The following is a 72,089-nucleotide window of genomic DNA, read 5'->3' as shown; positions in this document are numbered from 1 at the left end:
TGTTCAGCAGCTGCAGGGCCACAAACCAAAGTGCGGTCAGAGATTCGCCTTTCTCCGGCGCCATCCAGTTAGCACCGGTTTGAATAATTGCAAAAATGGTTAAATTAAGAGTTTTCGAGGCATTAAAGGTATGTACTGTTCTCTCGTGGAAAACTAGTGCCTGATACACTAATTACCATATGATTACTTTCCATTCCAAATGTATAAGAAACAATTTTTCATATTTATTCCAGAAAAATAAGCTTTTTCTCCTCCTGTTCAGGCAAAGCATTCAGAGAGTGTCATCATTTCCCATCTTCCAGTATAACAAGATTTAAAAGTTTAAAAAATTCTTGGGACCTTGGTTAGATAGGTTTTTGTTCAGGCCACTGCGCAATCCTAAATTGTGGTGAGAAAGACCCTGAGATTTGCTACAGTTCTGCAACGAGATTACCCACTGTTAAAACAGTTTAGCATTTAGAGTGGCACTGTTCTAGTCTCCGCATCTTCCAAGGCTGAGCAGAGCGATCAATGGCTGAGAAATTAATGATAACTTATCTATATTCTGAACTTCATTTATCTTCACAGTCGTACATGGCTATGCAAAGAAGGAACAGAGGACACAGCGAAGCTCTGTCAGCCTTGGTGTGAATGCAGCAGTCTGGTGTAACAGCATTTTTACACTCGCTGCATACATGCAGTTGCTCCATAGGACGTAATGCAGTAGAGCGCCATCAGGGCTTCCACTGTTTATCTGCAAAATGAGGTTAATGCCGCTTCCCTCCCTCACTGTGGTGTTAGGGATAAGTCCATTAGGTACGTAGATATTTAAGCTATGACTGTTACAGAAACAGCCTGTGAGTAAAGTACTGTGGAGTATTTAACTCCTGGAGAGGAGAGGGGGTGGGCAGCGGAAGCATTAGGACCAGATTCTGCAACTGGATTTGTTGCGATGCACAAGTCAGCTTATCAGGATCCCATTCTTAGTTTGCACTCTTCTAAGGAGTCTAATTTAAAGACTAATCCTAATTAGATATTCTCAGTGTAGTTTGCTCAACTTACTGCAATGTCATCGTCTTTTCTGTTCTAAATTCTCTGCTTTAGGGTTGGTTGGGCTGTAGGGATATAGAATGACATTCTTGGTTTCCATGGGAGGTTGATTTTCATGTCATGAGCCAAAAATACCCATCTCTGGCTGCGTGCTAAGGGCTATATCTCTTTACCACAGATTTGAAGTAAGGCACTTCAGCCAAGGGAAATCTTTGAGGTTCCCCCACCCTGTCAGAGTGCAAGCGTGGGGAGCTGGAGGCAAACTATGGCAGTGCACTAGAGCTGAATGAGTTTCCAGAACAAACAGAATAGGAGACACATTCATCACTGTAGCAGAGCATGCCAGTTCTAGCAGGCGAACAGTAATCATCGCCACCAGAAATAGCCAGTACCTTTTCTATCCTAGTAACTACCAGAGGCATTACTTGAGTTCTGCTTATTTTAAAGGGATACTAAACAGTTATTCTGGTCAAGGTTACAGGAATAATTATTCTGTTCTATTCCTGTCACTTTTTAGTGTTTGTAGATTTCTATTTAATTTACCAAAAACCAGGGAAAACAGTGTTACTCGGAATGTGATTGTGCATCTTGAACCAGTTCAGTCCAAATTTTTCCATTGTGCCGGTTTTCCAGAAGTTGCAGTCGTGTATATAGGTACAAGTTATTCCAGGCAACACCAGTAGGAAATAACAAGAAGGCAGGCACATGGCTTCTAAAGGAGTGAACATTACTACTGATGCAATGGCTCATCTGCTAAGAGACAAAGCAAAAGAAAATAGTTGCAAAATGCTACAGGACAAAACTGTTTGTTTTGATTTTAAGGTCACTCTACCTAGTAAGTACCTATAGCATAAGGGGTTTAATAGCAGCACGAGTGAAGTATGTTTGTGTGTGCATACACAAAATTTTTAAAGAACACCAAGATTGTAACAAAAACAATAAAATGATTGTGGAGTTTTTTTCCAGCTTTGTTTATTTTTTTGTATTCGGTTGTAACTCTTGGAGCATGGTGAGAACAAACCATTCATATGCAAGGCAAGACCTTTATACACGTCTGTTTCACCATAGAACACACCACATCTCACACTAACATTCATCCAAGGTGGCTTTTGGCTGGTGAGGTGGGGCACTGTCCTGCTTTAAATTCTGCCTGGCCTCCCCCATGTGGTTTCGTAAGGCAAATACGGGTCTGTATGAAACACCATGGAAGATAGCAGGCCATCTGTAAGCAGGCAGGTTTGGGCCTTGCCTTTTTCTTTTAACTGCACAACTAGCATTGCTCAAACTGCACTGCTAGTATTTACTTTCCATATGCTATTGAATCTCTTCCTTGCCTAGCTTTTTTTCCAGGATAGTATCTTTCTGAAATCACAAAAGATGAATTGGTAGAACTAGGCCTTTTCTTTCAAACTCCCCCTGGTTCTTGCACTTTTCAATATTATTAGAACTTTACACACACACAAAATGCTGAACCTTTTCCCAGCACACTTGAAAAAAGAGAATTTTTGCTTAACAAAAGTATTTTGATCAGTTCTGATAAGCATCAATCTCAACAGTATCAACACTTTTTGGGGGAAAAAGAATCAAGTCCTTCAATGTGAATTAAAAAAAAAAAAAAAAGAATTTGAGACTTCATTAAAAACTACCTGAGGATTGTTTGCTTGGGTATACTTACTGTCAGATAAATAGGACTCATCTTTTTCAAGCAACTATGCTTCCCTATCCACTTGCGGAAGTTACCTGTTACGAGTTATAATACAGCACTGATGGAACCGTACATTGTTAAAAAAAAAAAAAAAAAAAAAACAAACCATAGAAAAAAATCAATATTTTGCAGCTGGAGCCCACGTCTAATTCTTCATTTCCTAAGTCTAATTACTCATCATTTACAGTGACGCTGACAGTCATTGATTCTTGCAAAGATCCGGAAAGGCTTTTTTGCTAATGAGCAAAAGGCATCACTGTTACTGTCTGTACAGACAAAGGATGAGGGAAGGAAAAAACCTGCCTTCCTCATTAACAGTGAATAATGGACAGGTTTTTCTAAAAGCATTGCAAAGTGTAGGAACCAGCTATAACAAGCAGAAAGATAGCAATATCCATACAGTTTTGAAAACTCTTCGATTAAAATGTAAAAGAGCCTAAGAAACATTATCAAGAACCCAAGCAGCAAGTTCGTGAAAAGTGCTGCAGCTCAAAATTCCTTTGCAAAGGTGTATGGCTGTCCCAAGCCAGAAAAATCAACCTTTCCTAAAGAGTTCTAGGGAATGTAGTTTTTCATTCTGTCCCCATTCTTACTGTTTTCTAATAATTTTTATTAAATTCATAGAATCATAGAATGGTTTGGATTGGAAGGGACCTTAAAGATCATCTAGTTCCACCCCCCCTGCCATAGGTAGTTTCTGTTGGCAACTTCAGTGTAATTTTAAGTTTCCAAATATCTTGTAAAGGACACATAAAGGAGCCCTGAATTGTTCTGTTTTAAAATGACTGGAAGGATACAAATGGAAGGGGGTATCTCATCACTGTAACTACATGTGCTGATCCCCAAGTCCTTCAACATCATTTCAGAAGCAAAATATGGCTTTGAGCACTCTGGGTCTGGGATCCTGTTGTTTAGTGTGTATTAGTGACTTATTTTCTTCAGTCAGCCTCACAGAAGGCTGAAGAGAGCCTGAAATTGCATCCACAGTGCTGAAAAGGGGTTTTAAGCTTCCTGTATAACTCAGAGTGCTAGTTTGTGATTTCGCAGTCTACCTAAAGTGATCAAAGACCTTACACGTCCACCAAAAGGAACAGTCCTATCGCCTCCACTGAGTTAAAAATGAGAGATTATGCAACTGTACCGTCAGACAGATTAGGAAACTGATTTGACTAAAAACATCCCATGAAAGAAGATTTTGGCTGGATCACTTCACAGCCGCAGGAGCACAAAAGCCAAAACAAAACAGAATGGAAGAACACACTTTGGGTTGGAGCAAGGGTCCAAGACCTATCGTACATGGAATTACAGGGTTAGGCACTTAAAATGAAATTTGCATGTCATTAGACTAGCATAAGAAAGCTAGTAAGAGATGCCAAACAGAAAAGTACATCCTTATTCCAGCCTGCTGTGTGGGACTTACGCATCCTCTTCTGCCCTGAAAGAAAGTGACTATATCAAGTTAGGGTTCACCATTAAAAAACACCCAGACTTGGATGCCAAAGGCAGATTTCACAAGGTTTCTGAGTTGATCTAACATTTTGCTTTCATCAAGGGTCACAGTGCTGCTTTTCACCCCATCCCTGCCACCACTACCATCTTCCTACCACATACGCATGGTTATGTGGTCTTGACCCTTCCTTTTGCCCACTCTGCTGCTTACTTGGCCCCCTCAGTGAGCCAGTTCGATTTGTTAATCTGTCAGAATGCTTTCGATTTAGTTTCTTGTATGTTAAGCAACTGAATCTGATCCCTTGGTGAGAAAGTACACTTCCAAGTCCATGCATGGCATGGACAGGGCATGGGAAAGCTCTTCTAAAGGCAATGAGGCAGCAGAATAACATTTCCACAGTTTTTGATACCTGAGGCACACTACTTCCTGGATTAAACATGGCCACACATAGCAGATGTCCTTGAGACATTTGGATTCCTCAAAACACATCTACGCAGCCAGGCCTATAACCTGGTGCTGGGCCTGTAACAGAATGTATTCCAACCCTTGACTCCCCACAGCACCGATTCCTGTGCACACTCTTGGTATTGGTTTAAATTGGTTTAATCTCTGTATTTACTGACTAGAGTCAGTTTACTGACCTCCATCATGTTTATGATCTTCTTTTGGACTCACTTCAGTTGAGTGAAGTGTTACCAGTGTCTTGCAAAAATGGAGTGAGAGACACACCTTCTTTTAAAAATAGAATACAGAGAGACAAAATCTGGGTACTGCCTTCCCCACCAGTGAACGTTTATGCAATTTTTTATTAAATAGTCATTACATAAAATATTGGACTAGGTCTTGGCACAGGATTGGAGCTGGACTCTTTCTCATTCCCAGGTAAGCTCCCTGCCACAGAGTCATGCTGCTGCTCTTAGCTACTGGAAACCTAGAGGCACACTTTTTCCTTAATTTCTTCTCAATTTTAAGTAACAGATTATAACATTAATAGATTATAGCAGAAACATTTGTAATAAATCGGATGCTAAGTAGCAGACTAGCTAGAATCTGTTCCAACACACCTACAGCTCTCCTCATTGTAGTCATAAGCATAACTTAAGCCAGACAATCAGGCATTCCTTCTACTAAGAATACTAATTATAGATCAGTGATTTATAGTTGGTGAGGAAGTAAGAGCCAAATTTTAAATGAGAAAGAGCCTTTTTCTGTATAATTCTGAAGAGTGTCTCTTAATTAAAAACACTTCATTTTCAGATTGAGTTTCCCATTACTGTTCTGCCTCAATTAGTTTTCCAGCATTAGTTCACACATGAGCTGTTTTGAGCTGAATGTTGCTGCTAGTGAAGTCAGCGGAAGCTTGGTTTTGTTTTCAGGAGAGGGTGTATGCTGTCTGGCTGAGTTTGCTTCGGGAAGAGAAGCCCGAAGTACCTGGCCACACTACTGTAAAACAAAGTCGGGATTTTAATAAGCCTTTCAGGCACTGCAGAAGTCCCTTGTAGACTAAGTCAATTCAAGACACTTCATTAAATCAAGTTTCACAGATTGTGACCATAAATAAATTAGAATTTCAAATAAGCAATCAGAAATTATTTATTTTCAATAAATCAAAAGAAAAAGAGAAAGGACAGCTCACTTTGCACCCTGCCATTGATCCACAGCACCAAGGAGTGAAGGACTGATACAAACTCTGTTAGGATAACTCCCTTTGATTTAAATAACTTTGGGAACTCACTCCAAGGAAGACAGTAACTGAAACAAAAAGGGCAGAAATCTTTCCCATCTTTGTTGATTATCTGGTGTTTACTTGGTATGATCTTAACCACAGCTCTTTCCTCAGTGCAATTCTAGAGAGACTTTCCTCATCTACTTGGTTTCCCAGGTATATAATTCCTTGGAAATTATGTTGCTGAAATATCCTTGGGACTTCTTATCTGTCACATTTGTAGATACCGGCCAGTAAATTTAAAATTATCAAGTGAATGGAGAGAGGCAAGCAGGCAGACAGAATCAACATGATCACATGAGCCTTATTTACATAGAAAAACACTAAGATATAGTACTCATTGTCCTAACGAGAGGCATTCTATCCACTCGTAACGTGATACTCTATTAGCAGTAGGAGAAGTTTGGAATTCAGTGCTTCTGTTGTGTAACTACACAATAAAAGTAATTAAACAAGTAGTTTAATTCAGTCAAAAGGAAAAAAATAAAAATATCACCTTACATTCTTTAAAGGAGAAAGATTAAAGGGCATAAAAGGGAAGCAGGAATTAGTAATCCTAAGTAATATTAGCTAATTGTTGCTCATTAGAGAAAAGGCTGCTGTCATCTTAAAGCATTGTGCTACAAGAAAGCTAAGGGAACATATTTGAGAAAAAAGGGGTAGTTAGAGCAAAACAAAAGATTGAAAGAAATCTTACCTTGCCAAAAAAGCAGAGCCATAAGATATACGTCCTGTAGGCAATTATAAAAATGCTGTAGAGCTCGTGGTTTCCTTGGTGTCTGGGTAGAAAACTGGGTAAACATCAGGATTTCTTTTTTTTTTTCTAGCAGGTCTGAAAAACATAACCAGCTGCCTTTCAGCCCTTTTATCAATCTGGGTAATTTACAATGATTATTTTGTGTCCCCAGCCCTGCTCTTTCACAGTGCATTACTAACCAGCTATTGTTAATAACACCAGTAGCTTTTGCTGGCTTCATTTAACACTGAAGAAAGCAGTGCTTAGTTAGGGAGGCTGATTCCTCTCATGCAGTAATAGCATTCTTGTTCTTTTTTAAATGAATACAGTGCAGAGAAAACAGTGACTTGGGGCAGCCTTAGAGTACACCTGCATTGTAGGACAGCCTCTGAAGGCATATTCAAGCCAGCTTTAAAACAGTGGAAACTCCCTGGTTAGGTGCAGAGCTCCATGTGGATGCAAAGCCCACCCAAGGAGCCTCAGTCAGTGCTGAGGCACTTAGCCCATTCTGCTAGAGCATTGCTCCAGCTGGTTAGCGCAGAGCAGGTTTGGGCAGCCTGGTCTCTACTGCAGTCCTTGCAGCTGGTATCCTCCTGAGTGGCGGTGTCTAACAAGTTTGCTGAAGTATTCCTTTATGTGTTCTCCTGCTCATGTGACTACTAGAAAGAGGATAATTTCCCTCTGCAGAAAACCTTTATACCTTTACTTTGTTAGTTTACATATGGTCCTAACTGGGGTTCACTAGCAAGGGTTGCCTAGGTCATGTTAAGAAGAGTGATAAAGCAACATGTGTTTTGACTAAACTTGATGGCTTGTATTTAAACACTAGGCTCACCTACTTCAGCTGTTAATCAAAATTAGTTGTTAAGTTTTATCATCTCTGCTCCTCTAACCTGAATTAGTCCAAGGCATGTGCACATCTCTTCTTGCAGCATGGAAGGCAAATTGGACTTTCAGCAGAATTTCCACCACCACCCCCATATAATATATAGTAGGTTGCCTACTGTGGCATTTAAGCAACTTTACCAAAACTAAAAACTGAATAACCTTAAAACTAAGCTGTCAATTTGTCCTTACTTGCAAGTCAAAGCATTTACAAATCAGTCTGGCCAATTAAAGCCCTTTCTTGCATTTACCTCCAGAAGGAAGATAGGTTTGAACACTATCAGAAATTGAGGTGTTTTGGCCTAGTCAGAGAGGATGCCTGTGTTACTCTTCTAGGCACTTTAGAAAGCAAACTAAAAAAGGGAGAGTTTTTAAAATGACATATTTTATACTTCACTGGAACCTAATAACCAATGAATCGTATTTTCTTGTCATACACTGACTACTGAGACAACATCTCCTCTTCTCAAGCTCTAAAATGCTATCAAAACGCATTGTGTCACTATCTAAAAGCCATTACCTCGCAGCAAACTTGATCATTAGAGCTTGGACTCAGGCCCCTCAACAATACAGATCAGTGCTCAAGAGCAGAGACACGGCACTCCACAACATGTCATGAGGCTGTTAAAACCATGCCTCAAATCTTGAGATGGAGCATCTTGTAATTCACACTGAGTTAATGTGAATGTCAGTTACAGAAGCCAAATCTATTTAAACAAATTCTTTCCCCAGCTGCATGGTAGATTACAGTACAATGAATTGTGTAGGGAGACCATTAACGAAAATATGCTTGAAAATTCACTGTGCCCATCTAGACACAGCCATTACTGGTAAAGTGAATGCACTCCATTGTTTCCAACTTAGGATGACACTGCAAGTTAATTATGTAGGATCAGTCTACTACAATCAAATTGAAACAATAGGAGAAGACCTAGTATGAGGACTAGTGTATTGCACATGAAGAACATTATGCTGCTATTTGCACGCTGTTATAGTTTAATCTGAGATGAAGCCTCAGTTCCACTTATATAATCGAGATTTGTTGTTGTTGTTGGCATCAGTGGAGTTGAGATTTTATAACATCAAAAATATTTCCCAAATAAAGTTCAAATTTGCAAAATTTACCCTGACATGCTATAATTTCTATTATCTACTTTCTCAAGAAGAGCTTTACCAAAGTGATTATTGATATACCACAGGGTGCAGAAGCAAAGGCATAGCAGGAATTAATTTCCTAGGCCCTTGTTAAGAAAACTGAGTGTAGAAGTTGAGCACTCTTAGGTGCAAAGTCACAAAACCAAGTCTTGATGGCTTGATCAAACTAGATACAAATCTCCTTATTTGCAGAACCCTGTTCTAATCTCAGCACAATTATTATTATCATCATCAGGGATGGTGACCTCTCCTCAGCACACCAACATTTTGTATTTTTAAAGCGTTTTGGTTTTAAATCCAGGACATAGAACTGTTTGTGTGTTAATATTGGTATTAGTATTGTTAGTAGTCACCTGTCAGTATCGGCTGCTAGAGGTGATTACATTGTGAGAGCTTGGATATCATCAGAGAAGATGTAATTGTGGAGGGACAGTTGTTTCAAATATGCTCCTGCAGCAGAGTAAGCGGCGTGTGAGAACGCTGTGCAGGGCTGACTGAAGGACTTTTTGTTCTCCCTTCAGTTCTAGTTTACTGACTTTGGTGAAACCAGTTATTAAAAGGGAAGGTAGGGAATGTTCTTAAATGAGTCATGTTTGTTCTATGACTGTCAGACTACATCCGTAACTGGTTCAGTAGCTCTATTCAAATGGTGAGGTCATTCCTATGGAGCACATGACATGGGGAGCCTTTGTACAGACAGCTGCAGGCAACATGCTTCATATTGGCTCCTGACTTAAAAGATGTTTCATGAAGGAAGCAACAGGTACTACCACATTGATGCAGTGTTTTCTCATGCTTGCAAGAGTACAAGAAAGACCTAAAACACGTGAGAAACATAGAGGCTTTCCTTCTAAGACAAAGGTGCATTTATATTATATACTTGTTCTTTAAACAAGAGTTGAAAGAGTTTATTTAGGATAAATGAGACAACAACCCTGAGCAATGCTAAACCAGAGAATGCCAGTATGTAGGAGGCAGCCCTGGAAGCACCAGGAGAATATGAAGCCCTTGATGGCTTAGTCAAAGTGTGCAACCATTGTGGCTAGACACAAATCTTCTGATTTCTTTTTTTTTCATAGAGAAAGTGGGGAACATAAGAGTTAAATGCAATGACTTGAGAAGTAATAGCTCTTGTAGACATGAGGGAGAACAATATTTCATTCAGCACCATGAAACAGAGAACAGGTGGGATGAAGCAGAAAGGGAGAATGAGACAATGCCAAAACCACAAAGAAAAATGCCATTAAGGTTGAGAATGCTTGATAAATTTGAAGCCTGGGCTGAAGTAACTGATGTACAGGAGACAAAAAAGAGATCTGAAGAACAGTCAGAATGAATGTCAGTTACAGCAGAATGGCTAACTCAACGGGTGGAAAATGCAGTTTAATTCCGTACAGATAAATTGTGACCAAATTTGTTTTGCATTTGAGATCGGGTCTGATTGTTAGTCTATGTTGGCATCATTTGTGAAATAAAATCACTGGAACCATACGCGGTGACTGGCAGTGCCCGTGACGTCACAGGGCGATGTCGCCTGCCTCTGTGTGACACTGCCTCGGCTGCGCAGCAGGGGGTGGTGACAGCCCGGCCCGGACTCGCGTCGGGGCGCTGCAGCAGGCAGGCGGCTGCACGGCGGGCAAGCTACGGATTGACAACTTCTCCCCCCGCCCCCTTAAGGCGGTTTTAAAAGCAAGACAAGATTTCTTGTTAAATATTTATGTATTTATTTAAAGGAAAACAAAAGTTTAAAAGTCAACCTGCTGTCTGGTATTGCAGATACTTAGTGATGTGCCCGCTGTCAGCACATTTTAAGGAGCGGGAGAGGGGTTCCACAAATCTCTACCGGTAATTCCCACAGATTCTGCTACAGTCTGCAACGATAAAACAATTAGGAACAGAAGCTGCTAGTTTCAGTGGGTTGAGGTTTGATTCCTCCCTCATGTCTGGGAGCAGACACGTTATATGATGGAGGGCTCACTTTTAATGATTTTGTGGCTTTTTGCTTCCTTGGACACATCATTTAAGTACAATGTGTTATACAGCTATACAAGGCTGAAGAAGAGTTCACACTGCACTTAATCTTGTATTAATGATCTAACTGCCCAAAGACAATTTTTTAAATAAAATCTAGACACAGGGATACTTGTAAGATGGCATTGTCTTAATGGCATCAGACACTTCAATATCCTACATGTGGGCCAATAAATTTACATACAGCCAAGAAAAGCTCATAATGGGCACAGCACCACCAAAATGCAGCAATTCTGCTTATACAGCCAGCTTCGCTTTCTTACTCCATAGGGCTTCGAGTTCTAGGCTCAGCTGCAGAAGAATATGTGGGTGGCTCTTCATCTAGAATAAAGACAGGCCTTGAGGATACTGCTTTTGTCTACAGCTCTCCAGAGGGGCCTTTTCTCATCAACAAACACTGCTGCTGTATTTTTTCCATCTAGCTGCTAACCCTAGGCATCTCAAAAATAATAGCATTTTCAACTGGCATTTGTGTTCAAAGATAACAGAGACACATGAGTAGTCAAGAAATGCTTACGCTGCTGAGTGCAGTGAGCAAGACTTTTACTTTTGGTATATAAACACCTCTGGGGGAAAAAAAAAAAGGTCACTCAAACTTTGAGACTTTTGAGTGAAACAAAACGCTCTGAAATGCAACTATTAGCTGATTGCCTGCCATAGGCAGTGTCTCAGGCCATGTAGCTATTTTCTGGGTAGGCATTGAAGGTATCAGATTTGTTTTGGTGGTAGAGGCAGGAGAATTTGGATTAAATTCATCCTTGAGGCTATTGCTTACTACTGCTTCACCAATGATAATTTTGTTGGTCCTAAACTGTAGAGGTAAGAGAAAGAGATTTAAAAAAACCAACAGGTGTAACACAGGATGATTAGGATGACTGCCATGGGGTTACAGTTATGAGAAATACTAATAATTCAGGTAGAATGTTTCAGGTTTTTCTAATACAGACCAAGAAAATGTCAGTGCCACCACCTACAGCATTTGGCAAGCCTTTATTTGGACCAGAGCAGTGACTGCTGCTCTGGCTATGAGTGATAGAACTGGCAACTGTGCAGAGATGGACTGTCAGGATGACTATGGAAGACATGGGCTAGTCAAACTGAAGAAAAATAGCAAACAAAAGTGTGAAAACTATACATTGATTCCAGATAGTAACCAGGACATTAGAAAGAGGTTTCTAGCCAGCTCAGGAATGAAGTTCAGATCGAGCTTTCTAGAGGACTGAAGGGGGCCAAGAGTGCATACGATTATCAAATGGTGCCTGATAAGCAGATGGAAGGGTGGCAAAACTAATCCAGACAGTTCCTGGTGATAAAAAAGATTGAACTTTGTCACTGGAACTTGTAGGTGTCTCCAAAGTGGTTTGAAAGGGGATGGAGTTGTTCTTTGCCAGTGCAATATGTACACTGTAATAATCCTATATTTCAAGGCTTCCCTTGTCTAGAAAGCTATATAAAACCAACTTACTTTCCCAGCTTCTCAAGCACTACTGTCGCGGCCACCACAACTACTAACCTCAGTATTCCTTGTGGCATTACAGTTTCAAATGCTTTCTTTCTCCTTCCTATTCACAGTTAAACTATCTCACCAGATTCTCAGCTGAGAAAAGGAACTCCTCCCCAGCCTGGTCATTTGACATGGACTAGGGATAATTTTTGTTTTTCTCTCCTCTGTAGCTTTCTTGGACCATTAGGAAGTTTTTAACAAAGCCTGGGTTGGTGCAGGGCTGTATGATGCTGGTGACACCCTTGATCCATCCAGCTCTTTCAATGCACTGTCATTATGGCTTACTACAGATTATATCAGAGGCATGCACTGTATGGTATTGGGAAGTCTTTCCAGACTCCTGGTGAAGCTGGGCTATGGAACAGGTGTTTTCTAGGCTAACTCAGAGAATATATAAATAGCATGATGCTGTGTTGTACATCTTCTAGTAAAAAGAACAACCTGCCAGTTATTAGATAAGCACTAGAAACTTAATTATCAAATCCACTGACTACGTTGAACAGAGTAAAGCTGCATTATGGCCAACAGAAGGTAGAAAAGCCAGGCTTACTTGCCATTGTAAAGCAGTTCATCTAACAGCTGTTAAGTTATAATTAGACTGTTCAGATGCTAAGGGAGAAGGCAAGGGTTTTATTTCTGTAGAATCATTCTAAAAGCTGCCTTAAAAGCATAGTAACTCAGTGCATTTGGTGCCAGGAAATTCCCATAGTAAAATGTATTTAATATGTCTATTACATCGTGGTAAGAGCTTTTGATGATAGCTGCCCAAATCACAGGTGGTGTTACAAGGTTATGTTCCCCTAGATTTGAAATACCTGGGAAAAGAAAAGAAAGATGGTTTGGTCTTATAATAGTCATCATCACTGCCTAGCTGTCTCTCATATAGGCTCTAGTAGTCTCAAGATTACCTGCTTTTCTTCTCAGATTGCAGTTCTGACCATCTTTAGTCACATGAGACATTTTTTTGAAATTTCAGATCTGTCAGGAGCACTTAAAAGCATCGTATTCATTCACTTACCTCTGTGTACATCGGGTCACAAAGCAAAGTATATAGACAGTCACTTCAAGGTTTGTTTTGTCTTTGAACTATCTTCTATTGACTTTCCAAAGCATATGCAAATCCCAGAGCTCTTCACCCCACATAACTTAGTTAGCCCTAAGAAGCACTCCTTTCTTTCGCTCCCTGAACTTCCATTAAGTATGCAAATCTGCTATCTAAACAGCATGCAAAAATACCTTAGATTTTTCATATAATCTTACTGATTCTGCCATATCTACCTTAACCTCTCCATTACATTACACATAATTTCATCTTCACTTGGGTTTATCATTTTCTAGAATTCTTTGTCAGCTCAAAAGTCAGAAATGGGGACATTTTGTTTCAACAAAGCTGAGCTCACTATGCAGCCTGACTATAAGAGTGTTAATGGAGTATTAGCCCATTGTGCTCTCTTAATTATTAGCATAAGCCTCATTTTGGCTTTGATCAGTTTCCAGTGTTATTCAATACCACATTCATATGCACCAGTCAACCTAATTCACCTTCTCACTTAGTCCTTATTTGCTACATTGTGTAGACCAGAATATAAACTGTATGAAATCAATGAGTGCTTTTTTCCCAGCTCCCCCTTACAGACTCAAGGTGTCCTCAAGTTAGTGCCAGATATGCTAAGAGTTACCATGGAAAAATCTATAGTTTTTCCAAATAAAGCACTGTCATACAAGAAGGCATCTTGACATTACCTGGTTTTGGTGTGTTTGGTGGGGAGAGACAATACTGTGCCCTTTATATGTGCTGAGTTGATTTGCAACAAAATTAGCAGAGCTGTTGAATGAGAATAATGCCTCATATGCATGAAGGTGCAGAGCTACCCAGGAGTTACTGTGATGCTTATATATTTTAAAATGCAGGTGTAGTCACTAGGAGGGGGAGAAAAGCAGCTTCCAACTCTCATCCCTTCAAAGAGTTTAGTTACTTATTAGGAATAATGATGACAACAGTTACCATGCCCCGTTAAGCCTTTACACTAGTGGCCAGAACCAGCTGCTTCGAGTTAAGGTGACCCTGCAAGAGAGTCTGTCTCCATCTCACAGAGAATCCTTCTTTCTTCATTTAAAAAATGTGTCCAAAGTACACTGAATTTGTGAACTAACAGTATCTCATGGCAATGAGTTCCCAGAGTTAACTGTGCCCTATTGAAAGAAAAACATGTTACCAATAAAAAAAGGTAAGAATAAGGTCAAATGCACTAAACGCATTCTTCCATCTGCTCCTCTTCACAATTCTTTAATGGTCGTACAGCTGCTCACCTCCCCTCCCCCTTTTGTACAGAGTTCATTATTTTTTATACAATAGAAATATTTTGAGGGTGTTTTTTTTTATTATCTGTTAAACTGAATATATAAAAACTTAGTATGAATCAGAAAATCTAAATTTCCAGAAGCCTTTAGCACTTAACACTGAGAGGGAATGGAAGCTGAAGCTGCTTAACTCTCATTAAACTGTGTGTATTGGGAACAGAAATGATACAAAAAGCAACTTCTTAAAACAAGATTTATTGGCACAAACATACACATTACAAATGTCTACAATATTCTTGGAAAATATGTTCACCACAAAAAAAAAAAAATCACTGTCCACAGAAAAGTACAGTAATATCAAACTTTGTAAGTCATCACAATTTTAGCATCAAAATGCATGCATTCATCATTTATAAATGGAATTCCACTGACCTCCAGGTAAAGCACTTGAAGAAATTTCCTGGTCTCCACAACATTATTTTTCCTCCCCAGGTAGCTCTAATAAAATGCAAATGGAATGTTTTCTGTAGAGGCACAAATCACAATTTCTTGCTCAGTACACCTGAGGCTACGAAGTGGGAGATGCTGTTCTCAGCACAGATTTTCAGATCCTTTCTGAGTGCGTTACTACATAGCTTAACACTACTGTCTGGCCTTTAAAAGGATGCAATTAAAGATTTGGTCTAGAGTTTAATTTTTAAAAGGGCAACTGAAAACTTATTTCTGGTTATTTCTATTGGAGGAAGTAAAGCTTGAAGTATTATAAGGGAAGAGGTAGAAGAAAGGTTTTTGTTTTGCATTGCCATTCCAGCAGCATTTGAAAGAGGGGTGGCATTGCTAAGATAACTTGTGAGGAGAAATAGTAATCTTAGTAAATCCTCTTCTTTCTTTGGTGCCAGTGTATTAACTTAGTAGCCAATCAAGGTTTTGTCACTGACCTCAGACAGTACAGAACTAGACTTTACCAGGTGTCCTGAATCCAATCCTGTGCCTATCCTCAGCTTCAGTGTCAGAGGAGCAAGTTTCACATACAGAGAGGGGAGAGAGTGCACTGATATCCTCAGCTTTATCAAGATCTGCCTTCATTCAGTGTAAACAAGGAAGGAAGAAAATTTATGTCAGTGGAAGCTCTTTGAAAGATGGAGGTTGCACTTACTCCCACTAGGTCTGGATTTGACTCTAATCAGATCATCACACACACACAAAAAAAAGGCAAAACCATAAGCCACATACACTTACAAAGATGCATGCTGCACTTTATCAACCTTGGTAGGGCAGAAAGTATATCCAATGGTGGAATTCACTGTGAAATCACCGCCCTTGGAGACTTTCAAAACTCATCAAGACAAACACTGTGCAATCTGATCCAACCTCAAAGGTGGCCCTGCTTCCAGCAGAAGATTGGACTAGATAAAGCCCAGGGGTCCTTTCCAACCTAATTTTTCTATGAATCAAAGGAAAGGCTTTTCCTCTCCTGAATTAGAACATGGCACAGATTCCATATTAGGCCTTGATTTAGTAAGGACAAATGAGGTTTTTTGGTGTCGTAAACAGAGCATGGAAATTCTCTATATGTGTAAGCACATGTTGAAGTCACTTCCAGAACAGGGCATGCTTTGCTTCACTCCAGGCCAGAGAGTGTGAAATACTCAGCCATTTGTCCATTTTAAGTCTACAGTGCTGAATTGATTAGATAGCACCTCCAGAGGCTGCTTTTTGGTGTTAAGACTCAAGCATAAGTCATTAAGGAAAATACTAATTAGCTGGCTACGAACTCATTTCCTGCAATGACTAAAAGAAGTTTAGAATAAGAATTCGTATATTGCCACTAAGAGAACTTTTTATGCTGCAAAACAAACTAAAGGTTGCTCACAGTAGATACTGGCTATGTTTCCTCTCTTTCGTACTTGGAAAGAAAACATATCACCCAAATGGCAAATGCCTGTCTACGTATATAAGCACTTCTTTTGGAAAGGGGGAGGCAAAAGGAATAGGAGTTGTCAAATAAAAATGTAACCTCTACAACAGTTGGTGTTTCCCCCTCAAAATGTATTTTTGCAACAGACAAAGGATGTTTTTAAGCCCCGCTCTTGAGTAGGAGGTACTAATTTCTAATCTTTCAGTAGTGCTGATATACATAATATGACTAATATTTTACCATGCATGTGGTCGGGGGAGGGAGACAGTTTTTCATTCACGAGACAAAGTAATGATGTTTTTCATGACAAGTAGCGGGCTATCAGTAACATTTTATCGTGCAGATCTGTGAGTGTCTTAGCTGCATTAGCATTTTATTTCCAATCTGGGGAAAAAGCAAATGGAACATAGATTGAATTTAGCACTTCTAATGAGAAAAAATATCCTTTTGTTAATAAATAGGCTTTGGAAGCTAAATATTCAACTATTTTTATAGCTGCTTAAATAATAGATAAATAATACTTAAATAAGTAATGGTTAAACTGTATACCCATGGCCTTTACTATACATTTCTACTTTTATTCAGAATCTTTTTTTACCTTTAAGTTTCATGAAAGGCTGAACTTGCATTATTTAGTACACTGTAGTTTGCTAGCGGCACGGTAGCCACACTGACCACTGAATTTTCAGGTCTAGCCAACACTCCTGCGACTAATGGAGAAATTGTTGCAACCTTTCAGGTCAATACTATAAATATTAATAGCTGAACTTCTGAAAACAATTATGCATTGTGCATTTATGAATTTGTGGCTCCATTATATGCACTATCTCAAACATTGATCTTAAAAGGAAAACAGCAGCAGCTGCCATTTACTCTTACTTTAAACAAACCTGTGGCTTATCAGGGGAGAAAGTAATTTAAAAGGATAGATTAAAATTTTGAGACCTCTTAATTCTTTTAAACTGTTTTCATTATCTAAGCTCAGACCACCACCATATGTTCACATATACATGACAGGAATGTAACGGATTCAAAGTGATTTTCCATCCTCTCCTTAGACCATTTATTGGTCTAATATCTATCTAAATATAGATATTAGAATAGAACAAGTGTAAGCTAAATAATTATGCTGTGTCAAAAAGATTTAATTACTACCAAATCAAAGTACTATACAACAAAGCGGGTATTCAGTACGTATCTTTACTGCACCAAGCATTCTGGAGCCCTTATTTGACTTAAATCATCGACCACTTCTGCAGCTGACAACAGTAGCATGTCTTTGGATGGTATACTCCAAATGGCACTCTCTGCAAAAAATACTACATCATCCTTCCTGCATATATCTCCTGCATTTTCAAGAAAAAAGTTAAAGGAATTAAATTCAACTGCCATTTGTCATAGTTCATATTAAGTAGTACTCCATATGCACTTCAGGAGACTAGCACTGCTTAGTTTTAACATACGAAAGGTGCTCTTAGGCACAGCCACTTATAAAAAGGAGTTTGCTGAATGTTGGTTGTATTTCACTTGAACTGTTTGCCAATTACTGTCTTGTCATTATCCTGCTATCCTTATTTGCTGTTTCCTCTCTTTTCCGTCAAAACTTATAAAATTACTGTTACAAAAAATGTTAAATACATTTAATTAAAATTGCAGTGTTACAACTAAAGTAGTTTAGCAAAAATGCCATTTTCTAGCAGTCAGGAGCCTTCTTCTGTATCACATAATTTTGAACTAAATTAAGATCCAGGAGCCATATTCTGTCTCCAGTGTTCTCATGCCATCAGTGAAGGCTGGTTTGAGGACAGCAGGGCATTATGGGGAGGAGGTCTTGCTCCACTCAGGCCCATCTCAGCTCTGATTGAGGTCAACAACAACAGTATGGCAGAAGGCAGGGAGTCAACTCAGAGGGCTGCAGAACAACCCTAGCCCAAATACGTTCCAAATGCACCACACTCCAAAACCACAAAGGCTTTCTAAGAGAACGAAGAGAGACTTGAAGAATAATGGAGAAGCCAGCCACCGTGAGAAGAGTGAAAGAATGGAGAAGCTTTTTTCATAATTATTTTTGTTGTTCTCTATGATATTTTCTCTTTGAGAACAAGTATTTTGCCCTTTTAAACTTCTAGCACATGGCTTCTTTGATTGAATAGAGTGTTACGTATGAACCACGAGGCTGTATTCACGTTTTAAACCAGTACAGGTTATGATTTTTGCTTTGGAGAGTTAGCAGATGTGATACAGTCATGACAGAATGAGGTTACTGCAGAAATGACTCATTGTTGAATAATCAAGTATTTACTCCACCAAAACTGCATGTATCTGGACTGCCACAGTTTTTCTGCTTTATTGTAAGATGTAGCTTTTAAATGTCAGTGCATCAGGAAGAAAGGTAAACTCCTTGGGTGGCTCAGATCTCTTTTTATGCATGTGTTTAAAGGAAGACAGTCTTCTAGTTCTCAATGGAGAAAACAAGCTACTGAGTACATCAATGGAAACATAAGTTAATGAAATAAGGAAGGGAAATTAGCTGAAGAGGAAAACAAAAATTCTTGAAGTGGAATAGAGAAGTGTTTCTGAAAGAGCCCAGATGAAGAAAGAACAACTGAAATAAGGTTCTGGTTTGACTGCTTCATACATCCCAATCGAGTATCCCTCCTGAAAATAGTGTCACCATCTGGAAATCTTCAGCCAATCATTTCTCTAGATACAATTCATTTTTTTCAAACTACATCCTTTGGCACTTTTGGGTTTGCTCTTAAAGAAGTAATTTGAGGGTGCTTATCCTTTCTCTTGCATGAAGAAACATGTGCTCAAATGTATCTTGCCTAGCAAGAGGGACCTAAAGTCATGTGAGAGGCTGGAAGAGCATCTCACTCTTCTGACTGCAGAGAGGGCTCAAAGGTTATATCTGTTAAGGGTCTAAAGTTCAGATGAAGACATGAATCCAGACCAAAGAGACTTTGGTCTCTTCGAGGCCTTTCTCCAATACTCAATGTGTACATTGGGAGCAAGCCCAGTGCCTTATATGGCTACTGTTTTAGCCCTCTTCCTCGTTTAAAGGGCAGGAAAAGCAGGGTTGAGATTTAAATCCTGGATCACACCCAAATGCTCTCTAGTTTCTTTGCGAAGGTCTAGCACCAACATGTGCAATCGAGGTGCTGTCATAAGAAAATAACAGATTATACATACTCCCACCGGCTGGATAACCTGCCATGGAATAGAGAAAAGCTCACTCTGTAAAAGCATGACAGAGAGTTTGAGTAACATCTGAGCTTCTAAAAGTTCCTGAAGTTTGAGTCTCCCATGGTAGGTGCACTTCTGAGTAGCAGACATCACCATTTTACAGTTGTGTTCTCTAACACAGATGTCAAGGCATGAACTTGCTCTTAAGAACTAAAATTCATTGTATTCGGACAAGAAGTAGCTTAACTGTTCATCAAGTTAGTTGTGTGAAGACCTGTCAGAGGAGCAGTGATAGAAATGAGACACAGAAGAATTTCAAAAGGTCTCGCTATGCATACAAAAACATAGAAGATTGTGGCTGTTCTAATTAATTCCTTGCACAGTTAATACTGTCCTGTTCTTCTGTCATTGTGGGTGTTTAAGTCACTTATTGCAGATCACTATTTAAAAAGAAAAAAGGCTGAACTGTTCCTGGGGCTACCCTCATGCAGGTCCAACAGAAATCAAGTGCCAGCTTTAAAAATCAAACTGACTACATTTCTAAATCACTTCTTGTCCTACAGATCCTAGGTTACATCAGAACCTTTATCAGATTCTCCCCTCCTCCTTCTAATAATATTGGATTATGTTAGACTATGTTGGATTGACTGGGCTGTTACATAATGTCAAGTGAAAACAGGTCAAGTGCCCTGTTTGGGCTTTCATGCTACTTGCTCCTGCAAATTCTGTGTACCAATTTTTTAGATTTAAAGCCACATTTGTGTTCATAGAACCATAGAATGGTTGGAGTTGGAAGAGACCTTAAAGATCATCTCGTCCCAACCCCCCTGCCATGGGCAGGGACACTTCCCACTAGACCAGGTTGCTCAAAGCCCCATCCAGCCTGGCCTTGAACACTTCCAGGGGTGGGGCATCCACAGCTTCTCTGGGAAACCTGGGCCAGTGTCTCACCACCCTCACAGTAAAGAATTTCTTTCTAGTATCTAACCTAAATCTCCCCTCTTTCAGTTTAGAACTGTTACCCCTCATCCTATTGCTGCACTTCCTGATAAAGAATCCCTCCCTCACCAATTGCAAGGTGAGATCAGTTAGAAGGAAGAAGGTGTAATGCCCAAGCAGGACCTTATTAGCCTGTGGATAGTGGATGCAAATAACACTTCTTCAGCCTCAGAAGCTGATGTGCACTCACTGGGAACACAAACAGCAGCTGCAGTACAAGCACAGACCAGCTCCTAACCATTCCGTTTCAGCTCTGCTGTTACTGAATGGCATATCATGCTAGCATCCTAGCTGTACAGCTGTAGCCCAGAAATCAGAGGAAGAGTAAGCACTTCTTATAAGGACAGAATATGCAAGTTTCATGTAATGTCTAACTCTGGATAAAACTATGAAAATCCTTGCTTTCAGCCAGAGAAGTCTTCATTTCAGTTCCCCAGTTCCCAAGATGGCAGTCAGAAAGCATTCAGCCTTGCAGTCCCCTGAGAGTTCGCAGGGAAGTGGGTAAAAGAAAGCCCTTTTGTGCCTTTTTGCCATCCTAAGCCTAGGCAGCAGTTAGAGATGAAGAGTAGTAGTTAAAATTCTACTCAGTAATTGAAATTCTAATCAGTGCTGACTAAACAAGAATGAGTTAACCTTTTCATGGGAAATTTACAAGGCGGCAGTTGTAACTATGCCCGGACATTTGAATTGTAGAGGCAGTGAGTGGAAAGCAATCAATCCTGGCTTCAACACAAATAAGATCTCCAACTGTGTTTATATAGATTGTCCTCTGTACCGGTCTACATATACATGATGGTGTTGCACAATCTATGACCCCGAACAGTCCTATAATACAGTATTCTCCTTGCAGAAGAATTAACCCTCTGCAGAAACAGTTTGATGCTGGGTCTGTACACCAGGGAAGGACATACTTGTTCATGCTTCCTGGGCTGAATTAGAAATGTTACTTGGCTTATCTTCACGATTGCAACGAACCAGCACAGCACAACTAGCAAACGTTGAGCATTCAAGAGCGCACTATATGGAAACAGCTTAAAAGAGTTTAACACATTAATTTAGCATATTTCATTAGCACACAGGAGGAAATTTTCTCTTCACAAACATTTTACAATGCACTAGAGGCTAGGTTTCTTGACTGAAGTCTTCCTTGCAAATTTGCACCAACACTTAGCAGTCAACCCCATTAGTTACTGTTTTGAGGGAGAATGAGTACACATTCTACAACCAGCAGTTTCTCTTCTCCATTCTCCCCTAAAGCTCCCACTTTGGATATTAACTTGCTTGAGATACATTAGCTAGGAGGATGTAAACTTTGCATCCTTATAGGAGTTTCATTACAGTTTCATTTGGAAACTTTGCATCTTTGTAGCTACAGGATTCAAACTCTGATGTGTATTTGCAGCCTTATCAACTGTCAGTTCAGACCCTCATAGGAGAAGGCACCAACTACATTAAGGAAAGGATCTGTATCAGCATATAACCTTACTGATGGTGCCATCTCTAGTGAAAGCCATCTTCATCTCATGAGTCCTTTCAACATTCCCATAAAGAAGCCCTGTGAGGATCAAGCCATTCTCAATATGGGTATGGGTGGGAGGGTCCCAGTCTTCGGAGGTAACTTTCATATCAGCTAACCAAGTATCTTAGTAGTTTAAAAAGAGCCCTGAAGTTGGACATCTTATTCCTTTTCCAGCAGAGGCTCAATTATACACAGCATTCAGTTGTGGCACCTCATGGAGCCAGACCCTTAATGACAGCAGAGTTTTCTGTCTGGCCCATGAGGATTTTAGAATTATGTACTCACTCCACCGAAGGGCTGAAGTGAACAGGGCGTACAAGGACATCCAGTAGCACATTAGTAACTTTCAAAGTTAAGTTTCATTAAAACTGTGGCCACCTACTACTTAATGATACATGAAACAGTACATATGAAGTAATAAATATATAGGGAAAAAAATGCAAATGGAACCTTTCAACTGATCATTGCTTATTCTCTCTGCAGAATTTTAATTAACCCCAATTTGTATACAGATCCACTGCAACAAACTGGTCTGGGTCTCTGTTTTTTAATCTTACACTATGTCAAAAGAGATGCTCCACAATGGGAATATTTACACTATTATTATCACCATTTCTATGCCCTAATTGTGGGGGGAAAAAAAATCTACAAATTTGTCTTAGAATTTCTGAAGGAGTTATTCTAAAAAAAAACCCTTTCAGAATTTCCTGGCTTAATGTTTGATAATTCATTTTTAGTTTGGTTAACTATGATTAAACTATTCGGTGTTTAAAAAGATAAAACCAAGGAATTCAACATTTGGGAGAAACCCTACAACAACAGCATACAAGAACTTTCTCCCAAACCACAATATATCATTCCTCTTAATTACATCAAATGTTAAACTAGTTGAGTATGAAAAATATCTCAGCTGAGCACTTTACAAGAAAGACACTATAGTTTCTGAACTACACATACACATACACAAATTAAATTTTTAAAAAGCCTATTAACACCACCACTTTGGAACAGTGTTTCTCTGCCTTCCTCTTCTCCAGGAAAGCTTTGCTAGGCACCCTTCCCTTTCTCGGCCTCTCTCCACTGTTCCCTCTATTTACCCATACCTTTTTCTTCCTGATTTTTGAATGGTCCTCACAGTGGGGACCATTTCTGCAAAAATGATGCAGAGGTGGCTTCCTACAATTGTGCTGGGAAGCCACAGATACCACCAAAGTTGTTCATGTGGTTTAAGTTAGGGCCATAAGTATCGGAGACTGGCATTCAAGAGAGTCCTATGAAGTCTGACAAACAGTGCCTTGAGTTTTTAGCAAGAGTCTGTATCTTGGTCATTTATGATGCTCGTATTACCATTGTTGCATTTCACTGGGCTTTTTCAAGACTGTGCTAGCTAACGCTTTTTCGGCTGTCATACAGTTTTCTTTCTGGCTTTCATATTGAGGCCATTCTGCTTGTATAGAACACCCCATAAGGAAGAATTTAAATCCATAAAAGATGATAATCCAGTCCTATTTATTTTCTGCAGGCAATGTTTTTAGACTTGGATACTACAACTAATCTCAAAAAACTTCTGTGTTTGATTGGCTAAGTTGAAATAAGATGTCTTACATGAATACTTGTAGGTACCACTCTCTTCAATGAGAGTAGCAGATACTCACTACCCCAGAAAGTTACATCCGATAGTGGATTTTGCCATCCAGCTTTAGGTGCTCAGATTGAGAATTTTGGCCCTAATGTTTGCTGCAACTTTAGGTTTGTGTCCAATCCACCTGACAGTGTCCCTTTAAGCAGGAGCTTCCCCATAGGTGCATTCTCTAATTCTGAGATGTTTAGGATGCTTTTCATATACTACAGTTTCTGAAGGTCAGTGCGTACACATTTTAAGACACAGTGATAAGACAGTGTATGGAACTACTTGGCAGTATTTAGCTGGTACAGTTTCTTGTGGAAACAACAGAATTCCAAAACACACCACACTGAATGCTTATGGGTTATTACAAGCAAAAATCCCAAGACACCGGGAATTAAAAAGCGGAGTTCAACAAAGGAACACTGATATCGTTGGTTGATATGAACAAAGTTGTGCCAAGTCTTCCATCTTCGCTTTTTCAAGTGGAGAAATAAACTGAGAAAGAAAGCAGAAGGGAAAAAAAAAAAAAGACATAAACCAACAGTTATTACAGAGTTACTGTTGTGCTTTATCTCACAGAAGCGTGTGCTGTCAGAGGATGGCAAACACCTTTAGCACACCTTTGCTGAAAGACCATGACCTGTCTTGCACACAGTATGCCTTCCTGGCTGGAACGAGGCTGCTCCTCATGTGTCAAAAGGAGTTTGGAGGGTCTGGAACTGGAGTGGAAAGCAGGGGAGGCTCTGGCTCGAAAGACAGAAAGGGCAAGGACTGACGGTGATGTCAGCCACCACCCCCAGCAATACCTCTACTCCTAAATGTTGTAACTCTTCCTTCAGCAGGGAGCCAGCCTGCTTTTGCAGGGCCGCACTACCAGGTTGGTAAGAAGCTTGGCTTAGGCCATTTCACCAGCCATGGTAGCTTGTTGCTGTGAGGAACTACCCAATTTAGCTGCAGCTATAGCCATCACTGCCCGGAGGGTATGATTTTGTTCCCGTTCAGATCAGTGACTGGAGAACCCATGAGGCCTTGTCTGTGACAGCATTTGGATGCTTGATGTCAACAGGATTCAAACATATACTTGAGAGCTACTGTAAATAAATACATCACTGAGTTCAATACATGCGGTCCTTCCTGAAGCTGCAACCTTTAGGCATTAGTATAGAAAGATCAAATAGACTGAAAAAATAATTTAGGATTGAGAGCTTAAATACACTTAAATCTCACCAAACTTGCACTAGATCTCACTATGGTGAGCCATGACCTGGGTTTGATGATGTGACACTCAAATTTGTGACTAAATACGCTAAACCCAACCTAAGCCATGTCAAACCTGCTATTGCTGTTTCTAAACTTACCAGGACAGGCATCCAACATTTAAAACCAGGAGGGAAACAATATTACTACTTATTTATAATTTCAAGCTTAATTTCTAAGGACAAATTATGAGCTATCTTGTCTGCTTTTTACTTTCTTGTTAAGATACACATAATTCTTGGTGATGCACATATACACAGCAATCAGTTCAATGGCTGCACATCTGTCTTCCCAGGTTGCTGCACTAGATGCAGAACAAAGGCCTGTCTTTCACTTGAAGCCAGTTGCTTCAAGTACCCAGTTAATATAGTTAATTAATACCTAGCCACTTCCCATCCTTGCCATATCAGTGTTACGAAACCCTAGAATTATTCTGGGTCACTCTGGTGCCAGCATTTGTAAGACTAATAAACTGCCACATGTATCTCAATCCATTTAGTCATGTTTACAGGTGATTCTGTAAGCCGCCTTTGCAGAAGCAACAGGAAAATGGAAACATGGTGAATACAAGGCATGTAATTTGAGAGGTGGGAATTAATTCACATCCATAGTCTAGCCTCCCGGTGAATCTCTTCTGGGTTACTAGCTGGATTGTTTAACTCAAGAAATCTCCCTTTTAGGAGTTAATGCCGTATTACAGTTATGTCACATAACGGCTGTTGCTAACACAGAGGTTACATAAATAAAATGTTCAGTTCCTGTCATTACAAGATCCCTGGCTCCCAACCAGCATGACTGCTATTATTCATTCATATGCTACCTTTCCTATAACAAATATGTGGAATGAGATGATCTTTCAAGGTAAGAAATCATTAAGACTTTGGGCCATCTTTTAACAATATTTAGGTATTCAAGATGCAAAGGGATTTTCAGAAGCACCAGCATCTCAAATTCCAGCTGATTTGGTGGGAACTAGGCACCTATATGCTTTTAAAAATGCATTGGATGCCCATTTACCTTCACCCTCTTTTTATAGGCATGGGGCAATTCAAGTATTACTGTTCTCACTAGAAAACACCAGGATTGTGGCACTGGTTGTAATGAAAGGAAGCTATCTGAAACTGAGATTTTACATAATAAAAAATTACATAAACATGAAAAGGGAGAGTCTTTAATCCTAGGGAAAGTTATGTAATATGCTAATATAAAATATATTAAATGTCAACACATTCTACCTATTCATGTGTCCAGAGAGTTTGCAGTAATTCTCACTATAACAGCATGACACTAGAGGGGGAATTCCACAAATCAGTTTAAATATTTTATATCCTTTTTTTATGCTTTGTTTTTTTTTTAATATATCAGCACTTTGTACAGTCACAGCGCTATTGAGATCATAAACAAAAGAGAAAATGAATTACTCACTTATAATTATAATGAGAATGACTGCACATACTACACCAAGGATGATCATCATCTGTAAAAAGAAAGTTATGAGAAAAAAAAAAGAGAAAGTCAGGTTTCCACATGGAAGACATTAAGACCTCAGGTTTTTTGCTTTTACTTAGTGGCTCATTCCTTGCACTTTTAATTCTTGCAAAGACTCACTGCAACAGACTCATTAAGGCCCCAAATTTAATATCAATTTTAGGAACAGCTGACCACCAGCAATGGACATAGCCTCTTGTCAAAGCTAGCAAGTTCTTTCTCATCATCTAAGATGCAGTGATCTACTTTGTCCACTTCTAGCAGTAAAGTAAAGAAAAAGTAAACTTCTGAAGTAAGTTTCCATTGGCTTGCAGGAGATTATCTTCCCCTCCCCTCCTTCCAGAGTGTGGGAGCCAGAGGAAGGACAGGTGGATTCCGTTTGTCACAGTAAATCAGGAAGGGAGAATAAGGAAAGCAAAACGAGGGTAGGTTTGAAGGTCTAGTGTAGTGCAGTGGTGAGTGCAGTTAGCATGGGTGACATAACTCAAATTCTGTGTCTGTATCTCCCAGGAGCCCTGCTTCCTGCACTGTCTGGCAAAGCAACTGGGCAACAGCTAGAAGAAGCCCAGAGGAGCTGCACAGTTGAATTTCTAAACTAGATCCACTTATTTCTGGAGTGTTTGTGCATGTAGTTTACCCAGAATATTTTGCCTTGCTTTACATTTCATAGCACTGTGGACTGAAGAGACAAGGCAGGCAAGAGATACATGTGGGATTCTCCTTTGGGAACAGGGGGCTTTATTTGGGTGGACATGAATGATCAGCAGCAAAGATGGTATTGAAGAGAAATGGAAATGAAGCTGAACTTTTGGCCTAGTGTTCATGTGTTGGTAGTGCAGAGTAGAAAAAAGCAAGGATATGGGGTCTTATATGAATAAGAGGAGGTGAAGTTTCTGGGTCCAGAGAACACAAATCCTGGAGGAGGTCTGAAAAAGCAGAGGAGAGTGAGGTTCCCTCTGCTCATGGGGAAGGATGAGACTTTGAAGACAGCAGAGAAGAGAGCTGGTTGGTTAAAGTCCTGCTCTATCCTAATCTGCCTCTCTTAAAAAGATACTGTAATTTCCTCACTTCTCACAGCAGTTTGTGGAAATAAGTATTTTTTTGGTAGTTTACCATCCTAAATCCTTGATCCTAAAGATCAAGAGGCTGAATATCTCCCACAAGGAAAAGGCTTCTTTTCTCCCACCATTAGAATTCACTGCACCTGTCCAGGTTCTGTGGTTCACACAGGGAACTGACATGAATTAACATGGAATTCTCTCCTATCCCGATTTGCTAGCACTGACTGACGCATCAGAATTTGTATCTACATTTTATGTACTGCAGAAATTATCTAGATAATAGGTTCTGGTAAAGATCAAACTTACTATCCTGGAGCCTAGAGGGCAAAGCATCTCTTTCTTCCTTGACAAGAAGAGACCACTTAGAGATGCCATGCTGCAACCAAAATCCAATTAAATGCAAGTGAAAATAATGTCTGCAGTGAATTGATTCTTAACAAGAATTTGTATTCCTTACCTTGCAATTTTTCCACCAGTATTTTCTCTTCAGTTTGGCTGCACTGGTTTCAAACTGTGAGGCACCTGCTTGCAGTGCATCTGCCCGGTTGTCAAGCTCTGATAGCTTCTGGTCTCTTTCTAGCACCTTGTCCACATTCATTCTCATGATGTCTACCACCTGCAAAGACACAGCCTCATGTTAGATTCCACACACAGTAAAGCCAAAGGTCATCCGTATGTTCACACTCTGGAGTATCACATATCATACTGAAACCAGCCATTTGCCATTATGGTATGTGATGGCAATTACCTGGGCAGTGCATCAGAAAACATGCCTATGGAAAGAGACACAGTGAGAACAAGATGAATATAGCTATGTTCAGATGCCTTTAAAGGTAAAAAATAAAGGGACATTATGGAATACTGTAATTAGTTTCATTAAAGCTTTTGATTTCTTTTAGCCTACAACTACTTTTAGCTACTTCACTATAGATACAAAAAACTGATGGGGACCACTCCCTCTACTACAATTTGGTTGACATTTGTCCAGTCATCACTAAGACCAAGCCATTATTTTCCTTATACATTTAATATAATTTCCTTACCTGAACTAGAGAAATCAGCTAGATAAAGCCCACTCTAAAGGGAACTGTATGCATTTCCTGACCAAGGAATTTACTTATTCTGCAGATCTTTCACAGACAAGATGACTTCCCAGCCATAATTGTGAAGTGCTGCTTGAAAATGGAGGAGGAGAAAATTTTACCTGGCAAAATTCAGCCTGAAGCATATCAGGGACTCCATGCCACCTCATTACACAGCAAAAAGAAGTGTGCACAGCCAGTACAATAGGTAAGGCCCATTCATGCATATATTTTACATGTTGAGTTAGACAAAAATCCTCTTCTAGCAAGCCAATAACTCTAAACAGAAATCTTGTACAAATTAATCACTAATGTGAATGTTAGACCGTATACCAATCTCAGTGAAGTTGTGTCCACTTACTCTAGCAGTGGATATGGATGCTGGTCTGTTGCTTCTTACACTCTGTAATAAAGAATTCTATGTTTTTTGTACTTAATATAATTTAAATATTACTTGCAAAAACCCAGAGTTATTTTAAAAACCCATGATTTAAATACAGTGAGATGAAACTGGTAGTGAAAGAATCTTTGAAAGGACTGGCACAGGGTTAAATGGTGTTTCAAAACTCCAAAGGTTTTTTTCACTTGTCTACCAAACCTAAAACAAAATCAAATCTTTTGGTCAACCCAAATTTTCTTACTTGCTTTTCCAACCCAAAACTTTCCATCAAATTAAAAAAAAAAAACTTATGTTTTCATTTCTCAGCTAGTATTTAGCTGAATTTTGTCTTGATAAAATGTTTAGTAGGGAATATTTTAAACTATTTGAAAATGCTGAAACAAAATACTGTAACATTTCCTACCCATTCTCTCCCTTTTTTGCCCAGAACTATTTATTGAATTTAACCTGACTGAACACTTTTCCAGACAACACTGCATTTTTGTCAAGTAAATAAACCTTTGTCTAAACTAAAACCAAAATCTGAGCCTTTAAAAAATAAGCTCTAGGATGTCTAGAGAAATCATAGCAGAAAAGCGAACATGGATATAGCTGAAGTACTGTAACAGCACTGATATGGCATTAAAAATGTCAGTCGTTTTACCAAGACCAAAAATTTTCTCTTAAGCAAAATCGTGATCATGTTGCTGAGTTTTGGGTTTGGGTTTGAAGTGCTGTGCAGAACAGCACTTGGACTAGAATAGCCAGAGGAGTGTAGTGCTGTGCTGTGGTGTTTGGTGCCACCTACAGATTATTTTCCAACAAGACATGAAAGAAAAACAACCACTTTTTCTTTCTAGTAGGGATCTAGTAAGGATCAGTAGGGATCTAGTAAGATCTAGTAGGGAGGTCATGGCAACGCTTAACAGATCAGACCATTCAGTGCTATAAACCAGTTTCACCCTAGTGACTTCACAGTACTGAAAGCCCAATGGCTTTTTTCTCCCTTGGTTATTCTTATACTGTGATTTCTCTATGGAACAAGGGCCTACTGACCATGTGCTATCCACTCAAAACCCATACCAACCTCAGCCTCCCTCTCAAACTGGAATGAAAAAAATCATGGACCCTGATAATCACCCGCCTAATCCTCAAATCCAAGAGCTACTCACTGTCCTCTCATACTGGTTAAGAGTTCCTGCCAAAATTACTCCATCATGCTTCACAACACGACAAACTTGCATGGGCATGAATAAAAAGTCTTAGAGTATCTTAAACACAAAATGGAGGTTCAGTAGCCTCACTGGAGCCATCTCCATTAATCTGCTTGAAGAACCCTAGGTATCTGACCTGCATCACTTGTTATAGACAATAATTAGTAATTATTTTTCATCTTCTAGGGACAATTACTTTTACTGAAGCTCACATAAACAATCACAGCACCATCATGATGTAATATGTTCAGGACAAGGAGTTTATTTCATTATTCTGACAAAAGCTGAAATGTAATATTCCTTTCCCCACTGCAAGAGACACTCCACTAACGTCAATGAAGTTAGTGTGATATGAAAGCCAGTGGTAATAAGAGAACCAGGCCTAGAAATTTCTGTAGACGTTTCTGCAGCCAGAGGATGTTCTTGTGATCAGCTCCAAGCATCAGCAGTGGGGAGGCCAGAAAGACCCTGTTTCAGATCTTCAGCAATGAAAAGACAAAGCTCAACTTGACAGATGTATTTAATTCATCTTAAGAAATGCATTTGAGTTGGATGTTGTGAGGTCTTCTCTACTATTTTTATATATACCTGGGGCTTTTGAAAATAGAGGTCTTTATGCATCTAAATAGCTATTTTCAAATGTGTGTTTTATTGAACTGGCATTAAAGAATCACACAAGCCCTAGTCACTTCCCCATGGACAGTAAGCAATTATTTACTTAACTCTTTGTAGGGTTTAGCAAAACTCTGTATTTCATACCCAGCACACAAATCTGCACAGCACGTGTGCAACTACTGTACTGCTGGTACGCTTGGGGACTACACCCATAAGCAGTGGTACACTCATTTATTCCCATTATCACAGCAGTTAGGTGGACACTGGCATTACAGCCGCAGTGGCGGGGTAGTCTGTGTACTACAATAATTTAAGGATTCATGCTGGAACAGGCACGTGGTCCTCCAAGACCAACAAAAGGAGTGGGGATTTGTTGAAGGTGGTATTATGACATCATGTGTGGGTGCCTTTATTTGGGGATAAATTGTGATGATTAATCAACAGGGCTCTGGCTAATGACTATGGCCTCAGCTGTACAATTCTCATGGCTTGAATCTATCTATGAGAAGCCAACGGCCTGTCCCTGTGAAACAGCCTGTGATATTAGCGCCTAACCTTCAGAAATGCAGGAACACATTAAAAGAGCTGGTTCCACTATGGCATTTCCTCCTAACCTGACTGACTGGGATGAATTCCTGAATTAGCACCAAATGCCCACATTTATTCTGGAGAAATGTTACTGGTACAAGGATGTTCATACTCAGAATCTCTCTCGCACTATCTGCCTCCTCAATAAATGCCACCCTTTGGTAAACCTCATTTCCTACATCCACTGCCTTCAGACAAGCAAGAGTTACTGGCTCATTAGGGAGGAGAGCATCTTAAAGAACAAAATAATAATCACATCAGCATGTTTGTGAGCAACAAATCACCTAGAACCACTTACCTCATCCACCCGGGCTTGTGTCTGCTGCAGCCGTTTGTTGCTTGACACATTGGTAGCAGGAGGTGGCCCTGCAGCCCCGGCCCCGGTGGGACCTTGGGTAGGAGCTGGAGCAGACCTAGATCAAAAACAGAGAACATACATAAAAAGTGACTGAAACCATCTTCACTTGTTGTTCCCTACCCCTTTTCTGGAACAAGTCAAAAGCACATATCTCTTAAAAGGAGTTTTCCATTGTCTCACAGCCTACATTTTCAATTCCGGGATCACAATCCTAGTGTCCCATTCCCTCCCAAGCTGCAATTAGTTTTCACGCTATTTCTTGATAGGACCATATCAAACTCTTCCCCTCACTTGCAGCCTTTTGAAAAAGCAAGCAATTCAGGTTACCTACTCTAACTTAGGCCCAAAGGCCAAAATGATCACAGGCCTGACAAGCAGGGCAGAGCTTATGTCCCACTAAGGAAACAGACTCTGCCACAGGTATTTTGTGTTGATGCTATGGGAGCCAGGGCTGTGATCCCGCCTTCCTCCTCAATGTGCTGAATGATGCAGTCCCCTGCTCCTCGGTGTTTGGCTGGAAGCTAACCAGGTAAAGATAAACAAGACGAGAGGAGAAAGAAGTAGAAGAGTGCACTGAATTGCACAGAGCATAGTTACTCATCTCAGGCATTCAGCAATGCTTAACCACCCCACCAGTGGTCACCAAATGCCCCCACCACCACCACCACCACCAGAGCAGCTGGCCAGGCTTGAACACGTGGCATGGACCCTGGATAAATATTTGCAGCAATGCTGTGAACAGAGCTCTGATCTCCTGTGCATCAGCTCTTCTCTTAAGTACCAAACACTGGCTCTTCCCAGCTTGCTTTAAAACAAAAGACAAAACAAAAGTCCCTTAAAATCCAACAACATATCTGGTCTGTCTCAGTACATGAATTTGTGCAGGCAAGTCACCCTGCTGGCCAGTCATTCTTCACACCCACACTTTACCCTGTGAAACCTTGCCTTTCCTTTCAAGGGACCCCTGTCACTTCTTCCTGCAGAGAAATAAAACCCTTCCTAAAGCTGCAGAGGAAATCCCTAAGCATGTGAATTGAAAAATATCGCAAATCCCACTCATGCCCTACCAATGCCTTCCCACAGTGACAGACTGAGAGAACACAGTGTTTCTCTGTGAATCATTCCCTTTTACATCCTGGGGTCTGATTAATGCTGCTGGAATTACGGCCCCATTAATACACTGTCAAAGTGCCTTGGGGCACTAAAGTTAGTTCCCCAAAGGTACCTTAAGCTGCAAAATTCAGTTTGACAGTATTGCCTGTGGGCTGAGATCCCTACAGATAACACTGATCCTCACAGACTCCCAGTGATGGAGCAGCTGTTTGCAGACCTGGAGCACTGCTGTATCTTACACTTCTCTTTTTTAACTGTGGGTGAGAATGTCATTATCAAGCTTTAGTTGAAAGAAAAGAACTTGAGCTGTACACAAATTGCTCATCCTTTGAGGACCTCACAGCTACTATTAAAAACATAAAAGACCAGATGCTTCTGCCACCTGCAATGGAATTACTCTATTGAAGGGCCATGGGCCAGGATCCCAACAGGACTTATCTGAGTTTGTGCTGTTGTCACAAAGGATCAAAATCTGACTATAATGTATATCAGACTCCAGTAGCGCAAAACAAGATCTCCCTAGAGCATTGACAACCTCAGAGGGAGTTCCTGGTACAACAACAGTGCTAAAATTGAAATTGAGAAATTTCTTTGCAGTCAAGGAAGTAAATAGGCTTTTTCCCAATCAACACAAGCAGAATTTTTTCTATGGTAACATTCTGTCATGCTGTTCACTACTACAACTGTTAGCAGAGATCCCCTCTTGAGCTATGTACTGTTATCAACCCAGACACTACAGAAGGGAAGTGCATGAGAAGTGTTTTTCCTGGCCACATATTTTCTCTAGTACACGTCTTATAAGTGCAGCAGTGTTCTTGGTCAAAGCTGTGTGATAACTCCAAAGTTCAGTGCTCTGCCATATACCTTTTCTGCCCAGTAATTTTCATCTTTTTTGCACCTCCCAAGCTGTCCTTAAAACGATTTGGCATGAAGTAGACACTTCCCAGTTTGTTCTTTTCCAGCATCCCTGCTGCCATCTAATTTGATTTCAACTGTATTTCCTGAGGCTTCTCTGCTCCCTGTGTAAGGGAGGAATGGATGGGAAAAATGGATGTTTTTACAGCTGCCCTGACCATCCAGCGGGAGTTACTGTAACTACCAAAGAGATGGTAATCTTTATGCTAAGGTACAGCAAGCTTGTAATTAACATATCCATCTTAATTAAATGCATAAAATCTAATACAAGAGTAGCCAGAGCTGGGTGGTGCCTGGAGTGCAGAGCTACTCTTTCCAAACCTTTTGTCTCTGGAGTTGTGCTCTCCTTACACAGTAAGAACAGCTGCCTCGCTCTCGACCTCCTGGGTCAGAGCAACGAGCTCCGCAAGCAGAGGAGTGCTCACCAGAAGAGATACAGGGCCCGCTGCAGAGGGGATAGCGCAGGTTCCCAGACAGGCTCTGGGAAGGCAGTCCTTAAGCAAGTGGCTTTAATGCCACCAGCGGATCTTGCAGGTTAACAAGGCACAAGGCCTTTCTTGACCTTAGGCAGCTTGTAGTGTCCAAAACAGACAAAACAAGAACAAAGATACCTGCATCACCTCTGCTCCTTCTGGCCTCCCAAGGCACTTCAGAACGCGACAGAGGGGTGCCTATGCTTCTGGCTCAGCCCTACCAATTTTTGAGCTCTGTAGAAACCATCCTAGCCATGCAGCAGCAGAAGACAGTACCTCTGAACTAATGTGGCTCCAGTCCCACAAGGCATCTGTTCAGAGTTTGTCTTTGAACGCCAGTTGTCTAGCAAAGAACGGAACCGAAGGCCTAAATCACTGCAAAGCACCAATACTCTCTGGGACATTTTAGTGCAAGAATGCTAGAATGAAAGCCCAGCCTACATTTACATAATTCTTCTATTATTGCCTCAGCACTGTGTCATATCAGCTTATAATTTCTCAGAAGCATTATTCAAAGAAATTTATGCAAAGCATTAGCACTATGTTAGAGAGGCTTTCTTTTGAAATACATGAAGTATCACAACTTTAAAGGCCAATTTCTCATGGCTTGGCATGATTTTTGGGAGGTACAAAAGAATGCAAAAAGCCATATAAAAGCTACATCATTGGGTCCTAAGCCATCAGACTTGAGTATTTTATTTTTTCTCTAGGAAGAGGAAAAAAGTTGCCATTGATGCTGAGAATCTTCACTCCCAAGAACAGGTTAAATTAGTCTTGAAGGGGGGACAAAGCTCTATTATTGTTGGCGCAAAAGGATATAAATCCCTAGCAAATGTTCTTATATGGCAACCACTCTGCAATGTCAGAGCACTGGGGTTACGCTCAGAAAGAGTGATGAGTACATGTACTTCAGGACAACAGTACTACATGCTTAAAGCCTCAGCAGTTAGGTTGTTCTTTATATAACATTAGTTACATCCTCACCCCGACCATGCCAGGTTTTGCTTCAGTTAATACATGAGCAATCTGGCTGATTGAAAGCAGGTGCTGGATCTGTGTATGTACGCAGCAACCTATAGAGAAACATGTGGGGAGTGTCCTAGTGATTCAGTAAAATGGTCTCAGCTGACTCAGGCGTCCTCATTCTTCTGGTTACTTGCTGGGCCAGAAACTGGTAGGTCAAAATCGTGACTAAGAGATTTCTTGTCTCGCTTGGATATTTTGGAAGCAATTTACTATTTAGCTCTAACAGTTAAAGGGGGCTGTAACTCTAATTAAGACAGAATTGGAGATATCCAGTGGCCATTAAGGACAACTGTGTATCTAACATTTTAGGAAGCTGCCTGACACATACTTCAGTTTTTGTTCATATTTGTGAGCTACATAGGAGAAATGTTTCGTGTTAGTCAGGCTAGGGAAGGAGATGCACAATGTGGATACCAGGAGGATGCCAGGCCACCACTGTGACTTTGGTACAGTTTACATTAGAACCCCAATAGCTGCTTTCAGCAACTTGTTTTATCCATCCAAGGCGCTTTTAAAGCCTCCAGCTATGGGACCTAATCCCTTCAAAGTCTTTGTCCTAACAACACTGCAATAAACCAAGGAAAAGCTATTATCCCTGCATATGGCTGGGAAACAGGTACAGGGAGATTAAGTGACTTGCTCAGTGCCACAGGAAGCCTGTGGCAAAGCAGCCCCAGACCTCTTCATTGCCATCCTTCTGCTCCCCTCTTCTTCAGCTACTGTCTCCAAATCAAAGCTCACAACCTATTTCTAACAGCAGGAATTATTTTCTACCTCTCAGACTTAAATAGTGAGAAACACACAGTTAAAGGTTACAGCATGAGGAAAGTGAGAATTACATCAGACTTCTTTAGCTGGTATCAGCTGGCAAAGCTCAGGTGAGGGGGCAGTGAAAGTGCATCAATGCAGCAGAAGATTTGACTAATGATCCCTATAAAAAGTGAAATGAAGGAGGCAATTTTCTATGAATCTCAGTTTGATTCCTCTTTCCTCAAACCCTTCCCCTGTTGTTCAAATAAAACGTAAAATTGCACTGCCTCTCTTCCTCTTTATTTTTTTGCTGTCCAGGTACCATGTCTCTACAGTAAATATTTCCTGTTGTAACCAAACTTATGTATATTTAAGACACTATTCTTCCATTTGTACCCTTTCAAAAGGCATCTCCCCATTTGAGCTTGACTGCTGAAGTAGGGTTTGACAGTCTGTGGTTCCAACAGCGTTAAAAAAAAAAACAACAAACCAATCGCCACCACAACCCCTCCCATTTATTTAATTGTAAAATAAATCAGAAGACTCCCATAGCTTTGCACTCTTGAGATTTAATTCTAAAACTATTATTAAAATTACCTACACAGAAAAATTCATACATTAGTATGTCAGTGAAGACTCTGGGCCTGACAGTAACTGTAGACACAAGCCACTCTCACATTGTCCCTTGTGCTGAGAGTGTTCATCTGTGAATTTAGATGCAACGGAAAGCTTTGAGGCAAGGAAGATCTCTAAGGAAATAAAGAAGCTCTGTAGCACTTGGGGTTTGCTGTTAGTTTTGAACTTGCCTTGTTTATTCCTATGCAGTAAAAGCTAAACCAGGTTTTTCACTGCTAATTTGCAAAGGGGGATTTTTACTGATAATACTTAGAGTCTTCTGCTTGCTGGAGGGATTTGCTAGTTCCCAGTTTTCTGTTAATCAGATTCTACCACATAGGATTTTATTTCTGCAGTAGGTCAGCGTAGCCAACACTAGCACAAAAGCTTTCTTAACAATCAGTTGGCAATGTGCAGTTTGACACTGTCCTAACAAAATCCAGTCTAAACAAAGGTGGCAGACTAAAATTCTGTGCTAGCCTATTTATATGCCATCTGTCAAAGAAAGTGGTACCTTTGATATTTAAACTCCTTAAAGTTCTGGCCTTCCAGACTTGTGTGCTTAACTGTACAAACTTAACAATAGTACAGACCTAACACATTTGTGTGTGGACAATCATGTTTCTGTTTGGGAATATATACATGTGCGTGCTAAAAATCAAGAGACATTAGCTATCCATTCCAACACTTCCCATAGGGAAATGGTGTAGTATCAAACAGCAGGTCCTGTTACTCATTCAAAACCACACCCTAATTCCGTCAAGAGATGTTCAGAGAAAGATGACTTACTTCTAACGTCCCCATAAAATTAAATGTCCTTCAGAATTAGGTTCTCAGCCTTCTTACAAGTAGATAATGATGTTCTCTGCCTTTAAGGTGAGGAGACTCTTCAAAAGAAAATCCTGACTGGAGAGCATGATCTACCCAATTCCGAGACAGATGCGCTCAGTAAGGTAATTTTCTTTTCAGTTTAGTTGCCTGCCAACTGTACATATTTCAGTTTTCTAGCTGAGCTTCTCCCTCTCCAGTTATTAACTAGGCTATTTTAATAGACTAAGTTTATCCTTGTGTTCATTCTACTAATCTCACTTTCACGGGAGGCAGGGGAGGGAAGCTGCTCTTATGGGAGTAAAGAAAATCACGATAATATAAAACTGGTTAGGGTGAAAAGATAATTAGGATATTGACAGAGGAGTACCACTGCTGGGCTAGTGGACGTTTGCATACTTGGGGGTGGAGGGATTTTCAGATTATGGAAAGATGTTTTCAGTCCTTTGAGATTTCACAGAAGGAGCAGAATTAACTCCCAACAAGAGCAACGGGCTTCCTTCACTACCAGGGAACCATCACTGCTTTTAAAGAGATGTTGTTCTTAACTGTGCTTTTCAGTGTTCCATCTCAGCCCTTCAGTATTCAGTAAAAATGTCAATATTGCAAATTAAATGGCTACAGACTTTAACTTAGACTCATTCCATTCTATGACTATCAATTTTAAAACAATTTCTCATGCTATTTGTAATAATTGGATAGTAATGAGTAATAGTGAATTGGTGGTAGGAAAAAACAAAGCCACGTATAAAAGGAATTAGCATTTGAGATGTCTTAGTTTTGTGAAGAAAGTTCTGCTTTGAACACATTCCCATTCCTAAATGTGATTTTTTTGTACTACCAGCAATATACTACAAGGACTCTCCCTTATTACAAAATATTTACTCTGATCATCAGCCAAAGAACAATACCCTACATTTAATGTCCTGGGAACACATTTAATTAAATATTCTCACAAGTTTATTATGACTGCATTGACCATCTGGTGTGCTAAATATGCACACAGAAGAAAAACAGAGGAACCTTAAGACATCATCTTTAATTTGATAATCACTTGTTATGCTAGTAATGATTGACTGATTTACTTTCTCCAGTACATTCTATTCAAGCCAAATGAGTATTACTTACAAGGCCCAAAGCACCTGAATTCCAAATCAAGCCAATTAGTTCAGCCAAATGATTTTTGTGACAAACATAAGAATTTGCCAGAAAGAGTTGCATTATTTCCATAATTTCTCTAAATTGTAGTCTTCACAACAACCAGTTGCAGTGACTCAGGCGGGGTTTCTGTTAGTCAGAAAAGTAACACAAGGCAGGATTCCTTTTCTGAAATATCAACACTACAGATTTTTTTAGATCCTTCTTTCTCCTTGCTGTCATCTTTTGCAAAGGATGTGGCTTAAGATAAAGTCAACACAATTCAGGAATATTGATTCATGTGTTAACCACTGACCATGCTTTGCAGAGTAGCCCATGGATTTGCTTGAAGGATGATTAAAGGTTAGATGACTCAGGGTGTTAGTGTTTATGTTTTATGTTCACAAATTAAAATCTCAGAACTAAACTATAGAAGCCAACCATCTAACATACGCTAGTGGTAAGCGATCACCTATACAAAAAAGCACCTGCACATACAAACTAATTCTACCATATCTTTAGATCCCTGTTGACCAATCACATCTTCACATTTAACTGGACAAAAGAAGGTTTAACAACAATGTATGGAACTACTGAAGCAGACAACCAAGTAGACAGTCACCATTACAACCTGTAACCTATCTGATCTACTCAAAAGAGCTCAGTCTGCTACTTAAACCCCAGTTAGGAATTGTGCTGACCCAGGCTAGACTAAACCAAATCGGGGCTCTAACACAGTGTGATAATGGGGTTTAATTTTTATACCATAGCACCTACCTCTCCAAAAGCAGTGGCAGTAAACAGGGGTTTCCCATCTCCCGTCTTCCCAGAGGGTCAGAGCAGCAAATTAGGTCTCTCTGGGAATAACTGCAAGAGGGAAGGAAGAGCCCCATATTACTGAGCACCCAAAGGAGCTGGTTGGCTTGTGGGGCTGCACCTCGCTGCACGTGGAACCTCTGCTCACCTACTGCCAGCAAGGCATGACAGCACGGGGAATCTCCCCTGCCCTGCTCAGATCAGCGGGGGACTTTGCCCCTAACAAACCTCTGCAATAGACTAGCTACAGAGCTGGGTAATCTCAGATCAAATTACATATATTTTTTCACAGCTACAAGGACTGCAAATCTATATAGCCAATATAGAGAACTGAAATAACTAAACAGCTCTAAAGTAAATAATCTCCTTTTGAGATAATTTCCTCAGACTGGCCAGTGACTTTAGTCAATTTTAGTTCCTTTTTTTTTTTTTTGTTTTCTTAGAAAAGTGTTGACTCTCATGATTTGCTGGTATGAAACTATCTGTAATCTTTATACTAAATCATGTGAAAGCAATTATAAAAAACTTCCTCTTAATATTTATATTGACATTAACATTATATTGTGAAAAAAGAGAAATGTAATTTATTGTTTAAATTCTTAATTTGCATCAGCTGCTTTTGGATAGAAATTACAGTTTAGTAAAAATATGTATAAAATCTATCCCGTGAAATATTCATGATAGTTAATAACTAAAAACTATCTTCAGTGCAATGTCTACACAGGAAAAGATCAAAACACAGTATTGCACTAAAAGTCAATTTTTAAAGGGAAGTATTATCTCTAGTCCCTAGGCAGTACTGACTGTACCTTCTATTGCTTATTACAATACTTTAAAATTAGCAGGTTTCAGGCTCTTCTAGTAATTTATCTTCATTAGCTGAAAGAATACAAGCTTTTTGAATTTTTTTTTATTTTTAACTTTTTTGAAGTTTCTGTTAACCTTGAGCGTCTGGGTTATGATATGGGCTAAGGGAAATAAAACTGGCACAAAGATCAGTTCTGTGATCTGATTTTGTCACAAAATGGTTACTATTTAAAGTTAGTTGAGTATGGATTAAATCTAGCATTCAGCATGGGTTGCCAATTTCAAATAGATTCAAAGGTGTAGGCAAATGAACATACTGTTACACAAAATACCAGAATTTTGTTTAAGAAAAAGTTTCTTACGCTCCATCAGCCCCATTTGTTTTCATTTTAATCTAGCCCATTTGAGCTGATGTGATCTTCAGCTCCATCCCTGAGAGCTCCTGTCTTTGCAAGGTGCATTGGTAGTAGCCTTTCTCCAGTTCCTACAGCTCTCTCTTGCACAATGAGGTTACCTTACACACCTGGAAAAATAACACAAAGACTGACCATCACAGGAAGAGTTGTTTTTTTCTTCCTAGAAAACTTCATTAAAGGAATTTTAGTTTATAAATAGGAGAGTTCTTTTACTAGGCATTTAAACAAACAAACAAACAAAAAACCCAAAAAGCTCCACCACCTAAACAACACAACCAAACACAAAACCACAGAGATGATTCAACAGAGAAATTAAATCCTGGATAACACAAAGTCTTTATTTTTCTTGTGCTAAATTACTTATCTGAAATCAAGGAAAGAGAAAACTGATTGCAAACTGAAACAACACTGGTTTAAAGCAGAAAATCGCCAAAGCATACCAGGCTGTGGGAGAGAGGAAGCCTAACAGAACAAAGCTTCAATCCTTGCCTTAGTGAGATAAGTCTGAAACAAATCAAGAACAAAACAATAAATAGACTGGAAATGCAGTCAGTATCATTGCTGTCATTTTCTTCTCCATATTGGAAGAAAAAGAAGAAACACAATCTGTCTTGGAAACTACAGAGGAAATACATAAATACCAAATATGTTGCTAGAGAAATGTTTCAAAAATTCAGGACTCTAGAAGCCACAGTACATTTGAACAAGTTGATGATGTTAAACATCCTGGCCACCCAGATATTCCAGATTCACAAACCTCTATTTTCAACCTCTAGAGCAATCACTAAGGACAGAGTTGAGCGAGATAGTCAGCTTTAAGCAAAGTCCCAAGTCCTGTTTCTGAACAGGAGCTGATGCATTTGAAGTTCGTGCTGACATTGTACGTTACGGTTAGACTTCACCTACGTTCTCATGCAGGGGAGGAAGAGCATCCACTATTTCTAACTTTCTGTGTAGGCTTTGAGGATCATGGGCTATACCCAAAGGAGTAAACAGGCAGCAGCTGGGCAAGGAGTGGGAGGGAAAGATCAGGGTAGAGTTTGACTCAGCCATCCCTTACTCACTGACTCATGTACTGGTACAGAAGAAACTGCTGTAATTTGTTGCTGGTTACAGTCAGTTAACTCTGATGCAGAGAAGCAAGGAAGACTCTCAAAGGAATGTTAGGATTGGTGTGCCTTCACTACTTTTAAGTAATATTTTTTTGGATCAAGGATGTTTTTTGTGCCTGTGTTTTGGGAGACCCAAATTAAAACCTAGGAGGCTTGGGGGCTTTCCATTTGCCTGTAAATTACTTCCCAGCATTCTTGTTGCTCTTCAGAAGGAACTCAACTATTAACATGCTCTTTTTTTTTTTTTTTAATTAAAAAAAGCCCCAGCAACAACAAAACAGCTGAAAGGAAGTCATGTTTCCATCAGCAGTGAAATGTTTTTTTAACCTTGCTATATACATCTATTCAGTGGCAGTTTTATCACAACTGAACTTTATAGAGTAATTACCATCCTTACTTACATTAAAGCTTAATTATCAGGAGGATTATCAAGCTTAAAACTTCTCTAACTGCTCAGCCAAGAGAACTACAGTGAACCTATTCATTACTTAAACAGCAGTCACACAGTATGTGCAACTGTTAAGAGAGAATAGCAAAAGTATCTGTACATAAAGCCGACTTTCATCTTTATTTCTCACAAAATGTCATATTCACTTCTTGAAAAGCTGCAGTGAAACACAGCTATCATTTGCAAGTGACCATGTCCTTATCACAGGTGCTCCACCTTCCCACAGTGTTATGATTCATACACAATGTTTTTTCTCCCCAGTTTCAACATCCATCAATTACTGAAAATAGATTCCATTTAACCAATCCAATCTATTAAAGCAATAAAAGGAAACTTCTCATTTCAAACTCTCATTGAATGAAAAAAACCACCCACAAACCCCCAGAACATTTTGAATACAACAAAACCAGAGTTTTAAAGACCTTTTAAAGATCTTTAAGACTACTTTGCCAAATAAATCATTTGAAACTAATGTGAATGTATTAAATAATGCCTAACAGAAAATTATACAATCCATATTGAAACATGTTTCGAGCACTTTAAATGTGTAAAATATTTGTCTATATCATCACAGCCACCTCTCCTAAACTCTTCAGACTCCCATCTGCATGGGATCATGGAAAGCCTTGTAGTTTCCCCATAGACTATGCTCCCATCTTTATCTTACCATCTGTCTCTCTCTCAAAACTCTAAAATCTTTTTAATTAACATCTTTGCTTTACACAAAGACCTGTGTTTAAATCACATTTCCAGAACTCTTAGCGTGTTTTCAGAAGCTTACAGACGTACTCTGTGGATCAATGCTGAGGCAAAGATATAACATCTGATTTTCTATTTTGAGATATTTAAATCAACATTGTACACATGTGTATATTTGCAAATTGCTACAGTCCAGAAACTGAACTTCGATTTTGTTTTTTCCCCCCTAAATAAACACCAGTTTATCTTGGTTCTATATTTTAGTCTTGTTACACTCAAGAGAATGCCTTTTGCTATTTGTTAAATGCTTAGACACTTCGCTGAAAATCTGTTGTGAGTTACATCATTATAAGCAGGCCTTGAGGTTCTCTATATAAATGGAGACACTCTCCGCCATGTCTGCTGAGTGAGTATTGCTATTTTGCTTAGCATTCATCTGAAACATGGAAGTTAATTATTTTTACAACACTTCAACAGTAACCACTTGTTCCTCATCTCCTTTCTTGAAAACAAAGGTGTCATTAGGATTGAGGAGAAATGTATGAGATTTAAACCAAGTATGCTTTAAAAGTCAAAGACTTAAAATTTGAACTGTCCATATGTTTATTCAAGTGAGAAGAAGGAATTGGTGAGAATCATATTTGGGACAAAGCAATCCGTTTACAATCAACCATAAAGTCTTGTTCATATTAACCAAGAAAAATTCAGGTCACTGAAGCATTCGCATAGCTAACATTTCCTGCCCTCAAAGCTACTCCTCAAGCTCTCTGTCTTTCCAGCTGTGTTACATCCCTTGAAGGGCAAAGGGATGCCTCCTGCTATTATGATTGGGATACAGAGACATACTTCAGTTAGAAGCATATGTTATTCGTGCAGTTTGTTTGCATTAAAAAGCTAAATAACTTTATACAGCTATCCCAACTAAATATTAGGAATTAAATCCACCTGTCCGCAACAAATTCAGCCTACCTACAGCAAAATTCAATGCATTGATAGAGCTATTACTTTTTTATTATTATTCCTCTTTGACTCCTGTATCCTCTTTTATTTGAGCCACCATGCTGGTGCCGGGCCTGTGATGCAGTCCTGGCACAACAGGTTTCAGACTTACAGTTCTTCAAACACTATTGAGAACCTTGTGTATGGCATACGGGAGCATCATGACGCACTAAACAGAGGAAGAAATGTGCTGGGCTGTAACCAGTTCCCTAGGTAACAAAGAGATACTGTTAAAAGAGAAAGTGGTACCACAGTGGTAAATAAATAAAGGCATACAATAAAGGCCCACAAGTATGACTAACTTTCCTGGATACTGCAGAGAACAGAGAGGGAAAGAGCATGTAAATTCATGCACCTATATCTGTGAGGAAACAGAAAAATTCCCCACCAATTAGAAGGTCAAATAATGCCCTCATTCACGAATTCCTTTTAGGCAGCTGTGAACACTGCCTCCCAGCCCTTTTCCTCTTACCTCACCACTACTTTCCCAACTCCCTTTCACATTACAAACAGCTACTAAGCAACAGGAGGTTTGCAGAGAATGAGTCATTCTCATGTGGCTGGTAGGCTGAGTGCAGGATGGAGATTAGTGACCTGACAATGCACAGCCCCAGAATCATTGTGCTTCCTGATAACCAAAATGCTCACTGAATGCAGCAAAAGTTAATAAATAAGTGCTTTAAAAGGTTAAAATTATAAGTCATGCCTTAGAATTCTCTCTGATAGATGTGTTAGCCTAGAAAGAAGACTGCTATATGTTTGATGCACAGTTGACACATGGCATTAAGCATTCCATAGCTATAAGGTGTTCCCTTAAGTTTAACTAGCCAATAATTAAATTAGATTTTATTTTTATGGCAATATAAAATCCTTAGGCTTTGGACTGATAGTAAGAATGTTGGGAACTAAGAAAAAGGTAAGTCGAGCATAACCACACAAGGTCATTCAGCTCCCAGTGTAAGCAACAGATTTTGACACAACTGGGAGTGTTTCTGGCACAAGTACCCTTATGACTGAGGTTTTACCTTTTTTTTTTTTTCTTCCCCCCCCTACTAGAATAATGGAAAACAGAAAAATTATCTGGAAAAGGCCTCAGGAGTTCATCTTGACCATTCCCTTATCTCCAGGTAGGCCTGACTTCTACTTCAGATCTGAAACAGGTTTGTCTGCCTCAGCCTTGTGGTTTTTTTCCCCAATGATATTTGTATCAGACATTTTGATGGTTTATTTAACACTTAACTCAAGCAAAGCTCCTAGGGCACCAGATAGAGCCATTAATCCTCGCAAGTATGCTTTGCAATATTTAGTCTTAGGGCCCACAAGTGAGGACTGGCCAAAGCGTATCTGTAGGCTAGGTCTCTCAATCATGAATCCACTGAGGGACTAGAATATCTAGAAAAGAAAGAGTTGTTAGTTGTGAATATGAAGAATCTTTGTGCCTGCGTGAAAATGTTAACAGCAAGCTCTTTATATTATCCATGAAGTTCTAGAGTGGTAGAACGTCTAAAAAGCAATTTAGTACAGGAAACGAACAGAAGTAATTTTCCTTGCTAAGTCTGGTAGAAATCACACTGACTCTGGGAGAAACATCTAAGAGATCTTCTGCAAAACACATGTTAACCTGTGAAGGGACCTGGTCAAGTCAAAGCAGAGTTCTCTCATTGCCTGTTATCTTTAAATCTGGGTTGATACAGTTTCATAGTCTTAATTAGAATTGGCTAACTTCCTAAAAAAATTAGTAATATACTCAAAAACATTAAAATTTTCAGTACCTGCTGTCTGTGAATATATAAATGAGTGAGTTAGATGAGACAAATATTATAAGAAAGATAAACTACAAAGTTATTGGGAAAAGAGATTTTGAAGCCTGATTTCAGTGTTCAAATTGAGGAAAAAATTACAGAATTAATCCAGCCTAAATGAACAGACCACATTTCTGTTTTTTCCATCAGATTTCAAGTAAAAACAACTAAGAGCTTGTGAGTAATCCACTGACTAACAATTCTCAGATATTACTTATAAATGATTTTACAAAAAAAAACCCGTTAGATGCTCAGACTCCTTATAGGCAATTCCAGATTGAAAAGTCAAAGAAATAACAAACTGTGAAGTATTGATTCACTTCAAAATCACGAAAGTTACTACTGTAGGACTTTGTTATGCAGGCTACTTAAAAAAGACTGAAGTACTTCCATGTATATGTATGCATGAGTGTGTGTGTACCTCAAAAACAGTGCCGTCGGAGCATCAGACCATCATCTAGCTAATGCTAGACATTAGCTTATTCTCCGATCTAGCAAAGAAAAACATAATGGCCTAAGATTAGTTGGTTATCAGTTCGAATGCTTAAATTAAGGCTAGATTCCAAATAAAAAAATGTGAACATCAACAAACCAATCCTTGCTGTAATTCAGACAAACTTTTAGTGGCTTAAAAAAGTAAACTGTGAAATAATAGTGCTACATGACACAAGAAATAATATAGCTACACGACACGGCCTAAGTCTGTGATTCAAACTACAGTTCATTTGAAAAAAAGCAACCTCTATTTCAATAAATTTGTTTTTTATCAGTAACTGCTAAATCAAATTTAGGATAAAGTATATGTTTGGTGATTATGCTAATCTCACCACACTGCTACATCCAAGTTATCCAAGCAAATGAAAGGTAATCTGTAACTTGCAGAAAAAAACCCATTTTTGTTAACAATCTCATCTTCTGGGATGTTGCTAATTTTAAGGTGTTCTTTCTATTTATTTTGCTCATGTACCTTTATATAAAGTCACTGAACCTAACAGAGATTCTTAAGTCTTTCAAAAATCAAAAGAGCATGTAGTTTCCAATAATAAACCTGTAATTATCACAATCTCACCAACATTCATCCAACCAGGCATAGTTAAAGCAGGTTTATTTTTCACTTTGTGCTCACGTAAGGAAGTAAACACAATAAAAAGAAAAAATGATCCAACTCCTTTTATCAAGGGAGAACCTGTCTAGTTTTTGACTCCACTCTTGCATTCTCCTATAATCTTCTCTGGATAAAGCCGTACCAAATTCATAGTTTCTATCCAGTAAGTTTCTTGCAGAATCAGGACTCCAAAAATATCAAAACATCTGAGTTATTGCATAGTACCACAGCTTTTTAAAAATAAATGCAAGTTCTTACTAGTTGCAACAATTGTGTTACATTCACATAGTTACCAGCAGCCATCATATATAATGCACGCTCTGTGCATATGTGGATCAATACCAGTACTTCTGCAAAGACCTTGAAACTAGCACAAGAGAACAGTTTGTAAGTAGTTATTGATATCTTGAGACCACATAACTATGTTTTATGGCAACATTCCAGAAAACCTTTTGCATACTTCTATATACAATCTCTCTGAACAATACTGCAATGATAAAGAACCTTCTAACGCTCTTCGCTAAGCATTTTTTCTTATTATGATTTTGACTAACATTTCATAAGATTCAATATATTTGAAGGGCCTGATTTTCTGAAAAAGCCTCGTTTTCAGAAATTTTCAGTACCATTTTGTGCCTTTTTTTTTTTTTTTTTTTAAAGAACTTAGCTTTCAATCTGGCACATGCAGTTTTACATCTGGAAGTAATTAGACATTATTTACCTACCTACCTGATGGCATGTGCGGGTAGTTCAGAGATTTTTTTCTTGAATACAGTAAGATTACTCTCCTACCATCAAAAAGAAAAAAGTGGCAAATCTGACACAGGTATTTCACTTGTGAAAAATGCCTTGCTCAATTGCATTTATTATGAAGAGCTTTCTAATCATGTAAATTCAGAGCATTCTGTCAAGCGGATATGCCTGAATCACACATATTTGGTTTCACTCATACTGAAAAAATGACAGCAATTGTAGTGCTCGGTCATCATCTTAAGAAAGCAATTACAGTAAAATATTACTGTCACAACTTCATCAGGCAATGTCCAAGCGTCTTGAATAGTGGCATATAGCTCCGTATTACCATTTTAGATGTCTTGTGGTGCAGTTGGAGACAATTGCCAATGCCCAAAAGGAAGGAGCATTTTTGCTGGATTTAGTTATAAGCAGCAGCCAATAAAGTAGGCATTAAACTATTCTGACTGTATTCATTAAACACTGACACCTTCCAGAACGTCTAACCTTGTATGAAAGTATTGAGTCAAACAAAAGAAAAAAGGGCCAGGTCTGAGTCCACTAATTCTTGCTTTTATTGACTTGTTACTTATTACTTTGAAGATATGTATTGCGCTCACTTACAAACTTCTCTGTGGCACACACCACAGAATGAAAACACAGATTTCAGTAAAGGTGCCAAAAAAAGTGTATTAGTAATGGCTTGTTTTGTTTTTATCATTTGTACTTTAGTTTGCTTGGAAATGAAATGCATCAAAGCAGGACAAATACTCAGTTCACTATCTTATGTATTTATAGAACAAACACTCATGGTATATTATCATAATTCTTCCCTTTGTATACAATTTCTACCTTTTCTCTGGTTGGGGTCCCCAGTGAATTTTCACTAATACCAAGACTGAGTCTTATCCCTTCTACTGGTCTAAAACATCAGTAATATTCAGAATTACTTCATTTATTCCCTGGTTTATGATGTCATTCATTAAATAGCAACCTCTGCAGACCATTTTATGAACTGCTCCATGGGGAACCAAACCAAGAAAGCCTGGATTCATATCCAAAATTGCTACATCATTCCCCACTCACCAAAATATCTCCAGCTTGCCTCCCTACCATCTTGCTAACTTGTAATAATTCTGGTTCCTGCCACATCCACTAGCTCTTCTCTCACCCCTTCTAGTGAGCGTCAGAACATTCGCTGGTGTGGTGAGATCTGGACCATCCCTGCACACAGCCAACTACAGTAACCAGTAGCTCCTGAGCTTCTGTTACTCACTTTTCCTCAGCTGCCAACAATAATTTGGGCCTCATCTCTACCCAGCTGCTGATTTCCCAACAGCTTCTAGGAAATTGTATCTATGAGGTCTTTACCATTCTATCAAGTTTAGCAGAATAGTAAAGAGGCAATCACACAAACTGCATTTCCTTGGAAAGGCAGGCCAAAGCCAGCACCATTTAAAAGCCTCACATGTAGACACCTCTTTTTAACTTCTGCTTTTGCTGCTATTATTCAAACATGTTACACCTCAGTCATGTCAGTGGCTCTTCAGTAGAGAAAGACACCACGTTCTGCATTGTCACTCAACTGCCTTGAACGAAATAACATGAAAAACGTGGAGTGTTTTGAAAGTACAAGTAAAAGCATCCACCACAAACGTTTGTATTGATTTAACTTCAGAATAAAATTTAAAATATTTTTTGCCTGAAAATCCACATATATGGCCAGTGAATAATATGTAGTCCAAACATATTCACATTAAGAAAAATCCTACTGGGTGTGATGGAACAGTTCAATTCTAAATACTCCAAGTACTTTGAATCTTTATAAAAGTTAATACTAATGTTAATTCTAAAAGTTAATTCTAAAGTTTCTGTCTCCACCATGAACTCATATTGCAAAACAGTAGTTGAAGAGTAGTTGAAGAATGTTTTATTGTACTTGCCTGTTCTCGTGTGATCAGTTTGATGGTAGATTTTAAGAGTCTTTTAGGATTTATTTTCTAACACCTCTTTCAAAAGTGTACACATGGGGGTACACATAAAGATATATAATTACACCAACTGATAAACATGTTCTATATTTGATTTCTGCAAGTTAGCATTTAGCAAGCCACTGGTAACTTACTGTCTCCCAACCTTGTGCGCATCATTCACTACTCTACTTTTTTACTTTTGTTCTTAAAATCTTTCAAACATTCAAAAAACCCTAAGTAAAAAGGGATAGATCATATACAAAAAACCTTTATCTGGAATAAAAGGTTGTGGCTTCAGACTTACTTCACTTTGTAGCAGCTGAAGATCTGCCTCAGAATTTGTACAGCAAACATACCAGTCTTCAAGCACTATTATGAAGAGCTGTGTAATTTCTTAAGGCAGAGTAATTGGTGTGAGAAAAAAGAAGCTGACAGAATAGAAAGAAATCAGGGAGAAAAAAAAGAATCCTGAGCAATAAATTACTTGTAACATCATTTCTCCAGTTTCATCCCCCACAAACTCTCCAGTGGAAAACAAAGAGTGAGAACTAGCGATGCTTCATTTCATTATTATCTACAGTAGCACCCAAAAATTATCATTTCTTTGCAACAGTAGTTCAAAGTTAACCCAGCTGCAGGTCCACGCTGACTCAATCACGCAACAGACTTCCCAGCAAGGCAAATGCAGAAGCCACAGATGGATAGTTGTATTACCTGGTATGCGCTGTGCAGTGAGACATGGGCTCCTTAATTAAGAAAGCTACACATAACTGAAACAAACAGCCTCTGGAGGTAGACTTGTACAGAAAATATGTAGCAGAAAAAACCTACGCAGATGTTTAGGAGCTAATTGGGTAAAAGTCTCATAATAGGTAATACACCTTTTGTGACAAGCTAAGAGGTTTATAGAAGAGTAAATTAGTTGAAAAAATCAATTCAATATTTCCTTTAAATTTTATCTGTTACTGCCTTCTGGAGACCCTTCTCTAAACTGAACAAATCTTTGTGAATTATTTATTACAGAGCGTATTGGCTATGAAATCTACACCTTACTCAGTGCTTGAGTTTTTTTACACACTGCATTTCTCCTGTTAAGTTCATGATACAGAGAGCCCAAATGTATTTCAACCCCTGGTCCATTTACCGTTAGGGACAAATGCTGATCCTTAGGCTTGGCTGTTATTTTTTGTAACTTGTGAATGTCTAACCAAAACCTCTTAAGATCAATAAGAGAGTAAATGTGCTTCTGCAGTAGCTATTGCAGGATCTTTGTAGTGAGATTCCTAGTATTGCTTCTGTTTGTAGTCTTTGCAAACATTTAACTCCCATCCAATTAGGCACAAACTCTGAACCCTGACTCTTGGCATCTATAATGCAGGTAAGTCTCTTTCTTGTTTAACTTGTTAGTATATAGAGACAGGGAGCATCTCTTACAATATTTGTACATGATAAAGTAGAGCAGAGACTCTGAACTCTACTGTAATACCAAACACTAACAGTTTTAATGTGGGTCTGTTGTTCAAGCAAATATGGAAATCAAAGGAACACTCAAAGCTCTATCTCAGCCACACTAATCCTGTGAAAGCAGTGACTCACCTAGTAATGGCTTTTCATAAATTAGGCAGCTAAAAATGGGTAGGAAGCGTGAAACCATTAACACTTCCTGTAGTGTAAATTCTCTCACTGCATGTGAAGAAAATCCATGGCAGTAAAAATACAAGAGACAAAGGTGTCAGCACCCATCATATTTAGATATGTTGTTAATAATTCAAATCTTCCTCCTTTGGACCTTATGGTTTTAGAATGAATCATTCTCTATTTCCTTTTTCAAATGAAAACTGAGGTTGTGTTACTCACTGATTCCTTATGTTTTGTTCCCAGCTATTAAAAGAGAAGAAATTAATATGGCTAATTGTATGTGTTGCCAGTATCATCTCATAGTAGTAGCCTACTGTAGCAACGCTTTGGATGTTATAATCTTCCATACATCAGCACTGAAATGGAAATGATTGGTGGTAAAATTGACAATATACAAAAGAAAAGCCATACGTAGCTTTGGGAAACAGAAAGAGATGGAAGAGAAGGAGACACTGCACTTTTGTACCCATGAATGGCCTTTGGGAGAAGCACTCCTTTTTACTCCACAGAGCTGCTCCTGCTGGAATTTTCAGGATCAGTATCTAAACTTGGCTGCTAAACTAAGATGGGTGGTTAAAAAAAAAAAAAAAAAGTGCCTTTGTTCAACATTATGGTATATTGCTTTTGAAGGAATTAAGGAATTTGCTAATTATGAGGTATCAGGCTACTATCTCTTATATGCACACATCTGCATCTGTATAGGCCTAGAGTATAACTGGTAAGCAGCAGTTGCTGCAGAGTTTGGTTAAGTATCACAACTCCAAAGATCTACTTTAGGTACTAAAAGATACAACTGTGGTACCACACATAACATAAAGTGCACAATTTTCCCACGACACAGAAAGGAGAGGCATGGGCCTCATATCCGGAGCTGGCAAAGACCTCACTACTGTAACAGTTCGTGACATAAGTCACCCAACGACAGCTGTCCTTCAATTACTGCTTCTAAATTTTATTGTCATCACATTATCAAGAATTCTGAATATCAAATATTCAGGTCAAGTTCTCTTATCTTCTCATTTCTAAATGGGCACAGTAATAACATTTCTAATCAAAACCATTTGTTCTATCCAGCCCAGTCTTGCTGAATCTAGTTCCCATAACTTTTTGTTTCTCTGGTTTATACTACACCAAACTAAACAACACCTTAAAAGAATAGACGATAGAAGTGTTTTGCTATAATAACTGAATTTTATATTCATTTTACTCTGCTCCTTCTGGACTATGCACCCACTGGAATATATTCCTTTATGTAATTCTTTCTTGTCATGGAGACAGACAAGAGAGACTACTGCTCTTGCAGCTGCTGTAAAACAAGGAAAAAGAATTTCTAGTTTAAAGTGAAGCCGTCTCACAAAAAGAAAGGCTTGCAATTTTACTTTTAATTAAGTTAAATATATATTTAATTTGAAGTTGCCTATGAGCAGGAAGCAACACAGTTGCTACATCAGTACAGCCACTTCTTGGAAGTCAAAAAAAGCAGAGAAGCACACACAACGCACAGGCAGTATTAAAAGGAGTGACATCTGGGAGACTACAGTTTACCAGGGACTTAATTCCTCCCTCACCCCACCTAGCCTGTCTCATCACATATGGTCACAGGCAAGACACTGCACTTCTAAATACACTCCAGTACCTGTCAGCTCTCCATCAGATCATCAATACAGCGGTGAACCACATATGCAAACTTTTTTTGCCTCCGGTCGCTATATAAATCTACTCCCTTTTTCAAAATAAACTTCTGTAGACAGAAAGACAAGAGGGGCAAGTTGTTTCTTAAGAATTGCAAAAAGGCAAATGAGAACTGACTGACAGTGGGCAAGCAGGTGTTGCTAAGAAGGGCAGGCAGCAAATGTTGGGTTCTCACTCAGCGCAGACATCACTGTCAATCCATGAAACAACCAGGTTTGTGGAGATGCAACTGCTCAAACATATAGAGAAATAAACCAGAGGGGCAAACAGCAACACCTACTGACAGTCCCGAGTGGCTGAGTACCTCTCAGTAGATACTTCGTAATTAGTGCAGGTGAACCTCCTGGCACACGTGAAGCACTGGAACAAGTCCTCTGGGACTTCTGCTTTGCTGTGGGACTTGAGGAAGGATGAGTGACTAAATGGGAGCAGTGAGGTGCTCTGCTACAGAAAACCAATGTAGCCTTGGACAAAGTCAGCTGGTCCCAGCTTCTTAAGACACATTTCAAATGTCTGATTCCCACTGATGTGTATGCCACTGAAAGTGAGATCTTTGAGGATCTTTGTGCCTTAGCTGTAGTTCTCTGTTTCTATTTCTGTATGATTGTGAGGCATCAAACACTGCAGCAATGAAGAAGGCATATAGATACCTATAGCAGCACAGAGGATCTTTGATAACAATAACCTGAAAAAAAGTGTTTCCTTATGTTCTTCACCCATGGACATTTCCTAGCTCACCAGAAGGGTTTCTGCCTTTTTTTTTTTCCTTGATAAACTCCATATATTTTTGACCCTAGCAGGACCTAATCAGACTGTGAAAGTGACTTTAAGAGTTATTACAATTACATCAGTCTTGCGTCAGTCTGAGAGGGTCTGGTTGCACTACAGGATGAATTAGGCTGTAGTCACCAGCACAGAGCACTGCATTAGAGCAGGAATTCAGGACTGCATTTCCAAGGCGACCTTGACACCACATAAGATAAGGCTGTGTTTGGCATGAGGAAAGAAATCCCTATTCCTGCTAATAGCCCTTTAGCTACAACCTATAATCTCGAGCACTTATCTAGCCATCTAACTATCCTTTATTTCCAACAAAAACCCCCACTCTTTCCTATTTCCCTCTTATGTTTGAATTTACTATTTTCTCCAGGTTTTGTTGGTTTTTTTTTCCTTGTCAGAATCCATTAACTTCACGTGCTTTGATCTTTCCAGAGGGAATCTATTTCCTCCCTTCAAAGATCTTTTCTAGTGAGAAGATCTTTTTCCCAGTCCATAGCTTCTGTTCCCTTCACGTGTCACAGCATGATTGTTGTTTTGTGGTGGTTTTTTTTTTTTTTCCTTTTTTTTTTTAACTTGTTAACATTGAAGAAATCAAATTTCAACTTAAAAGTGAGTCAGGCAAGTATATTCCTGATGGCACAAGATGCGGCCTCTGATGAAAAATCAAAAAGACAGACATTGTGCACACACTGTTGGAGCAAACTCTCTCCACAAAAGGTTTTGCGAGGCAGAGTAGTTACAGGAGGGCAAAGACAGTCAGAGGTAGTCAGAGTTAGTCATAGATCAAAGGCGAGGAAAGAGGCAAAAAAGAATGAGGAAGGCAGGAGTGGTTATGTTTTACCCCAGTAACCCACTTTACGTGAGCCTCACTGGACTAGAACATCTTTCCTTCTACCAGTATCACACTGTTGCTCCTCTATTTCACTCATCACTTAACTGGTACTTACTATCGTGTGTTTCACCAAACACCAGGCACACTTGCAGGGATTACGAAGAACAACAAATAGCAGAAGCCACCACCCTGAAGCCACCTTCCCAGCCAAACAGTGAGTAAGGGTTGTTGCAGGCTGTTTTATTTGCTAGTACTTTGAGAGAAGAAACATTCAGGAAGAGGACAGCAGTCTTAACTTTTAAAATGTCAATTTCTGGAGCATTGTGATGGAGACACAATCCCACATTAACTCAATTCTGTGGGACAAATTTGGAGGACATCAGCAAAGGGAAGACATTCATTAAAGCTCTGGAACAATCATAAGTATGTAAAAGAACTACATAAATCATTTTTACTCACTTATGCTACTCAATTTAAAACAGGATGTTCTGTCTTCAGTCTTAATTCCCATTAACAGTTGCTAATTCTGAAGGGAAAAAGAATCCATAAAATATATACAATGGCTATAGTTTTCTTCATTTTTCAACAAGATTTTAATTCTTCTTTGGTTCATTTATCAATGTTTATATGGTGTAAATCTGTGCAGTGCTGAGGTTACCAGTACCAACTGTCTTTAAGACAGAGAGGGGTATTTTGATTTTTTTTTAGCCTATTAAAACCATTATCCTGATTGAAATTCACTGTTTGTTCCTCAACTTAAAAAAGCTTTGTCTTTCAGACAGGTGTTTTTAGAGGGAAATCTCTCACCCCCCTCTTCAAGGAGTTTTCAACCTTATACATTTCCTTGAACTTTCAGATCACTGCCTACTTGCCTGATCTGTGTTGTTGCTCTGGTGTACCAGATGTGAGAGACCCAGGGCCTAGGGGCCATTTACACATTTGTCTTGGTTTCAGCCAATTGTATATGGCTAATACAGAACTACTGCTACATTTCAAGAACCAGTTTGATTTGAATTGGGCATTCTCTATACACATTTGCACAAAACAGTTATCATTAAAACATCAGGAATTTGAAAAAAGTCTGCATGCTTCTGGGCAGAGGTGTTTGTTCTTGTGCTGAATATCTTCTCACCTAGAAATCTCGCACTTCTCATGGTGTATTAATATCTTCTCTCATAACCTTTGTAAGGTCAGCTTACTTGTCTTTTTGATCTCTGTGTTAAGCATCCTGAGCATTTATCTGAATATACCCAAGAGCAAGTTCCATATAAAACCTATTCTGTACTTGGAAATACAAAATGCACTACATTCTGGAAAAGTAAAGGGTCCTTGAGAAGAACCCTATTTTGGTTATAACAGTAACTATAAGGAATTCCCAGATCCAAACACCTCCCATTACTTGGGCAGAGGTCTAGTAATTAAAGATAACTAAACAAAGTCCTTGAGTCTTTTTCTTTTCTTTTTAAGGGAAAGGAGAGCCAACTAAAGTAGCTTCCCTTTGTTCCACTTTGAAGACAGGAGGACAAAGACACCACTAATTTCCTTCTCTGTGCAATACAGAGGTGGTGTGATGTCCAATGTAGCAGTGGATCGTGCATACCAGTCTATCCTAGTGTCCTCTTCATTCAGTGTCTCTGTAGCTGTAGTAAAAAGGAAGCAGAAGCAATCTATCCCATCCCATAGACATGTGTTCCCTGATTCAGCCCTGCTATAGGGCTCTTTAACAGACATAGGTTAGCAGTAAAAGCAACAGTTTTGCTCAGGTAATAGTTTTTGCATGAATATAGGGAAATTTATCATGTTGCTTCATTTTTAGCAGGGCAGAGATACTATTCTTCTTCACTGCACTCCCAGTGGACGTGTTCAGTACAAAGCCAGTCAAGCCTTCATCCAAAAAGCTCTTTAACTGGAAACAGAGAGATGGTTTAGCATGACCACCTCTCTACCTCTGCCTGTATATAGCAAGAATACCTAGAGTTCTACTAGCTAATTAAAAGAGTTTGGGAGAGAGAAAATTTGGCTTAAAATTTCATAGAATTGTCTAGGTTGGAAGAGACTCTTGGGATCATTGTGTCCAACCATCTGCCCTACTCTACAAAGTTCTCCCCTAAAGAGAGACTCTTCAAGTCTCCATTAAGAGACAGTATTGGGCTGCTTGGTCTGTTCAGAGGTCACACCATCTGAATGTGCTTAGTATTTTTGCAAATGCTGAGGCATCCACGATGCTGAAGTTTGAGATGTGAGATTAAAGTAAGAAACGCATTCTCCATCCTGACAATTCTCATTTTTCTGTACTGCTCCTGAGAGGAGGAGGTTGGAGCTTGGCAGAACAGAAAATACAAAGGCTTTTCTGAAATTCAAAAAGTTCTATTTGGCAGAAAGAGTCGAGGCCCTCACCTTAATTCCTCACCTATTCTAAACTAATTTTCTTCTGACCTCAGACTACAACCAGTCTTTTCTGTTATGAAAGATTGAAGCCAAGTTTGCCCAGTTTATTCTCTCAGAGATATAGCCAAGAATAAACACAGATTATTCTACTCTGACCAAATAAAAGGAAATTGTAGCTCAGAGCAGAGAGATTCCCTTTATTTGACAACACAAGGGAATTACTGCATTCCTGTCTCCTGTCACCACTGACAGCCCACTTGATACATTTCTGCTGTTAGAGCCCCAAAATGCACGCAACGATCCCAGTACAGATTCAAAGGAAGGCCATTTTCCATGGGAGGTTAGGCTAGGAGCCCTCTGTCACTTGAGCTGGAGTTGATGCTTGCTGATTGGAGAATCTATAATCCGTCTGTAATCAAGCCACCTCAGGAAGGGAAAAGTCTCAAATTCAGGCGGACAAGTCACATTCACTACTGGGAAGTTGCAGGGGAAAGCAGATTTCAAAATAGCCCATCTGCAGGTTAACAAGGGAGCACAGTGAAAACAACAGAAAACTGTATTCAGCATATGAGTCACTGCCTAAGACACCTGGCTGCCGGAGACTGTTATGTGACTGTGCTGTCAAGAGACTGAATGTTGGCTCGGTGCAGCAAGCTGCAAGTGTAAACACCTATATTTGTCTCCTCTTCCCCATACGCTCACCAATTTGCTATCCCCTGTCTGTTACTTACAATACTACCCCACCACCCTTCAAGCAAGAGGAGTTTCTCAATTGTTATCCAAAATCCCAGATGACACCTTTCTTAAAGATATGAAGGAATCTTTACCAAATACCTTCCTTTGCTATTTACATGCATAATCCCATAAGCAACCTGCACAATCAGTTTCAAAGCAAAACAAAGATTATAGAAGTAAACATAAGCCTTTGAGAAAAATCCTTTCAACTAGAGGAGTTTTACAAACGGTTGCATATATCCAAACACCGAAGCACAACTTCTCTGGTCCAAGTTGGGGGAACAGTTGCCTTCGCAGTAAAATGGATTCAGTCCTATAGATAAGCAATGCTAGAACAAACCCAGAGAAAACCACCATCACCAAACAAAACAAACAACCAACAAAAAAGTGCAGTTTTAAATTAAATTAAATGAACATTTGGCTAGCCACTGGTTAAGTTAAATGTTTTACAATATTTGGGGATTTTGGAGGTTCACTCAGCAAAGTATGTAATGCTTAATTCATTTCGAGTTACCTTCTGAACTACATTTTTTCTACCTTTTTTAGTGTTTTCTTTCAAGTTATGCGATGCTACTGCAGCATCTCAGAGTGAAAATACCTTGTACAGAATGATTTAGCTCTGAGCTGAGCCTGATCTAGAGCCAGTAGCCATGTTGCCATTGAGGATTTCAGATTTAACTTCATAAACAGATATGACCTCTTGGACTTCTTTTCCCTTTGCTGGAAAACACGTAATCTTCTAAGGGACTTCAATACTAGCAACCATCTAGTGCAATCAGACTTAAGGTTTCTGGAGTTCTTTTACAGATTCCTCCAAAAGTACAGCAAGTTACTCAGAAATCTTGGTACCTCTTGTTCACTGACAGTGCACACGAACAAGGGTATTGCTGAGAGAGGAACTCTGCTCTTCTCTCTGGGTACAATGCTGTCTTCCCCAAAGCACAGGCCCCCCCTTGATTCACCCACACACACTAGCTGACTCGTTAAGGTCTTTCCCCCACACAGATACAGAGAGGGTTTGATTCTGTAAGTGTTATGCTTTAGTCTAAGTGAAAATGCCTTCTTTCTGCATGACAAGTCTCACTATCCAGACTGCTCATGAAATAGGAAGGGCTGGGAGAGGGGGTTCAGGACTGAAAACAGGCTTTATTTCTAAAACCATCATGGTGAAGAAGATCTGGCTATCTGGGAGTCAGCAACAAGAAAAATATCAGCTTGTATAGTTCATAACTGCCTTTACCAGGTGGAGGTTGAACAAGAAAACCCCTGTCAGCTGCAATTTCTGTTAGGAGATCATTCTACTGCTAAAACATTTCAGTCTATGCACAGAACTTAAAATCAATCTGCTCATTCTCCCCTAGAGTTAATTGCATAAAACCGATTGTCACAACAAGGGCAATGAACATGCTAATGGAAGGGTCTTTGCTTTAACCTTGCTGCATAGCTACGCATCAATTACGAAGATGCAATTCAAGAGACCCTATTATATCACGTACATGAAGCGATTAAGAACTGACATGAAAAGTGTGCAGGTCAGTGTCAACATGCCAGGGGTCATATTCTGCCTTTCCATTCTCTTCTTCTACTCTCCCTAAAACATTCAATGCAAAGAGAAAAGCATCAAAACATTAAGTGACTTGAAATATTTTTGTATTTATATCATCTAGTAAACAAAATTGCTGAAAAATGTCACTGTGTAATCTTCGTTTATGTGTGGGAGACGGTATCACAGCTGTCAGGGAATGACTGTACAGCTTCTTGCTGGAAAGAAGAAGTCAAACATTTCAGAAGCAGGCTTCTATAGCCTGGTGGGACCTCTGTAAACGCATGGGATACCCAGACTGTCGATTGCTTCCAGGAAGATATCTGCTGATTCATCCTGGCAGTACCCACTCTCAAGCTGAGCTCTCCGTGGATCCCGATCAGCAGAAAGGCTCTCAACCGCAGTGCTGACACCAGCTCAGAGAATTCTGCCTTGAAATTCTCGGGTAAGCTGATGGGCTATAAGTCATCATCAAATTTCAGTCAGCTTTTGAAGTGTGGAAACAACCAGATACCCAAAGTCTTCTGGAAGGACTGCTTTGGCACTCAGTGCACTTGTGACAGAAAACAAACAAAGCTGTATTTGTACACAACTGTCCCCTGCAAATATGAATAGTTGACCAGAACCAGTCTTAGCAAATCAGGCCTGCAGCATACACCACTCTCACCCGACACAGGGGATGCAAGGTCATTCTGCTAGAGTTTTGCTTATGGATGACCAATCCAATGCCTATTTAGGAATCTTTGCATTTTTACCAATAGGCAAGTCCAATTATCTTGTGGTAACTGTTTTGTAAGGTTTGATCCCACTCGGGATGTTCAGCAGCAAAAAGTGCCATGCCAATCATTTTAATTGCTTGGTGATAATACAAAACACTCTATGCCTTTCAGGGTTAGAGGACAATTTTGGTTTTGCTGCTATTGATTAAAGCTCTTTGTTTCTTTGCTTCCCTTCCCCATCTGAATTGTCGTCATGGGTGACACCTGTTGGGTGCAGCTATTCTCTCTATGCACACACAGGATGTGAAGGAAAGAGAAGGGGGAACCAGTCTCTATCAGAGCTCTTGGCAAACCTAGCTAGAGTTTAGGAAGCTTTCCCACAGGTCAACCTAAAAGAGTGTGCATGAGAGAGGGAGAAAGAGAGAGAGATATTTTTGTTTCTTTTTTCAGTATTGCTCAGTTTCACTGAGGGCAATAAGAACTATCCAGTCTTAGAATTCCCCTCTGAACTCCAAAACCATGTACAAAACACTAGCCCACGTGATAGTCTGAGCCAACAGCAGGGGGATAACAGCAGATTAGATTTACGCTTTCAAGCAGCAGTGCCCTTTGCCTTACTGCAGCACACTGTAATTAAGGCCCTGAGTAGGGCCAGATTCACTACCATGATAAAGAGGAGCTATTTTTGTATGTGAATTGAAATGAACAAATGAAATTTCTAACCATGGACCTCCTGAAGTAGATAACAAGCAGGTTTAGAGATAATTAATGATTTTCAGAGTTTCTAGGAAAACTTTACCAGGACCCATGTATTTCTAAAATGCTGGCACATTGCCTGGCTAAGGACCTCAGTGTCTAAAAGGGCAACTAGTACATTACAACATTCCCCACCTCCCAGAGCCAGCACCCCGTCCTTTCTGAGGGTGAAGAGGAGATACTGAGAAGGCTATGGAGCCAATTCCCAAATCCTTTCCTTCACAGATTCACATTGGCTCTTATATTGGCAATTGTGTTTCAGTAGTGCCGAGTACTTTGGGTGCATTGGTCACTTCGAAGGTTCAGAGATTAATTCCAGCAAGAAGTGACATTCACAAGACTCACTGGGAAAACTCACTCCTCGCCTCTTCTCCAGAGGTACGTGAAATCTAGACTGAGGAAGGAAATCCGGAGAGGCCGGGAAGATGCTGGATTAGGGATCTGTCCTGCTTCTGGCAGCCCAAAAGCAAGAGGTATGTGCTACCAGCATGGATATAAGGAGCACACTCTGCCGATTTTGCCTGCAGAACTCCTGTACAGCTCCACTGACGAAGGATCCACCTCCGCAACCGTGCCCTGAAGCAACACAGTCCTTTGTGCTAATTTGACTGCCACCATCTTGCTAGATAAACCAGGGATTAAACCCACCATTTCTAGAAGTTACAAACTGAGCTACAAAAGCCACAGCTCTGTAGCAGTGGGTCACAACTCCCATCTTGGTCAGCACATCACTCCTTTGTAACCTTGCCTACTACCAGCAATTCCTCTCTTTCCCAATCTGCTACATGTGACAGTGAGATTTGCTTCTACTCTGTTATGGATCTGGACATTCTAACTTGATAAAAGCACATATAGTTTTATTAAAACATGCACTCTGCACTACTGGGACAGCATTTACAGGAGAACAGAACAATAGCTTTTTTCAAACTACCAAGCTATTGCAAGACATGGTGTAAAGAGATGGGAGCAGACACCAAGCTAGAGAAGATTGTATTGACTATGAAAGATGAGAAAGTTTGCTTGCAGGGAACCTAGGTTTTGTTCTCTGTGGGAGGAATATGAACTTTTGCATTCAAGCCAAATTGAATAATGCATTCCAATGATCTGCATTTTTTTTTTAAACTCCCACATTCTCTCCCTTCCCAAATACCATATGTTTTCCCCTTCTATTACAGGTATTTCTGTGGCATCCACCACCAACAGGTTGAAAATGAAAGTTTATCATGGATGAAAAGTCAAAATCTTGAATGTTTGGGAAATAGCCAAATGTTAGTTTAATTAACTTCAACATACTCAATTTCGACTGACCTTTTCAAACAGAATCACAGAAGCACTGAGCTTTGAAGGGACCTCTGGAGATCACCTAGTCCAACCCTCTGCTGAAAGAAAGGCCCACTAGATGACACTGTTAGGACAAAGTCCAGTCAGAGTTTTTAGTATCTCCAAAACCAGTTTGCAAAACGTCTATCACGTGCACTATAATCCTTTAAGAAGGTATTTTAAACCAAATTGTGCAACTTCATTTCAAAGAACATAAAAAAGTCTTTTGATAATTTTGTAACATAACACATTCTCCTGCATCCAAAACAGGAAATAAAAAACCCCTTTTCCCTACAATGACTGTATTTTTAATACTGTTCAATTTTTCAATTTCATTTTCCAATTAAAATTTTAAAAGTTCAATATATAAATTCCCATCTGGATCTAGTGTGAGCATCTTAAAAGAAAACCAGCATCTATGCAGTATCAGGTACTAACAACAGTTCAGTACAACACTTATCATGGTATTTCCTCTCATCAGCCCTTTCGTAGACCACGTAAGGAGTTTTGTAAACTCCATGAACACTTCCTTTCATACTTAGACTCCAGCATACGGACACCATTTGATGAAGCAGGACACATCACGGCCTTTGGTGTACTCCCACCACCCATCAGTTCTGTTTCTGTCTCCAGCATCTTGCAAAGGCTGTCTCAATTCTGCATGGTATTGACATGGTTCATAATAATAAAAACTTCAGTGGAGTTCACAGCACTGACTCCTCACAAAGTGTCAGCTATTTGACACTTTCAAAACACGAGCAAACTTCAGCTCTGATGTATAAAGATGCAGTGACAGCACTTGATTCCAATACATTTACCAGTTTACATTTAGAGAGCACTGCAACAGGTGAGAACATACTTTTAAAACAAACAAACACACACATCAATTCCTGAAACAATGTAGTGTTGATCTTTTACAACGTCATCATAGGAGAATCTCTATTTTCTAGAAAAGTCTTCTTTTGACCCTATGATACTGAGTCCAGCAGGTGTAAGGTAACATCTGATAAATTAAATTTCTTTCCCATTTACTCTGAAATAGAAATACTTTCATTTTTTCTGCATATTTCTCATTAAATTTTGCATCTGAAGAGATCAAGATCAGGTAATTCAGATAATTTGGTCAGGAACTTCCATTCTAATTATTTCACCCAGTACAGAACCTGCAATATAATTGCAACTGACAAAACACACACTTACAAATGTTCAGACAGATCTATTTCAATGAGTTACTACTTTACACAGAAAAACGTAAGGTTGTCCTAGCCGAGCAGTTAAAAAAAAAACACCTTGCAATCATTTGGTGGTTGTTCAGTGGATAATGGAAAAGAGTTTAGAGGGCTCAAGTACAGACACCAGGTAAAAAGGAATTGCATCATTAAAAAACACCAGCCTAGTTAATTGCTGGCAATGGCTACAAATAATGACAGTAGACAGTAGAGAGTACTGAATGACGTAGGTGAGAGGATATTCTAAGTCGTAATTGCTTAAAATGATCAGTCAATTTGAACTTATTTGGGACAGACTGTACTGCTCCTTCCAGGGCAACATAAACATTTGGCTAAAGCCATCAGTGAGAATCTTCCACGCGTTCTGCATCCTGCAAATGGTGGCAGAAGGGCAGTGGAAGGAAGGGGAAAGCAGAACCTGTGTGAACCAATACTGCAAGGCCCTCAAACCATCGGTTCCTCTGGCTGACTGTAGTGGGGGAAAAAAGCTTCAGAGAATGTCATGACTGAATCTACCTTCTCTGGGTAGCAGCCGGCCACCAGATGTGAAACCCTGAGATCTCCAGTGGACTCAAATCTTCCTGCCACCGTGGATTTCCGCAGCTCTTTAGAAACGTATTTCGAACGGAACACAGACACCCAGCACGGAACACCTGCATCACTTACAAAATTTACCCCTCCGTTTCATGTGGGTTATACTTTCCTAGGATATGCACTGGCTGTTGGCACTTTTGTAAGCCACTCAACTCCCTAAAAGTAGTGGATCAGGATTGTGTAGAGGACAGTACTAAATTGTTTTGCCTCTGCTGATCATTACAAGAGAAGGGCAGGGTAAGGAGATTTTGCCGAGTTTCATAAAATTATGCCCACAAAAGGAGGGCTAAGTACTGCTCTGCTAACAGCAGGAGACCAGAGCCACGCCATTCTTTTCAGAGAAACTGAATAGACATTCAACCAGAACAGACTCATTACAACTGGTGGAACCATTTTAATCCCATCCATCCCCTCCAGGATGTTCTCCTTGCTGCTCTAAAACAGGCAGAAGGATTTTTATTTTTTTTCAGAAAGCTTTAACTGCTACCCGAGGAATGAGATACGGGGAGGCAATTCTGCCCCAGGGAGAGCCAGGTGCTTTGCTTTGCTGCTTGTCTCACAAAAGTTGTACCCTGCAATAGAGCACATTTGTATTGGATTAATGTAATCAAAGGCACCCTTCTGTCTGGTCACTGACCTATCTGTAAACAACAGATGACATGATGCCATGAGCTTCTATTATATACAATTACCTATTGAGATGTGGCCATTGTAAGAGAAACAAAACCATATACTTCACCTGCTGCTGTTAGTCTATTTTCTAGAGAGGAACAAAGCCTATAAGCATCTCAACTTTGAGCGCCATTTTCTTCTCCTCATCTGCTTTCACTGCTCCTCATATCTCCTCCAAATAAGTTTGTGTGCTCTCCCTTACACCTGGAAGAATCTTCGCAGCTGCATTGGCATGGTATAACCCTTCTCTGTTCTTGCTTTAGATACCTCTTATATCCTTCTCCTTTCATTCAACCTTTTTATGTCACAGCTTCCTCTCCTCTGTCTGCACCCAAGATGAAAGATGTCTGTTAGCTGAATGTGTCTTCTCTGCTCTGGATCATACTCATTGCGATAGAGACCACAGGGACAGATTCCCACCTGATGTAAATCAGTGCAGGTCTGCTGGGGTGATACCAATCATGAATCACAGAGAAGATGGTCAATAAGGAACACTGTTCTCTGAGTTCCAACACAAGAGTAAGATCAGACAGAACATGCTACCTGCTAGCTCAAAACCAACAGGAAGCGGCTTTTACACCCTGCGTGGTCCAGCTGTAGAGCTCCTTGCCACAGGACACTGCAAATGGAGCACATGGACACCTTCCTGAAAGAACACCAACACCAATTGGGAGTCACAAAATACAAAGAACTTCAAGTTCAGACATTCCCTGAGCCTTAAATCATTGGAAACTGGGAACGTATTCTGGGAAAACCACTGCATACTTGCTGTTTTATTGTACTCTTCCCTGAGAGCTCCCTGCAAGCTGCTTTAGGGGACAGCACACCAGGATAGATGGAGGCGTCATTTGACCCAGTGAGGGAGCTCTTTATTGACACTAATTCACACCAGTTGAAGACACAGCATTGTGTCTTACGTGCATGTCTGTATAGGCACATGAGAAGAGTCCATGTTAGCAATACTCTATAGGTGTCACAGCAGGAGAACCTCTATAGAGTATTGGTGCTCACTAGCGATTAGTTTTTATAGTCCAGTGAACGGGACCATAGCTGCTGCTACAAGTCAGTAGCTAATACATATTTATCTCTGTTGTTCACCAGCAACTCAAAAGCTACTGGGACATGATATTTGTGCAGATGTTAAAAAAAAAAGTTTTCATTACAGTATCTGGCAATGAAATAGAAGTCAACTGACACCGCCAATGACAAGCTGCTTATACGGCTTGGCTTTGTTTTGATTATCAAACTGAAAGTCTGTATTGCCAAAATAGACAAAAAATGCTTTCCCTTTTTCTTCTAATTTTTGCCAGAAGTCTGATGCAAGTCCCCTACAGAAGAAGAATGATCAAGTTATATTAGCATCACTCTTTCTGCTTTATTTACAAATGCTTTCATGAACACCTATATACACTGAGACCAAAACATACACTGGTTGAGTTAAAGTTTATCTGAGTTATTGCTTTGTGTCTGAACAGCTTATATTGTATAATACTGCAGCAGCAAACTCTTGTATTAATCATTGAGAAACAGGTCACATACAAATAAAAGTATTTGATGTCATCATCTGGTTCTTGATATAAACAAAACTAGGCAACAGAAGCTTACAATGAACTGGCTTTTGCTAGATGGAGTTCAGTGTTTACATAAGGAACTTCTTTTAGACAGCATTTTTTTTGTCTCCAAAGAGTCCTTGCTTTGGAAGCACTTTAGACAACATGACAAAAGCTTGTTGTCTGAAATATTATATAGGAAAGAGCATTAAAGAAAAAAGCCAACATTTCAGAATATGTGAATGTAGACTATTTTGAAAATCCTCGTGAGGAACAGTTGGTTATTGGAAATACTTTAAACGTAATTTAATCACAGGTTGCCAGGACTGTTTCCACTTGTCATCTTGTCTGTATCAACCAAGCTCCAGTTCTTCCAAGACCACCCAATACAACCAATCTTCGGTTCCATACACCAGATGTGAGTGACTATTTGTTTTAGACATCTTCTCTGGCTTTCCCTTAAAAGTCACTGGGAATGAGCAATTTGAGACGATAGTAAAATGATGCATTTAGCTACCTGAATTCTTCCGTGAATGAACAGGAGTCTGATCAATTCCGACTTACCTCAGCACACTTCTCGTTTCAGAATGTACATTGGGGGTTTCATTACTGCCTATCAGGGAATGTTAATGCTGTCATTAATGCTGAATGTAAAGACTTGGAAGAGGTATTTGAAGAGATGCAAACAAGAAGAAACAGATTATTATCAAGCACTGCTGACAGGAAGCCATTGGCACTGGAGATGGTGAGGCTGAATTGATCAGACAGCTAGTATTTGAGAGAGAACATTTCATTAAACAGTGAAAATAAACAGGACCCATGAGCTGTGGATCAGCATCACTGAGTGACTCAGGCTATCAGACAATCCTGACTTGAACCTGTTGAGAATCTTGGCCCAGCGTTTCCTTTTGAGTATTAATCCGAGTTAGAAACGTGTCAATAATTCTCTCCACTGCTGCCTGGCAGCCAGATAAACAGCCGTGAGAGCCCTATGGAAGTGCTCACAGGTAGCGGCAGCAGATAGGTTCGACTTTAATGCTGCTTGCTACAGACTCCGGCTGGCTGAATTACACACGCCAAGCCCCACGCCCTGGAAATCCTTCCTCAGAGCCTGCAGCTGCACGGACGCCATCCACAAAGGCTACGGCAGCTCAGACATTTTATTCCCGCTTCCATCCCTTCACCCCACCCCGCTCACCGCCCTGCGCATCCCACAGGCACCGAACCCACTCCGGGTGGCAGAAGTTACCCCCCCCCCACCTCGGCTGCGGAAGCAACAGGGTAGCACCCAGCGATTTCCCCAAAGTCTGCAGAGCGACTCTCCTGCCCCCACGGCGGCTGTGAACTTTCCGCCCGCCTTTCTTTGCGGGGCAGCCCGCAGCGCAGCCGGGCGTGGGGCAGGGCGTGGGCCAGCCCCGGGCAGGGCAGGACCCCCAGCTGCGGGGGGCTGCGGGGCCGGGCAGGGCTGCCCGGCTACTCACATGTGTGTAGGGGAGCGGGTGCCGAGCGGCTCAGGGTCTGCTGCCTCCCTCTCCAGCTAAGATGGCTTTCCGGCTCTGCTCCTGCTGCAAGCGGTCTCCTAGTAGTGTAGGCACTGTTGCTGAGATAGGAGGGGTAGGCACCGGCTACTGAGCATGCCTGTGCCTCACATCACAGAGTAGGAAGCAGAGGCAAGGCACAGAGGTACCCCCACCCTCATGCCAGGCAGGAGAAAGTCCTGGAGTGACTAACGCAAACGGAGCCTCTGGCTCCTGCCCGCATCCCGCCTCCTCCCGTTCGGAGCAGGAAACGTCTCGCTGGGGTGTGGTTACCAGAGCTGGGCTCATTCCAGCCAGGAGGCTTGGGGGGGGGATTTAGATGAAAACCTTTGTGTGTTTGTGTCACCACCTTCTTTCTCCCTTTCCTCTCCAGAAAGAAAGAATGAAAAAAAAAAAAAAAAAAAGGCTGTGGGTGTGGATGGGGTGAAGAGGAAGATCATGAGAGGTATTGCAGTTCAATCTGTGCTGTCGTGGGTGAGTACTTGCCAATGAAAAAAAACCACCAAGTTGTCAGGATTGTAATCCCTACCCATAACACAGAGCAAAAGAGAGGCAGATAAGGTACTAGATCAACCATTGCTTCTTCACTGATTGTGCCTCTCAGATGAAATACAGCCATTGCCAAGTCTCTATGCTCCTGGCTTTGGCTTCTTGCAGCCTTCACCTTGCACTCAACCTGGGTCCAGGCATCCAATCTCCCCCTTGAACCCACTTCATTAACATTGGCATTTCTCTTGCATGCCCCGTGCCCCTGTACAGAAGAAAACTTCTGAAGCAGAGCGTGCTTCTTTGGACTTAAACCAAGGCCATCACATAGTCTAAACAGAGACCAAGGAAGAAGAAAGTCCATGCAGTCAGCTTTTCAGGAAGTGGGAACTTAACATTGCTGTCCTCAATGATACCTTGTTCCATTTCACCCATAAAAAGATACTCCACCAGTCATTGCCTTCACTAACTTTCCATCAATTTCAGTGACAGCTAGCACCACCCTTTAAAACCAGGTATCTACCCAAGCGAGGCAAGGGCTTACCCAGAACACAGAGGAGCTTTTCTAAGTATCTAGACCTCAGACCTTTGGGTGCTTGTTAGTGACAAAGCACATTGGTGTCATCAGATCAACTCTGAGTTTTCTGCATGCGGAAGCTAAAGAAAAGACAAGTTGTTCCTCAAAGCAACAGCAAAAGGTACAAGTGTTAGGGGTGAGCAACACATCAGTCCCCATCTCTAAACTTGGTATCAACCTGTTGTTTATTTTCACAGAGAAAGAAAGTAGCCAGGGAATGTGACAACACCCATGGTATTAGGTGGCTCAGATCCAATGCTGACATTAGCCCAGACATTAGGACACTCAGTTGTTGCCTAACTCCAGGCTCAGATGCTGTCACAGCCTGATTCAGATGCAAGACCCCGACACCTCTGAGGGGGAACCAGACCCTTCAGAATGGTGGAACACTTCAGTCGCAGGAACCTCTCTTCCTTCTCCCTCTGCTGGCTGAGAACTTCCTCACTGTGTTAAAGACTCGAACCTACTGCCACTGGAGGGTCATTCTGTCTCTTCTACTGAAGCTAATTATTTACATGAATAAATAAATATCACTTAGAGCAGCACTTTGAGCCTTAGTTTTCTACATTTGACCACATCACTAAGGGCTTTCTCACATACAGCACTCACAACAGCCTGGACTTGGGAAATTTTTCCTGATATTTTTCCTGAAGTAAAAAACACTTCAAACTGAAACTCCAGCTTTTCGTAGAGAAAATCCAACCAAGTGACATGCCTAGGTGGCAATCAGAAGATTCCTGCCTAGCTTTAAGCTTTATCCATCCACAGACCACTTAGCTCAGCACTTGTCATCTGGAAATCCTCCATAACCCTTTCCTCCTGAGGACAGTTTACTTTTCAGATACCCTAGACAAAGCTATGTTTATATGATACCCCTATAGCATACAGCCACACCAACACCCACACATAGACTTAAGCCCAATATTGAGACCACCTGCTACCAGGTACATTATCTTCTTAGTCCTCAAACCCAAAACACATTTGAATACTGAGGAAGTGAAAGTCATGCATGGCTAGTGTGGCCAGGAGCTCCAGGGACAGAAGGACCCACTAGGTAGACCTTTCTGCGGTATCACTTCATGTCCTGATTATATGGAGAGTAGAACAAGTAGCTATTGATGCTAAACCAGAGCTCATAAGACTCAAAAAAATCCTGGAAAACCCCAAATCCAAGGTGAAACAGTTTTAATATACAAACCATCCAGAGCACATGATAGTGTTTATGCTGACTTCATGCCAGCTTTATCCTGATTGAAAGAGAACAGAAAATACCCACCTAAGCATAGTGGTAAAATGGTAGACATTGCCTGCTTTAGCAGAAGGGTGCCAGTACAGAGATAACGCTTCAAACATTGTGAACATCATGCAGAACCAGCTTAAGCTAGATTGGTGCACCACATCACATGGCCACAGCTTTCTTTGATCTGATATAGGAGAGCTCTCAAAACCCAATTTAATAACATCATTAGTCTATGGCCTTACTTGCTGAGGAAGAGTTTCCTACCAGCTAATGAAGGCATCACCATTCCAGTTCAAGAAGGCTCATGATCCTGAAGAAAATCCACAGCTAAACTGAGGGACGTTTTCCTTTAGCCCTACATTCCCTTGAGATTGCAGCTTGCCATTAAAGGCTACCAAAGCCTTTGGTGTAAGAAGAGATGCAGAGACACCCTGTGGTGGCAAAAATTATACAATCAGAATTAGTTCAAACAGCTTAAATTTTATTTAATTAAGACACAGAACTGGATCAGAAAAGCTCTATCCTGGGGACACAGTAAAATCTTTCTGAAATTGCTAGTCATGTAATTTCCTCTCGTCAGGCCTCCTTTCCTGTCTGGCGTCTTTTGCCCTCTGTGTTTGCATGTCATTCCATGCCACAAAGATTACAGCTGATTACAGCAAGATTACCTTGTTAACAGCTGTTTGGTTCTTTTACCCCAGGGGCTATCAGCTGGGTCAGGGCAGCCGTGTGCTGCTGCAGTTGGAGGGATGGCTGGGGAAATGCCCCATTTCTGGAAAATAGTTTCTTGCATCTTTAGCCCTGCCCGATCTGGGAAGGGAAAACTATCAGTCTTGTTTGTAAATTTTTGGGTTGTTGTTTTTTTTACCCCATCCATAATTCATACTTTGTCCTGAAATCATATTTATAAATATGAAAGCAGTTACAGAGACACCAATACACTGCTCAGGTAGTCCAGCAATGAAAGCAGTCAACAGCAGGCATAGGTACAAATCAGTTTTGACATCTGAAGTCTTCAAGGTACTAGACCTTGCTTATAATTAACTAGAGACAACCTACTGATACAACACTGAGGTTCCTGAAAATGCTGTCCACTGCTGTTACGTGATCTTCACCTGAAGGAAGCATATTTTCTCCTAGATCCACAAGTGGGATTCCCATTTTAAGGAGTCATTATATAATCTATGTTTACGGACTGACCACATAATAAAGCAAACCTCAGGGCTAGCCCCGGTAACACTGTTATTGGTTACTTTGGCTCACAAAACAAAAAATTGAGTATTGCTAAGTAAGAAAGGTAAGGGCAATTAATCAGTATATTCAAAGCAATGGTGGTCAAGTGTCACAAGATTTAAGCAGAGAACAAAAGCAAGGCAAAGAAATCAGTTATTCATGTACTGGGTATTTAAATCTTCTGATCTGGCAACACATTTAAACATATAGTTAAAGTACAGGAGGAACTCCCCCTACATCATTAGAATTAATTACACTGGAAACTCAACAAAGCCAGACAACTTCATCTTTAAAAGAAGGTAAATTAAATACTATAAAATATATGTCCAAAGTACAATTTTTTAAAAATTGTTGACTAAAAGGCCTTAGAAAAGACCCCTTCTGTGTATCTTCAATTCCTTGCCACCAATTTCCACATACTTATATCTGTACTTTCAATGTTACATTTTCCCCCCTTGATCTTTTAGACAAGTGGAATTAGCACTGAAAGATCCTGCAGTGAGAAGCCTTTGAAGCCCACTTCTCAGATATAAGGTTCCTGCCTCTCTGCTTGCTGATTTTATTAGCCACAGATTGGTCTGTTCTGCAAAGCTTCACCTCAGCACCACTGTATGCCTAAAACAGGTCTTGAACGTGCAGTTTATTTTGTCACATTAAAAACTGAAGGGAAGTCTGTAATTGCGAGGTGTGTAATTTTCTTTCATTCACTAATCTTATTCATTTTTTAATAGCACGGTAATTCTTTAGTGGCTGTTTCCTCTTACAGGTCAATGAACTACTGTAATTTCTTACATAAATAGTCTTTTCTGCCATTTCTGTGAGAGAAACAGGCCTAACTTACCTAGGTTTCATTAAAAAGCTGGGTGTCTCATCACCAAGCACGAGTGGCAAGGTATGTCACTCTCTGTTCCTTAAAGGTATTTGTAGTTTCTTGTTAATGTGTGTCAATATATAATTGTGGTAAATAACTATAACACAATGAAAAACC

General features: G+C 40.0%; 1 protein-coding gene across 1 annotated transcript; it reads right to left on the bottom strand.

Moving 5' to 3' along the window:
• Positions 1-22,676: 22,676 nt before the first annotated feature.
• Positions 22,677-67,806, bottom strand: VAMP2 (vesicle associated membrane protein 2). Its single transcript, XM_074153377.1, has 5 exons — positions 67,509-67,806; positions 31,754-31,868; positions 28,035-28,193; positions 26,454-26,505; positions 22,677-24,266 (listed from the first exon to the last, which is right to left on the bottom strand). Coding segments are annotated over exons 1-5 (345 nt in total). The 5' UTR covers positions 67,511-67,806; the 3' UTR covers positions 22,677-24,249.
• Between the last annotated feature and the right edge of the window lie 4,283 nt (positions 67,807-72,089).

This window comes from Numenius arquata, chromosome 9 (assembly GCF_964106895.1).
Source record: "Numenius arquata chromosome 9, bNumArq3.hap1.1, whole genome shotgun sequence".
In the NCBI taxonomy this organism is placed as follows: domain Eukaryota; kingdom Metazoa; phylum Chordata; class Aves; order Charadriiformes; family Scolopacidae; genus Numenius; species Numenius arquata.
Note: the sequence above shows the minus strand (reverse complement) of the source record. Positions and strands in the feature narration are given on the sequence as shown.

Excerpts from the sequence above, each read along its gene's own strand:
- VAMP2 (XM_074153377.1), bottom strand. Across the intron at positions 28,194-31,753 it reads CACAAGCCCGGGTGGATGAG|GTGGTAGACATCATGAGAAT; the intron begins GTAAGTGGTTCT and ends GTGTCTTTGCAG. Across the intron at positions 26,506-28,034 it reads ACTGGTGGAAAAATTGCAAG|ATGATGATCATCCTTGGTGT; the intron begins GTAAGGAATACA and ends TTCTTTTTACAG.